Here is a 60948-nt window from a genome sequence, read left to right as displayed (position 1 = left end):
TAGCTTGAAATGAAACTAGGAAATGGTATAGATATTTTGAGCAGGAAATATGATTCTAGCTCTCCTCTAGACTTTTATGTATGCAGCCTCATCAAGACCAAGTTCATGGGTATGTGACCTGTGCCGTTGCACAGGGCCCTGTACTTAGAAGGATTTACTGTTCTATTGATGTCATCTTGAAATTCTTAATTTTTTTTGTTTGTTTTTGACAAAGGGCCTGGCATATTCCTTTTCTGCCAGACTTTGCAAATTACATAGCTGGTCCCGGTCTGTGTCTTTATTGCAAGTTGGAAAACAGTTACCTGGGGCCCCCCAAGTCATTAGCACCAATAACTGGTCTAATGATATGGACCAATAATATAGTATTAATACAATAATTTCCAAATCCAGCTGCTTCCCTCCATGGGTTGCCACCCCATTGTCCACTACTTCCTGCCACATTAATTCTCTTAGTACTCACCTTCAAGTGTGAGCATCAACTAATCCCATGTCTCAATGTAGTGAACAAATATATATAATCAAAAAATTATAATTTTATGATGATGCAAGAGACAATTGGAACAGCTGGTCAACCATGAGAGGTTTGACCATCTGCCTCTCATCTCAAAGTTTCCAGAGCAGGTTGGAATGGATGCACTGGCTAAATCTGGGAAAATCTACCTGTGCCTGGGTCTGGGGTAGAGGAAAGTAGGAAGGTTGAAGGGGAAAGTTTGATCTCCTCCCTGGGTGCATCTTTGGTTGTCAGGTCATGCATATTTTGGGGCTTGAAGAACAATATGAAGAAAACTAGAGAAGGTGTATGGTCATTGGATGACTTTTTCCAGGCCACATCTTCCTTTTATTTCTCTTGGCTTCCAATGGTTTAGACTCTTGGCTTTGTACCTGAAGGCTGGTGAATTTTTAAGGAGTAACTTGAGACCTTCATGAAAGACTATCATGAAAACCCATATGATACAATCACTGGGAAGTATCTCAGGCTCTAAAGTTGGACACATCTAACCACATATTTGAGTTTCTTCTTCCTAGAATCACCCCAGAGTCTCCCACTCCATGCAGGGAAGATGATCCAACACCATGCCTGGCTCTGTGTGCATGATTTGGGTCACTTAATAAGGGCCTTTGGGATCCACCAGTATAACCCCAAACAACAAATATAGGTTTGGAAAATTTGGTGTGAGAGCAGGCACATGGAGAAAAAGCTTACACCTTGGTAAAACTAAAGCATTCCCCAAATTATAGGGTAATATTTCTGTCTCTTTAAAGACGAATAGTTCCTTCACTAGCTCCACCCAATCTGAGCTTCCTGTCTCAGAGGTTTAAAGGGTGCAAACACTTTCCTTTCAGTTAAGCAAAAGCACCAGCTCAAACAGCTTCTTTGGAGAACACTTGGGAACTCATCAGCTCTTTCAAAAGAAGGTGAGCCTGGCCTAGGGCAATAGAGCTGGGGGGGGGCAGCAGGACACAGGGCTGTGCATGGGTGTGGGTCCTGGTCTGATAGGGGACCAAATACCATGCCAGCAGCCTCCCAAACAGGATGCTGCCACAGGGGTCCCGGGGGAGGAAGAGTGGGAGTAAGCAGATTGAGTGGCCCATGTCCACATGTCTCCTATTTAGCAGGACAAACTTGCTGAACAGCGTATCTTCCATCAGTTTCTCTTATGACAGAGTGAGTTCTGCCTGACACACCATCTGTTTCCCTTGGTGGGAAACTAGTGTCCTCAAGGCAGGTCTTAGACCTGGAAGGCAATTTAGAGACCAGTCTGTCCCAATCCCTCTTTTTCCTGAAAGAAAATCTGAATCCCAGATGGTGTGCATGTGGTTTTATTAAATTCCCCGGGATACCCAGGTCACAAATGGCACAGGAAGTCTAGAATTCAGCTGGCTGTGTCCTTTCCCACATGTAAGAGAGAAATGGTATGATCGACAGTGTGACAGAGGAGGTAAGGAAGGGATGCCATGGGGATAGAATGAGCTATTCTATAGAAAACAAATGTGCGTGAAGCCCTTTGGTTGCCTTCCCTAATTCCAGGGTTGCTACCAGTTCATGTTTCTGGACAGAGAGTAAACTACCTCCCCTGGCCTCCCATGATCTATTTATGATCCAGTGTAAACAGAAATGTAGAATCAAGGGCCTGAGAAGGAACCAAGAAGAGACCAGAGCATGCAAGGGTTATGCATGAGTGTAGAGGTCAGACATACTTTGCATTGGATCCCTTCTCTGCCCAAAGCCCATTAGCGCAGTGACCTTGGGCAACTTTGTCAGCATTTCTGAGCCACATCTATTTCCTCATTTAAAAAATTAGAGTGGGGGCGCCTATCTGGCTCAGTGGGAAGAGCATGGGACTCTTGATCTCAGGGTTGTGAGTTTGAGCCCCACGCTGGGTGTAGAGATTAAATTAATTAATTAATTAATTAATACACTTCAAACATTAGTATACTAAAAATTAATAGAATACTAAAAATTTTATCACTTTATCAGTAAATATTTACATATGTATATCTGGGAGATAAAGCTCATTAAAATATACCATGATCAGACTTCAAAAAGCAATTAGAATTTTTAAACAATTACCAGGTGTATTCCAATCCCCAGATTGTGTCATAGATTTTAAAATTGAAATCAGGGGCGCCTGGGTGGCTCAGTCGGTTGAGTGTCCGACTTCGGCTCAGGTCATGATCTCACAGCTCGTGAGTTCGAGCCCCGCGTCAGTCTCTGTGCTGACAGCTCAGAGCCTGGAGCCTGCTTCTGCTTCTGTGTCTCCCTCTCTCTCTGCCCTTAACCTACTCGCATTCTCTCTCTGAAAAATAAATAAACATTAAAAAAAATTTTTTTAAAAATAAAATTGAAATCAGCACCAAATACGGTTCATAAATTGCAATTCTTTCATATCTCTTAAGTTTAATTTGATAAATAAGTTTTCACCTTCCTGTTTCTTTTTGTAAAATGTTTCTGTTTAAGAAACGGTTGGTCCTTTGTCCAAGAGAATTGGACAGTGTACATTTTGCTCATTAAATCCTCAAGACGTCATATGACCTGTTCTTCTAGTTTCCGTGTTTTGTATAAATTTAAATTTAAGGAGACGCTTGATCAGATTAAGAATTGCCTGGTTACTTGGGTGGCAATATTTCATAGGTGCAGTTGTAAACTTCCATCAGAAGGCACCTTATATATTCTTCTGTCTCTTTCTGTAATGTAGCAGACAGTAATGATAGCCTAGACTAACTTTGTTTCATTAACGGTCGCAAATTATAATATTATAATTCTATCATTCTTTCTTCATTTATTGGATGGCATAATCCTATAAAAGAAACTTCCCCTGAATCATACTTTCATTTCCATATGGTGTAGTTAATAAGACAAAAGGAATGCTTGATTCATTTTTGTCCGTGTTCAGACTAATGACATCATTTCCTAGCATACCCCAAAGAGAACACTTCACTTCTTTTGCGATGATGGTATTATGAATTCATGAACTTCAACATATTTGATGAATTTCAATCCATTGACATTATTATTCTCATTGGTAGTCAAAATACCCCATCTCTGTCCAGTCAGCCTCTTCAAGTTGGCCCTGTAGTCCTTTCGGTAAGATCCAAACATTTTTTTGAAAGTGATCTCTGCACCCAATGTGGGGCTAGAACTCATGACTTGGGATAAGAGATGCATGCTGTATTGACAGAGCTAGCCAGGCATCCCACGGTCTGAGTAGTTTTTGATAGAATCCTCGATTTCTAGTATGACTAGATAGTGTAGGATCCACTTGCACATTTCTTGGCCCAGATCTGGAATCGGTATGTTCTCCTAAGATTCTTAATGTTTTTGGTGGGAAATGGCATTTGAAGGGCACAGTATGGGCACTAAGGGTGTTCATTGCCACTGGGCTTGTCCTTGGGCTTCAAAACTACACATGTGCACAAAAAGCTAAGAATAGGACAGGATTCCTGAAATCAATTTAAGATTTTTTTTGACGTTTTTTACCCTATTTGGCCTTACACTATATCCCATTAGGACAATAGCCAATGAAGCAACTGCATTTTCAAGTTTCTTGGACCAATTCTTTGTGTGGTTTGTCTATTACACCAAATACTATGCATTTCATTTGCTTTTGATTTTTACCAGTTATCTTAAAATATAGTTTTTGTTTATAATTATGTAAGCTATTTCCAGATGTTTCTCACTATCTGCAAGCAGAACGTTCCTATGAAATCTTTTATGAAACAAAATGACATAAAGCAGAGCAGCAATTACCATGAATGTACATGGAAAAAGGGTGCGCATTCCCAGATCTCCCCCAAATAACCTCCCTTATGTGTTTCTGATACTTTTAGACACAACTTGTTAACAGATGCACACATTCAATTGAGAGAAATCCCACGTGCTCATCTGGCTCACAGCTCTGGTGGCTGGATGGTGAACCCCTGTGTGTCGTTCCCAGGGAAGGTGATTGGCAGCTGGCGTGGACAATGGCCCACTCGGCCTCTCCCTTAGCTCAACTGGCTAAAACAAATGCGGAATGCTGTATTCGTGTTCAGCTTTTTTTGTACAAATGAAAAATCCTCTTTGAATTTATGTCAGCCAGCAACAACAGGTACACATGTAGGTCTTTCATAAAGGAAAGAGCTGTGATTCAAATGCTCAAAAAGAAGGAAGTACATGCTTTCAAGACAAATCTATGCAATTGAAGTATATTCAAAGTAGTTTCCAGCTTCTACCCTGTCCCCTGCCTTATTCCTCCCATCCCTCTGTCAGTAACTTCTTTGGTGATGGTTCAGATGATGTGCCATTGCTTTTTCATGTGCATGAATTATATGTTGTATTTTGTACCTGCAGTTCATGTTCCTCCCCACTAGAGAAATGACAGTAAACTAAATATTTTCTTCACTTTGCCTTTTTTTTTTTTTTTTTTTTTTTTTTGCTTAATGAAATATCCTGGAGATCTCTCCATCCCGGCATAGAGAGGTATTTCTTATTCCTTTCTACAGCTGGATAATACATCGCTGTGTGTATGTACCTTGGTTCATTCAATCAGACCCCTACTAGTGGGCATTTGGTAGATTTTTGGTCTTTAATAATAATTATTATTATATTATATTATATTATATTATTATTATTATTAATAATAATTATTATTATAGTGACGCAGAGACTAAACATATGCCTAATCTTTTCCTGTGTTTTTGCCAGTGTAGCTCTGGGATATAAGGAAGGGGAACTTCTTCCTCTACCCTTCAAGGTCTTCCAGCTGCACTAAGAATTACATTCACTTGAGGCAGATTAACAAGAGAAAAAAAAAGCAGTGTGCACACATGCTCAGTAATGAAACTAAGACCAAGAGAGATGATCAAGGCAGGCAGTTTTTATACTTTTTAGGAAAAGAGATGATGGATCTGTGAGGGATTGACAAAACAAGGAAAACTTTGGGAGCAACTGTTAGGGAGGAATTCTAAAGAGTCTTTGGGATGGAGGAGTAAATTAGTAGAAAGTAGTGGGCTGTTTATACAGTCTTCTTGGCTCTAAATCTCCCATCCCTGATCATAAGGGTGTCTCTTTACCTCCTGGGACAGGATGGGCACCTTTCACATGGGAGATTTGTTTCCTGCTTGCAGGGGGACGGAAGAGGGTCTTAGTAATCTTCCCATACAGGCTGTATCTTAAGGTACTTTTATATGAAATAGTATGCCAAAGTTGCATGTTTAGGGGTGACCTGCCCTTGACTACTACAGGCATAAATCCTAAAATTGGGACTCACAGTCCAAGAATAAATGTATATGTAATTTTTATGATATTGCTAATTTCTCCTCTGTATGTTTTAGACTGTTTTTCAATTTCATTAGCCGTGGAGAAGAGAACCTGTTTCCTCTAAACCTTTACCGACTGATTATCGCAGCAAATTTTTGCACTTTTGCCAAATCTGTAAGTGGAGAAATAGTATCTTAGTGTAATTTTAATTTGTTATATTTAGTTGTTTTCTTTTCCTATGTTGGGTTTATTTTTCTCTACTTTAAGTGAGTGTTCATATATTTTTACATAGTTGAGGAGCATTGATATTTCTTTTTTTTCTTGCAACTGTTTATTCATATATCTTGCTCCATTTTCTATCGAGCTATTGGACATTTGTCTTTGTATCTTTAGGTATTCTTTGTATAAGAGGATAATTAACCCTCCTTGATATAGTCTGACATTCGTATTTTAATTGTCCATGGTGTTTGTTGTCTCCCATTTCCTTTTAGATGTTTATGTAGTCAGATGTATGGATCCTTTTCCTTACAATCTTTCAAATCTTAGAAAGAGTTGCCCCGCCCCTAGGTTACAAAGGATATGTCTGAGTTTCTTCTAGTATTTATGTGCATTGATTTTTAGTGTTTATATTTCTAATGTATTTAGCATGTGAATGGCATGAAGACGTGGGTGCAGTTTTGTCTTTTCTGTCTGGTTTTGTAGTTATCCCAATGCTGGTTATTAGTCCATCTTTCTCCCCATTGCTGTGAGATGCTGCCTTACGGAAGATAAATGTAACACGATACAATTGAACTGGATACTCATGAATATAGTAGACCAATTTGGTCTATTTCTGAATTGTCTGTTTTTGTTTTCTGTTCTGTCTCTGTTCACACACGTCCTACTGCCTTAATTATAGGGGCTAAAATATTTTACTATCTGGTAGAGCTGGCCCTCCCTCATTGTTCTTCTCTTTTTTGACCCTACAGGCTAATTTTCTTTCTTCATTCATCCAAATGAAATTTATAGTCAACTATTTTAGCTGCAGAGAAAAAATGGAGACAATTTTTTTAAAATTTATATTTCTATAAAATCACATTAAAGAAGTATCTATTAAAACAGTGTTGAATTTGGGCAAATGTCTGTTCTGCATCAAGGTATTTTTCTTCTTATCTACTAAATGGGATGTGTTGTAACAATCCATTTTCTCATATTGAACCACCCTACTATTTCTGAAATAAATCACATTTAATTGTGGGGTATTACTTTTTAGTGTCTGACAATTTATTTGGGATTTTTGCATTAGTATTCACAAATGAGACATGTCTGTAGCTTTATTTATTGGTGAAATCTTTGTTAGCCTTTGGGATCAATATCATACATATGTCATAGAAAGACCTGGAAAGATTTCCTTCTGTTTTAAGTCATCAGGAATAGTTTAAGAAAGGTTAAGTGAGATCCCCATGAAACCATCTGGACCTGGTACTCTTTTGTAGGGGAACTCTTTAACTACTTTGTTGTTTTTCCATGGTGATTGAATTGTCTCATCTTTCTGTCTTTATAGGACCTACATGGATAGTAGACTACTGCAGGATTTCAGGGAGGAACACATAGGTCATAAGAGTGAGGTGATGCTTTCCACTTACCTACCTTGACTCTTTTTCTTCTCCTTCCTTTCCTTTACACCACAGAGACTCCTGGTAGTGGCATGGCGGACCCTCAGGACAACACTCTGAGGATTATTCTGGTGGGGAAAACTGGAAGTGGGAAGAGTGCAACGGCCAACACCATCCTGGGGAGTAGAGTCTTTGAGTCTAGAGTTGCTCCCCATCCTGTCTTCTCCAGGTGTCAAAAAGCATCCAAGGAATGGAAGGGGAGGAAACTTGTTGTTGTTGACACCCCAGGGCTCTTTGACAACAAGGAGACCCTGTATACTACACGCGGGGAATTCAACCAGTGTGTCCTCTACTCCTGTCCTGGGCCTCACGCCATCGTCTTGGTGCTCCCAGTGGGCCGCTACACGGAGGAAGAGCAGAAGACCGTGACATTGATCAAGACTGTCTTTGGGAAGCCAGCCTTGAAGCACATGATCGTGTTGCTAACTCGCAAAGATCACTTAGAGGAGAAGAGCCTGAGTGACTTCTTGGCAGATTCAGATGTGAAGCTAAGAAACATCATCAGCGAGTGTGGGAACCGCTACTGTGCCTTCAACAACAGAGCCTCAGAGGCGGAGAAGGAAGCTCAGGTGCAGGAGCTGGTGGAGCTGATAGAGGAGATGGTGCAGAGCAACGGAGGGACTTACTTTACCAATGCCATTTACGAGGACACAGAGAAGAGGCTGAAGCAACGGGAAGAAGACCTGAAGAAGATCTACACCGATCAATTAAATAATGAAGTGAAACTAGTAGAAAAGGAATATGCTGATAAATCACAGGAAGAACGGGAGGAAAAAATAAAATTGCTAAAGATGAAGTATGCTGAACAAATAAAAAATATCAGGGAAGAAGCTGAGAAGGGATTATTTAGAGATGGTTCAAATGGGATTATGAGCGTGCTTTCAAAAATATGGCAGATGTTTTGGTAGTAAAGACCATTTCATTTTTTCATCTGAATTTACGATGATTTGCGATAGTGGTAGATTGTAGTTTCCATAGACAGCTGTGACAGTAGCTTCTACTTATTCTTCCTATAACCTGACCTTGTTACTCCTATCACTGAGTTGTGGGGCCTGTGTCCTCTACCTTGGAACTGGGCAGATCTGGGACCGTTTCAATTAATAGCAGATGGTTGAAGCAGCACCTTGTGACTCTAAGGTTACTTATGGGCAATGCTTCCTTGCCCTGTTGGGGTTCTTGCCCTTGGAACTTGACTGTCATGTTGTGAGAAAGCCCAGGCTGTCTCTTCAGAGGCCCCCATGCAGAGGGCCTGAAGTCACTGGCCCACTTCCCAGCTCACCTTTCATTTGTGACTCAGACCAACTAGCCTGCCATGCAAGTGAGGCAACACAGAAGCAGGACCTCTGGCTGCCCCGCCATCTCAGACGAAGTTGCAGAAAGCAAAGATGATCCATTCCCACTGAGTTCTGCCCATATTGCAGCTTTATGAGAACAAATAAATGATGGTTTTTGTTTTTAACCACTGAGCTTCAGAATGGTTTGTTATGCAGCGAGAACTAACCAGAATGAAGCCTCTTCCCAGCTCTCAGTCCCCACCGCCTCCCCTTGCCACCTGTCCCTCTTCACACAAAGTTGGCATAATCAGGCAATGGCATATAGAGTTCAAAGACTCAGGAAAATTCAAATCAGAAATCCTACACATGTTAAGTGTCTGAACCACTGGTCACATGTGTCGTTGCACCGCATGGCCACAAGTCCTATGTTAGGGAGGTATTGGGTTTCTCTGGAAAGATTGTTCTGTGGTTCATGGAGATCTGAAAGTCACAGGTTTCTTTTACTGTGTTTCTCTCTTTTCTTTTTTTAGGGACCATCCTAACTTAAGATGTCTCCAATTGTATCCGAAAAATCCCCATCTGGGCCACATATTTTTCATTTGCCTCTGCAGAATCACACTTCACCTTAGCTCTTTGCCCCATGAGGCTGATATATATGCACTTCATTGGTGGGATCTCTTGCTCTCTGACTTCTGCCTGGCTGGCCAATGGGAAGTCCAAGTCAGAGACCCTGTGGAAGTAGAAAAGCAAGGCTGGGGTATCCATTCTCCCACGTCTATCTCTGCAGGGCCATCTCTGACTAACTGCAACCCTACGCCAAAGGTCACAGCTCCTCCCTTGGTGGCCTTTCTACCCAACTCTTCTTCTGAATTCCAGTGTTCGTTCACTCCTTCAGGTGGGATTTAATTTTCTTATCGATACTATCACCGTCCCTGTGGTTTCCAAATTCCCTGTGTCCACAATGTGTAAGAGGCCCCTTCTCTACACTTTCCTCAAGTACCTAATGACAGCAGACTATCTTTTTCCTGTGAGAATCTGATTGATAAATCTTATGGTACCCGGTTCTCTTTCAGAGCATCTTTATTGTTATTGATGGTTTTTCATTCCCTCTAGTGCTTGTTTCCTGACACCAGAAAAATCTCTCCTTACCCTTCCATGCTGTGACATTTGCAGTAAGTAGATGAAAGGTTCTGTCTTGCTAAAATGATAGAGAAACTTCAAACTTAGATGGGTGACTCATAGTCACTCCCAAGGATTGCAGACATCCAAAATCCAAATTTATTAGAATTTTTATTTGTCCTTTGTTTTGTCTGTGAACATGACTGAGAGTATTTACCATATCAGTGACTTTTCGTGAGATGGATTAGAGATTAAGTCTGGAAAATTTAAGATTCTAAATACACGCTCATTCTAAGATTCATCACAAGCGTTCAGAATACAGTAAAAACACAGAAGAAAAATCCTCTCATGAGAAAACATGTGTCAAAGACAAAGTGAGACCAAAGTACTCTTTGCCATCATGCAGTTTTTATGTTCAAAAGTACTTCCTTGTAAGTGACTCATGTGTGTGATAGTATGTCTAAAGAGCAAAGTATTCCTGCCCTGTCCTTTTTCATTTCAGAGTTGTTTAAAAGATATTTTCCCCCAGAGATATGCAGAAGCATTCTTAATACAATTAACCTGTGTTCAGGCCATTTGAATGTGCAGCTTATGTAAGCTGATTTCTTTTCTCCCAACCTTAGATTCTTTTTTGGAAGGTAAGACATAACCAGAGAAACAACGAGTAAATCAAATAAATCATTATCTCTTCACTTGACAATCAAAATACTGCTCACTCACTTCTCTTAACATATTTTATATTCCAGTGTTCTCTGAATGTGGTTCTATTTCAGTGCTGAAGACCGTGGAATTTCCAGCATTTAATGTGTGCATGATCCCTTTTGTTGAAATATGTGATCGTCATGACTCATGATGGGGAATTTACACTAGGATTTATAGAGGAAGACCTGAGGAAAGATTTAGGGTATGAAGTCTACTGTGAAGGATGTGTAGGATGTGTCCATGTAGGTGATGGGTACCATGGTCATGCATCTATTCAGAAACAGGAAAGTTCAGGGTGACAGGTAAGATTTTCAGGGGAAGGATAGAGTCAGGAGCAACAGTGTTCAGTTAGGTTTGTGAAAAGTTCAATATCAGATGTCAAAGTTAGGGTCCAATGTAAATGACCTGCTTGAACGTAAAAGTTGAAGGGTCAGAAGGCTATATGAAAGGCTCGGGGTAACATAAATATCTCCCTTAATATCAGTTGAATCTTTACTAATTGCCAATACCCCGCAGTCCAAAGCTCTATGCTAGAAGATCCATATAGGATGCCCAAAGGAAGAAGCAAGAACCAGTTTTCTGAGGTTTAGTCCTTCAACTAATTTGATAGATATTTGAAGGGGTCAAGAGGAGAGGACCTTTTCTGTTAGCTTTTAGCATGTAAGTAATCTCTACACCCAACATGGGGCTCCAACTCATGACCATGAGATCAAGGGTCGCATGCTCTTCCAAATGATCCAGCCAGGCATCCCAAGAGGAAAGGACTTTTTAAACGAGAACATTTAATTTATAGGGACAATGACAAATTAGTATTGGCCAATTCTTGGAGTTCATCTGTGGCAGAATTGTCTCCCCAGGGCAGAAGGTGACCCAGGTGTAACAGTATGACTATATAAGGGAGGCCCCACAGGGAGTCGTCTCTGTGTGCCATGTCCAGAGAGATGGATGTTCTCTCTCTCCTGAAACCTAGTGAGGCGGCCTCTGGAGTTTGATACTGCCAGAGGGGTGTGGGCAGTGTACATTAAGAGACTTGTTGTGTGTCCTTCGGAGTTTGGCTTTGCTGCCTGGTGGTCATGGGATACATGAAGGCTGTTGCTTTGCTCTGTGGTGGGAGCAGAATACCCATGGTGGTGGAGGTCTTGGACGCAGTCAGAACTTTCACTAACAGGGGGGCAAAAGTATGTGTTCTTTATATATCAAATGGGGCCACATGGGAGGGAGGCACCCAAAGCCAGTTTGAAGGGGACTTGCCCAGGGGCCCAGCAGGGATCTCAGCAGCTTGTATGTGCATCAGAGTTCTGGAAGTCCAGCACTAGGAACAGACGTTGAAGCAAGAGATGGGAGAGGGGAGAGTGGCCTTCTGTTGGGCTTATAATTTCAGATTCCCAGAGGAGACTCTGAAGGCTATTAACAGTGTTGCATGGGGAAAAGAGCCACTAAGAATGCTGCCACTGTACCCCCACCAAGGCCAGACTACACTTGACTCATCTTCAGTGTTTCTGCCTCTTCTCCTCCAGCCCATGAAGAATCAGAGCCAAGGCAAGGACAGGAGGAGAATGGCAGCATGGGGAGAGCTCTAAGCAGCCCTGTCTACACTGCAGGTTCTTCTCTGGGAGCAGGCACATGCCAGGGATGCCAGGGAGAGTAGAAGATTTACCCGTCAGCAATATTTTTTAAAAGTTTTTGTAAATATATATATAGCTAACTTGACAATTTATTGTCAATAAATTTATTGACAATAAATTGTCAAGTTAGCTAACATACAGTGTATACATTGTCCTCTTGGTTTTGGGGGCAGATTCCTATGATTCATCACTTACATACAGCATCCAATGCTCATCGTAACAAGGGCCCTCCTCAATGCCTATCACCCATTTCCCCCCTCCACCACCCCCCATCAACCCTCAGTTCGTTCTCTGTGTTTAAGAGTCTCTTATGGTTTGCCTCCCTCTCTGGTTGAAATTATTTCTTCCCTTCCCTTCCCCCATGGTCTTTTGTTAAGTTTCCTAAGCTCCACATATGAGTGAAAACATATGGGATCTTTATTTCTCTGACTGACTTATTTCACTTAGTATAATACCCTCCAGTTCCATCCATGTTGTTGCAAAAGGCAGGATTTCATTCTTTCTCATTGCCAAGTAGTATTCCTTTGTATATATAAACCACATCTTTATCCATTCTTCCGTTGATGGACATTTGGGCTCTTTCCATAATTTGGCTATTATTGAAAGTGCTACTATAAGTATTGGGGTACATGTTCCCTTGTGAATCAGCCCTCCTGTATCCTTTGGATAAATTCTTAGTAATGCTATTGCTGGGTTGTAGGGATGTTCCATTTTAATTTTTTGAGGAACCTCCATAATGTTTTCCAGAGCGGCTGCACCAGTTTGCATTCCCACCAACAGTCAAGAGAGTTACAGTTTCTCCACATCCTCGCCAACATCTTTTGTTTCCTGAGTTGTTAATTTTAGCCACTCTGACCGGTGTAAGGTGGCATCCCAACGTGGTTTTGATTTGTATTTCCCTGATGATAAGTGACGTTGAACATCTTTGCATGTGTCTGTTGGCCATTTGGATGTCTTTTTTGGAAAAGTGTCTATTCATGTTGTCGGCCCATTTCTTCACTGGGTTATTTGTTTTTTGGGTGTTGAGGTTGGTAAATTCTTTATAGATTTTGGATACTAACCCTGTATTTGATATGTCATTTTTAAATATCTTCTCCCATTGCATTGGCTGCCTTTTTGTTTTGTTGATTGTTTCCTTTGCAGTGCAGAAGGTTTTTATCTTGATGAGGTCCCAAGAGTTAATTTTTTCTTTTATTTCCCTTGCCTTTGGAGATGGGTCCAGCAAGAAATTGCTGGGGCTCAGGACAAAGAGGTTATTGCCTGTTTTCTCCTCTAGGGTTTTAATGGTTTTCTCTCTCACATTTAGGTCTTTCATCAATTTTGAGTTTAATTTTGTGTATGGTGTAAGAAAGTAGTCTGTTGCTTCATTATTGGTATATAGAAAGGCAACTGATTTCTGTACATTGATTGTGTATCCTGTGACTTTGCTGAATTCATGTATCAGTTCTAGCAGCTTTTTGGTGGAGTCTTTCAGGTTTTCCATGCAGAGTATCATGTCATCTGCGGAAAGTGAAAGTTTGACTTCTTCACCAATTTGGATGCCTTTTATTTCATTTTGTTGTCTGCTTGCTGAGGCTAGGACTTCCAACATGATGTTAAACAACAGCCATGAGAGTGGACATCCCTGCCATGTTCCTGATGTTGGGGGAAAGCTGTTACTTTGTTTCCACGAGGATGGTATTAGCTGTGGGCTTTTAATATATGGCTCTTATGAAGTTAAGGTAGGTTCCTTCTATCCCGACTTTCTTGAGGGCTTTTATTAAGAAACGATGCTATATTTTGTCAAATGCTTTTTCTGCATCTATTGACAGGATCATATGGCTCTTATCCTTTCTTCTATTAATGTGATGTATCACATTAATTGATTTGAGAATATTGGACCAGCCATGCAGTCCAGAAATGAATCCCACTTAATCGTGGTGAATAATTCTTTTGAGATGTGGTTGAATTTGATTTGCTAGTAATTTGTTGGGAATTTTTGCATTTATGTTCATCAGGGATATTGGTCTGTAATTCTCCTTTTTAGTGGGGTCTCGGTCTGGTTTGGGAATCAAGGTAACGGTGGCTTCACAGAATGAGCCCAGAAACTTGCTTCCATGTCTATTTTTTGGAACAGCTTGAGAAGGATGAGTATTAACTCTGTTTTAAATGTCTGGTAGAATTCCCCTAGGAAGCCATATGGCTTAGGACTCTTATCTGTTGTTAGATTTTTGATAACTGATTCAATTTCTTCACTGGTTATGGGTGTGTTCAAATTTTCTATTTCTTCCTGTTTGAGTTATGGTAGCGTGTGGGTGTCTATTAATTTGTCCATTTCCTCTAGGTTGTCCAATTTGTTGGCATGTAATTTTTATAGTATTCCCTGATAATTGTATTTCTGTGATGTTGGCTGTGATCTGTCCACTTTTATTTGTGGTTTTTATCTATTTGGGTCGTCTCTCTTTTCTTTTTGAGAAGCCCGACTAGGGGTTTATCAATTTTGTTTGTTTTTTCCAGAAAAGAATAAAACTAGTTATTAGATTCATTGATCTGTTGTATTGTATTTTTTTGGCGGGGGGGGGGGTCTATATTTTTTATTTCTGCTCTAATCTTTATTATTTCTCCTCTTTTGCTGTTCTGCTGGCTTTGGGGTTTCTTTGCTGTTCTGCTTCTACTTCCTTTAGGTGTGCTATTAGATTTTGTATTTGGGATTTTTCTTATTTCTTGAGATAGGCCTGGATTGCAATGTATTTTCCTCTTAGAACTGCCTTTGCTGCATCCCAAAGGATTCGGACTGTCATGTTTTCATTTTCACTTGCTTCCATATACGTTTTAATTTTTTCTTTAAGTTCCTGGTTGACCCATTCATTCTTTAGTAGGATGTTCTTTAACCTCCATGCATTTGGAGGCTTTACAAATTTTTTCTTGCAGTTGACTTCAAGTTTCATAGCATTGTTGTCTGAAAATATGCATGGTATGATCTCGGTTCTTTTATATTTGTTGAAGACTGTTTTGTGACCTAGGATGTGATCTATTTTGGAGGATGTTCCATGTGCACTCGAAAAGAGTTCTGCTGCTTTTGGATGAAAAGTTCTGGATATATCTGTCAAGTCCATCTGGTCCACTGTATCATTCAAAGCCATTGTTTCTTCATTGATTTTTTTTCCCAGACCATCAGTTCATTGTTGTAAATGGAGAATTAAAGTTTCCTCCTATTACAGTATTTTTATCGATAACATCACTTATGTTTGTGATTAACTGATTTACGTATTTGGGTGCGATCAAGTTGGGAGCATAAACATTTACAATTGTTAGCTCTTCTTGATGTATAGACCCTGTAATTATGATATATTGCCCTTCTTCATGTCTTGTTACAGCCTGTAGATTAAAATCTAGTTCGTGTGATATAAGTATGGCTACCCCAGCTTTCTTTTGACTTCCAGCAGTATGATAGATGGTTGTCCATCCCCTCACTTTCAATGTGAAAGTGTCCTCAGGTCTAAAATGGACCTCCTGTAGACACCATATAGATGGATCTTGTTTTTTTTTTTTTATCCATTCTGATATGTTATGTGTTTGATTGGGGCATTTAGTCCATTTACATTCAGAGTGATTATTGAAAGACATGGATTTAGTGTCATTGTGTTACCTGTAGGTTTCATGCTTGTGGTGATGTCTCTGGTCCTTTGTAGTCTTTGCAGCATTCCACTCACAGAGTCCCCCTAAGGATCTCTTGCAGAACTTGTTTAGTGTTCATGAATTCCTTCAGGTTTTGTTTGTCTGGGAAAGCCTTTATCTTTCCTTCTATCCTGAATGACAGCCTTGCTGGATAAATGATTCTTGGCTGCATAATTTTCCTATTCAGCACATTGAATATTTCCTGCCACTCCCTTCTTGCCTGTCAAGTTTCAGTGGATAGGTGTGCTACTACCCTTATGTGTCTACTCTTGTAGGTTAAGGCCCGTTTGTCCCTGGATGCTTTCAGAATTTTCTCCTTATCTTTGTATTTTGCCAGTTTTGCTATGATATTCTGTGGAGAAGATCTATTCTTGTTAAATCTGAAACGACTTCTCTTTGTCTCTTGGATTTGGATGTCCATTTCCTTCCCCAGATAAGAGAAGTTCACAGCTATAATTTGTTCAAGTAAACCTTCTTGCCCTTTTCTCTCTCTTTTCTTCTTCTTCTTCTGGAACTCTTATGATATGGATATTATTATGTTTCATTGAATCTCCTCATTCTCTATTTCTCCCCTCAGGGTCTAGTATGTTCTTATCTCTCTTTTTCTTGGCTTCATCATTTTCCATAATTTTGTCTTCTTTTTCACTTAATCTACCCTTCGCCTCCTTCATCCTTGCTGTGACTGTATCTAGTTTATTTTTCACCTCATTTACAGCATTTCTTAAATCGTTGTGACTATTTCTTAGTTCCTTGATCTCTGTGGGAATAGATTCTCGTCTGTCTTCTATGCTTCTTTCAAGCCCAGTAATATAACTATCATTCTAAATTCTTGCTCAGTTATATTGCTTATGTCTGTTTTGAGCAATTTTCTAGCTGTCATTTCCTCCTGGAGTTTCTTTTGAGGAGAATTCTTCCGTTGCATCATTTTGCCTAGTTTTCTGTCCCTTATGTGTTTTAATAATTTCTTATGGGTCTTGCTCCTGTGAGGACTATTATATTAAAACAGGGAGTCATAATGTTGTCCAGGGCCTGGCCCTTCAAGAGGTATTTTTGGATTGTGTTTTGTGCTCTCTGTTGTTGAGACTCTGATTACTTTATCTCCCTATTCCTAGTGGTGGTTTGGACCTTCCACCAGGAGTGCTTTGATTTGTTTGATGAAATATGCCTGGAAAAAATAATTTTTAATGGGGGTGGTGGTGGTGGAAGAGGCCTTATCCCATACAAAGACAGAAATGACAGGGGCAGGGAAAAGGAAAAGAAAAAAAATTGACCAAACCAAGATCAGAGAAACTTTATGGCTTAGTTCATAGAGAGAGAGAGAGAGAGAGAGAGAGAGAGGAAAATAAAGGAGATACAGAAGAGGCATAAAGAGAATAGATTAAAAATGTCTGCTTAAACAAACCAACAATCAGAATAACCAGTGTAGAGAAGGGAAGAACTAAGAGGAAGAAGAAGAAGAAGAAAGATGAAAGATGAAAGAAGAAAAAGAAGAAGAAGAAGAAGAAGAAGAAGAAGAAGAAGAAGAAGAAGAAGAAATATATATGTATATATATACATAAAATAAAAATTGACCAAGAATCAAATCAGAGAATGCAAAACTACTGGACCAATATCTGATGGTGCCTTGTAACCAGTGCCTGTGCTGGTCTGGAGGAGGGACTGTCTGGTTCAGTCAGTGTTGAGTCTTGCTCTGTTAGACACACAATTACCAGGTGCAGAGGGGCATGCTTTGGTGTGAGCAGGTCCACCTCCACTGTGGATCCATTGTCCGTTCCCTGAAGCCCCACCTTGTTGGTGATGGGGAGTAAACTGTGACACCCCAGTCTCTCCTCCCAAGAGCAGGCATCCTAGACCACTCTGTTCAGGTCATCCTCACAGTGCCAAAGGGGAATGAGTGGGCAGTCTGTTCTGCTCCAGGATCCTGGGTCTCCCAGGCAGTCAGCTAGGATTCAAACCCCAATGTCTTAAAGGATCCTGCTCCACATGCCCCAGTTCTGGCGTACTGTCACTCCAGGGTATGGGCACAAAGGGCCTCTGGGTGGCAGGGGGGTCCTGCAGTGTCCTTTGTCCTTGGAATGGCTATTTGCCTTCTTTCCACAGCACTCAAGGTAGGGGATTGCTCTCTCCACCTGTGCCTGGGAGCTGGCTACAGAGCTGGGGCTGGCTCCCCTCCTCCCCAGGTACACAAAGAGGCTGGAGAAAGCCCTGGAGTTAAAAATTGGTTCTTTCTCCATTTTTTTCTGTTCCCCAACCCATGTTTTTTCTCTTGTCCAAATACAACCTTCCACTTCTGCAACGTCTCTTTCACTTTCTTTTGTCTTTCTGCAGAAGGGGATCCCTCCCCTCCGTTCCTATGCTGCCTTTTTTATCTCTCCCAGTTTGAAATCATGCATCTATTGCCCATCACATTGTCCCCATGGCCCCCTGGAGATGTTTCTGTTACTCCGTAGCCTGGATTCCTGGAATTTCAAGCCTTCTTGCCTCAATACTTCTGAGTTTGACGGACGAGGGAACTTCAGATTCCCTTACTTCTCTGCCATGTTAACTCCTTCTGAAATTTTTTTCAAGCGTTTATTTACTTGTGTGTGAGAGAGAGAGCATGTGCAGGGGTGGGGCAGAGAGAGAGGGAGACACAGAATCTGAAGCAGTCTCCAGGCTCCAAACTGTCAGCACACAGCCCAACGTGGGGCTCAAACCCATGGGCCTCGAGATCATGACCTGAGCTGAAGTCAGACGCTCAGCTGACTGAGTCACCCAGGCGCCCCACCCCTCAGTGAAATTGAGAGTGTGATTATTACACTAGATGATTTGAGTACATGAATGTGACCAATAGTGATTGGAGAGGTTTTTTGCTTAAGGCTGAACCTGTGTAAGGTTTCCTTCAGGTGGCACGGATGGAGCCAGTTTGAAGGGCCGATGGGAGGAAAGAATAAGTGTCTTCTCTCCCTGTCCTTGTGACATCCCTCTTATTTAATCACATAGTTGCACACAGGAGGACTTTGATGGAGAGGAGATTCCAGTAGAGAAGAACCCCAAGATCTTGCCGATCCTAATTCCTGTAACTGAGGTGTGTGTTTCCTATGAGTGTAGCACTGGGAATCCAGGTGACAGGCACTTTGCTCGTGCAGAGACCTGACAGGAAGTTCTCACATCCCACCAGGGAGGGACATTTATGTGTAAATCACAGAGAATCTAGAGATTCAGAGAGGTGGAGTAGGGCCTCTAATATCTCAGGTGGGTCAGGGTCCCTCTGGGCCCTGGGCCTTACTTATTCAAGGTCAATCAGACCCAAGACTTGACCAGCTAAAAATCTGTGCCAAGGAGTGTCCACATGCTTGAGTCCGAGGAGAGAACAGGCGGTCAAGAGCACAGCAGCGAATGGACATGATCTTTACATCTGTGTGGGTGACTTTGCCAGCAAGCTTGTGGCGTGGCTGGGGCTAAATTTCTGAGTACACTTGGAGACCACAACTTGGCCTTTTAAGAGTGAATTTCATTTTTGACAGTCTCAATCTGGTAAATAGGGTGAGTGACCAAAGCATGCTAGTGTTTGGAAGCAAAAAGAAGCTACACATTAGAGACTTGTCTTCCATTGTCGCCTTTAACTCTGAAGACGACTCTGCTGAGGGAGTTTCAGAGACGTTGCGAGTGATGAGCCCTGAAGATGCATATTCCAGAGGCAGCGATCATTTGCCAAAGTGCTGTGCACATAGTCCATGAACAACAACCCAGAGTGCATTTGTAATCATTTGTGAATGTGGATGTGAGGTTGCATAATTTCTGGTATGTTTTTAAAAAGTGGTTTATCTATGTTTATTTTATATTATTTATTTATTTTCAGCCTCGTCTATGTTTATAAACAAAAATACAAAATGGAATATCTGAGGCAATTGTTCTGAAGTTCTTTCTTCCTGTTAAGAAGTATCTTGATTATCTGAAATTCTTCCTAAGTTGGACTGCATTCTCTGGGGTTTGGGATCAACAATGACCATGTTGCAGAAGGTGGCACTGATGGTAAGAAAACCTTCTTCTTAAGGACCTGAAGCTCTGAATCTAGGTCGGGCCACTCAAATGTTCACATCAGGAACAGTTTGCTGTGCATATTGTGCAGAGCACATAAATGGTGCCTAAGCGACACGGGTAGGTGAGCGGTGCATGAAGAATTTTTGTGGCTGATGGATACATTTGCTATCTTGCTTGTTATGATGGTTTCACTGGTGTATACATACTTTAATTATGTCAAAAATGTTGTATTTTCTATTTTAAATTGGACTGTCTTGTATTAATGAATTTTCAGAGTTCTTGACACATTCTATTCTTTGTCAGATCTTTATCAAGTATACACACAAGTTCTTTCTTTTTCTGATATGTGAGTCGCAAACATTTTCTCCCAGTTTGTAGATTGCTCTCTCTGCCCCTTCCTGCTCACACTCTCTATCTCTCCCTCTCTCTCTCTCTCTCAAAATAAATGATTAAGTTTGAAAAATCATGTAAATCTACCACAACTGATTATCCTAATTGCATCCAATTGTACCAAAATGCTGCAGGCTTCCACTGCAGAGCTGGGTTGGGGGTATGGACCTTGCACCTCAGCCTTGTGTGCTGCGAGGTGCTCACAACCCTATGTCACCGGAAGACAAAAACGGAAGGAGATGCAGCAGGAAATGGTTGTGGTGAAGACAAGAAAGAAGTGTGGCTGTGCACCGGTAAATTGACAACAACCGTTCTTGTTCTTGTGAGAAAGTTCTGGGAACTGGGCCAATGTTGATTGTAGACTACAGACTTCCTGGGGACTGAACTGTGAGGTGCATAGGAATCATCTTTTCTTCTCTTTACTATGTCATTTCTAATAAAGTGTTACAGATATTTTCAAATTCATGAGAGGGAGGACATGGGTTGAATAAAGGTGTCAAATTATAAAACAGAGACAAGAAATGCATAAAGAAGCAGACATTGTCAAAAGGCAAACTGCAAAACCTTTGAGGCTTTGAGCTCCCAAAGATGCAGAAATGGACTCCATCTGTGGATGAGAAAAGATACAAATTCATATCATAACGCGACACGGACAGAGGTAGGATGAGAGCTTGTAGCCAGTTTTAGATGATTGTAAATCATGTTGGGGCACCCGGGTGGCTCAGTGCGTTAGACGTCTTGATTTTAAAGTTAGACTCTTGATTTTGGCCTAGGTGATGATCTGATGGGTTGTGAGTTCAAGCCCTGTGTTGGGCTCTGCACCGACAGCCTGGAGACTGTTTGACATTCTTTCTCTCCCTCTCTCTGCCCCTTCCTGCTCATGCTCTCTCTCTCTCTCTCTCTCAAAATAAATGAATAAACTTAAAAAAAATGATGTAAATCTACCATGATGGATTATCCTAAAATCATCCAATTGTACTAAAGTGCTGCAATTTTTCTGAGATTCATCTCCTTTCAGTAGATTTAATCATCAATTGAAAAATACATCCAGCAAGTCTTGCTATTTCCCACTAGCCTATATATGTGTATGTTGTCATAACATATATTCATTTTATTTTATCTTTTATCTTTTGATCCCTTCCCAGGTTTCACCAATCCCCTCAACCTGGGAACCATCAACCTGTTCTCTGCAACTATGAGCTTGTCTTATTTTTTTCTTTTTTACATTCCATATATAAGGGAGATTGTGGAGTACTTGTTTTTCTCTGTCTGACTTATTTCACTGAGCATAATTCCTTGACATCCATCCATGCTGTTTCAAATGGCAAGATTTGGTTTTTTTTTTTAAATGGATGACTAATATCCAATTGTGTATATATGCCATGATTTCTCGGTCCATTTATCCATCAGTGGGCACTTAGATTGTTTCCATATCCTGGCTATCGTAGATAATGCTGTAATAAACATGGGAATGCAGATAACTTTTCCAGTTAGTGTTTTTTCCTTGGGATAAATACCCAGAAGTGGCATTACTGAATCATATGATCGTTTTTTAAAAAAAGTTTTTAATAAAATTTTTAATACTTATTTACTTTTGAATCAGAGAGAGACAGAGCTAGAGCAGGGGTTTGGTAGAGAAAGAGAGAGACACAGAATCCCAAGCAGGCACCAGGCTCTGAGATGTCAGCACAGAACCTGATTTGGTGCTCGAACTCATGAATTGTGAGATCATGACCTGAGGCGAAGTTGGAGGCTCAACTGACTGAGCCACGCAGGAGCCCCTCATTTTTTTTTAGAGAGAGATAGAAAGGGAGAGGGACAGAGGGAGAGAGATTAAGAGAGAGAGGGAGAGAGCAAGAATCTTAAGCAGACTCCATGCTCAGCGTGTAACCTATGTGGGACTCAATCGCACGACTCTGGGATCATGACCAGAGCTAATATCAAGAGTCCAACACTCAATCAATTGAGCCACCCAGGCGTTATTTTTCTTTCATTTTTTTTTTTAGTATCAAGGGATTTTATAATAACTTTGGAGAAATGTCACTAATTTATGTATACTAATATTATTATTACAGTATAATTCTGTAATGTCTTATTTTAGAATATAAAAAACTTCACTGGATTCTAAGCTAAGCTTTTAAGCTTTAAAGTTAAATTATATTGTTCTCTCTCCTGTTGCAACCTGACAGGATGGTTGCACACACGAAATAGAAAAAGACACTTGGTCTTTCCACACAGGCATCCCTTTTGTACCCTACAAGGATGAGTTGGCTTGTGTAACCTGCCTAGCTGGCTTCTTAATGGGAGAAGAAAAGTTCCATTCTGAATATAAATGGGGGAGGGGAGTCTCCTCCTGAGATGCCCCAAAGTCAGATTTTGTGTTACTTGCTGCATTTCTCTTATGAGGAATAGCTACCAGCATCAGCAGCAGCTCAGAATTCTCTTTGTAAACTACAATATTTTGTTTCCTCTTCTGTGGGCTACTTAGCTACAAAAAGTAAGAGTAAGAAGCTCCAGGAAATCCTGGAAAGTACTTGGGCATTCCCCAAGGATTGCAAGAGAACTTCAGGCTTTCTATACACTTCGAATAGGCTTCTCTAGAAGGGCCTTCTACAGAGTTCCTTGGAGTGCAGCAGTCACTTATGGGAGGGGACCCTGGGGCAACAGAGGAGGGGTGTTTGTGAGGGGAAATGGGGGGGCTGTGTAGAGGAAGCAGCAGGATTACCTCCTAATGCTGTAGATTTTGTTTCCTGATATCCCAGGGCTTAGAAACCAAGATGGCAGAGAATCACAGTTGAGACTTCTCTTAGTGGGTAAGATCGGAGCAGGGAAAAGTGCCATGGGCAACAGCACCCTTGGAGAGAAAGTGTTTCCTTCTAGCATTGCCACATCTGCCACCAAGACCTGTAAGAAAGGGAGCAGCAGGTGGCAGGTAAGAGAAATTGTGTCATGGATACACCAGGCATTTTTGACACTGAGGCACAGGATGCTGACACCTGCAAAGAGTTTACTCGCTACATCTTCCTGACCTCCCCAGGACCTCACACCCTGCCCCTGATGGGACAGCTGGTCCTGTACATGCAGGAAGAGCACAAGGCCATGGAGAAGATCCAGTAAATTTTGGACTCAGAGCTAGGAGATACATAATTCTCTTTTTCACCTGGAAAGATGACTTGGATGGCATCAATTTCCATGATCATTTAGAGGAAGCACCCGAAGGCATCCGAGGGCTCGAGGGGTAGTTCCGTGATCGCTACTGCGCGTACAAGAATGGTTCGACAGGAGCTGAGCAGGAGGCCCAGAGAAGCCAACTGCTGGCCCTGGTCTAGCGCATTGTGGCCTAGAATGAAGGACGATGCTACACGAAGAAGATGTACCAAAAGGCCAAAGAGGAGATTCAGAAACAAATCCAAGAGACGCAAGAATTTTATGGAGCACAGCTAGAGAGACATAGAGTGCAGGTAAGAGAGGAGTTTGAAGAAAAAATCAGGAAGCTGGAGGATAAACTGGAGCGGCAGAAATGAAAGGAACAAATGGAGAGAGAATTGGCAGGGAAAGAGGCTTTCTATGCCCTAAAGCAGCAGAACGCCAGATATGAAGGTGAGACTCATTGCAGGAACCTTGAATTGATCATGGAAGCACTGCAGATAGTTTTTCCTGTTTTCTCTCACCTGTTTATGTAAGATTTACCTGAATGAAAAGATCTCCCTATTTCCTGCATATTTCCCGCTGGCCCTGCCCACTGTCTGCCACCCCCCCACCCAGCCCCCGCACCCCTGAACTCATTCACCAACCTTGGAGCACTCTCACTTCTGTCTCTCAGACTCTCAGGACTAAGGGGTATAATCAGATTCACTGTTGGAGATTGGTAGATGCTTGATTGACTTAACAGGGGAGGGAAGAATTCTCAATTTGTGGAACTCCAGAGTAGAAGGTATAAAGGTGACCCCAAACTTTGTCTATTTATCCCGAGAAAAATCTAGTTTCTTTCTCGATTGGTGGATCTTCACCCTCTGTTGCTTCTACTCATTTATTTTTCCTTTAGGACACAGTGATCACCTTCCCCCATGATTTGTTAGAAAGATTTGTTCTTCGTGTTGGGTAATCTATCGGTGGAGATGTTTATAGAATTCTTTCCAGATGATGGGGCGCCTGGGTGGCGCAGTCGGTTAAGCGTCCGACTTCAGCCAGGTCAAGATCTCGTGGTCCGGGAGTTCGAGCCCCGCGTCAGGCTCTGGGCTGATGGCTCAGAGCCTGGAGCCTGTTTCGGATTCTGTGTCTCCCTCTCTCTCTGCCCCTCCCCCGTTCATGCTCTGTCTCTCTCTGTCCCAAAAATAAATAAACGTTGAAAAAAAAAAAAAGGATTCTTTCCAGATGAATGGAAATTTATGTAGTAACGGTTTTACAGAAGGATTCAAATTGTTCCTTATCAGCTGCCTACTGAAGGACAAAGAGTTGTTTGGAAAATAGACCTCTCAGAACTCAACTAAGTGAAATGCCAGAAAGAGCAGTTGAAAGACAGAGATTCAACACAGAAAAGAACAACTGTTTGCTCTATTCAGATGTATGTATAGCAACTCTTTGACTGACTTCAATGCAATATATTTGCTGAATAACCAGTTCTCTTCTTTTCATGTGAAACTAACTGTTGCCACTTCACCTCCATCACCTCAGACCTTCATTACTTACACCCCCTCCCAGTTGAATTGTTTGCTTGTTATTAAAATAAAAATTTTCTCTGCTCTCATATTTCTATAAAATTGCAGTCCACTCTTTCTTGGAAAATACCTTTGCTATTTTTTATTACTTAATTTAAAATTATTTATTTATTTATTTATTTATTTATTTATTTTTATTTTTTTTTTCAACGTTTATTTATTTTTGGGACAGAGAGAGACAGAGCATGAATGGGGGAGGGGCAGAGAGAGAGGGAGACACAGAATGGGAAACAGGCTCCAGGCTCTGAGCCATCAGCCCAGAGCCCGACGCGGGGCTCGAACTCACGGACCGCGAGATCGTGACCTGGCTGAAGTCGGGCGCTTACCGACTGCGCCACCCAGGCGCCCCTAAAATTAGTTAATTATTTATTTTGAGAGAAAGAGAGAGAGAGCATGAACAGGGGAGAGGCAGAGAGTGAAAGAATCCCAAGCAGACTCCACACATCAGAGCAGAACCCGATGCAGGGTTCAAACCTATGAACTGTGAGATCATGACCTGAGCCAAAACCAAGAGTCTGATGCTCAATGGACTGAGCCACTCAGGTGACCCCCTTTGTTATATCTTCTAAGAACACTGAATTTTACTTTTTGGTAAAAGTTCAAGATGATTTTGGAGCTAGTTTTGGTTTACTCTCAGCACATCTATCCTCCTTTTCCTTGGAAATTCCCAGCCACATACTCAACCCCGCTGCCAGTTAAACACTACCTTTTCCTTGGATTCATTAGTATTCAATGACAGATACTATGTGTAACCAAGGCTTCAGAGACCTTTCTGGTTTTCCTGGAGCAAAAATTGTCTTTAGTATATGTATAACAATAAGAGATGTCTCTACCCCTTTTCTACTTTTCTCCTGGGTACTTCTCACATTATCCATTCTAAGGTTTCCCAAAGTACATTTCCATGTTCTACCAATAAATCCCAGTGTAGACTGAACTTTTAATTAATCTCAAGCATTAGAGAAGCACAACACAAAGAAGCTCACAATCCTTTTAGAAATAGTCACTTGAGAGAAGGGGCCAAGATGGCAGAGTTTTGGAAGTTTTCTGCTTGTCTCATCCCTGAATTTCAGCTAGATCAGCACCAAAGCATTTTTAACACCTAGAAAATGTATCTGAGGATTAACACAACAATCTTCATAACTTGAGCCACAGAATTTCACAGGTATGCAGCATGGAGAGGTGAACTGGTGGAGAGAGAAGGCTCAGTTGTTAGGGAACTATTTTTGCTTGTGGAAAGAGGATTGAGACAGGAGGGAGAGTACATGAAAAAATTCTCCCTGAAAGAAGCTGGAGAGAAAGAGAAAGAGTGGAAACACACATAAGGGACTGAACAAGAAAGAGAGAAAGGAGAAAGAAGAAACTTCAATGCCACTCTATAAACAGGGGAGCACAGAGTTGGAAATTATACAGCTCAATGCCTGGTGGTGTTCTGGTGGGAAGGGCAAATCCCCAGGAATAGACAGCAAGGTCCAAGGGTGAGGGTTCTCTGGCCACATGGGGAGAGGTGGTTCCCCAGTTAAGAGGACATTTGGTAGAGGCTATGCAGCTTCCCCACAGGCAAAGGTCCCAGCAGACCCTAGAGAACAGCCATTTGTTGGTGTTGAGCAAGGGTGTTAGGAGGCAGTGACACCTGATGCCAGATGTGTGGTGTGACTTACCATAATCTCTTAGATGTTGCTGCTACAAGATTGTGTGAACTTTTTCTGGGAATGTTGGCACCTGGCCATAGTCTCTGGGCTTCAGCAGCAACATGGTCATGCGAAGTTTCCTGGGGGCAAGGGTGGCCAGCACCCAAGCAAGTCTTGGCAAGACATTCCCTGAGGGGGTCACAGTGGGTCCAAGCGACAGGGCCCTCAGAAATGAGGGGTTTGGAATCACAGCCTCATCTGAGATAAAATTCAGAAGGGAGGTACCACCTGGCAGGCTGATGACTTGGTTCTGGATAGTGTAGAGGCAGGGAGTGGACAGAAGCCAGGGACAAAGGAGGGGTGCATGATTGCCAGTCAGTGAGTGCACAGAGTTCTGATGCTAGAGACTGGGTAGGTAGGTGATACCATTTACACCTCTCCCACCCATGTGCATTCATGGATACAGGTGCCACAGTGATCTACACCAGTAATCTAAGCAGTGCCATCTAGTGTAAACGGAGCCATCACACCAAGCCCTATCCAACTGTGCCAACCAAGCTCTAGAGGAACATGAGTCTCTCCACCACCTTAGTTTGCAGACTATAGGTTTCTCCATAGTTTGACTTCTAGTGGAAACTGGATATAATTTCATTCATATTTCATTCTGTTCACTAGTCCATCCATTCATTCTTTTTTCTTCTTCTTTTCTTATACTTGAATATAGAAAGAGAAAAAATTTATTTTTATTTTCTGATTTTATAAAAAATATTTTTCTTTAAGTTATATCTACTCTATTTTTTTACTTTCTTGTAAAATTTTTTATTCCATTTTACTTAGAGCATTTCAGTCTATTCTATTTTATTGTATTTGTTTTTTTAATTATCAAACATTTTCTTTTTATTCCCTTTTCCCCCCTTTCTTTCCCTTTTTTTCTCTATTCTGTCGAGTTTCTTTCAACAACCAGACCAGAACACACCTAGGAACTAGCATCCTTTATTTGATTTTTGTTGTGTTGTTTAAATTTTTAAATTTTAATCTTTATTTTTTTATTATTTCTTTTTCATCCAAAATGAAGAAATGAAGGAATTCACTCCAAAAGAAAGAACAGGAGGAAATGCTTCAGACAAATAAGCAAAATGTTTCAACCAGAATTTAGAGTCTGGATAATATAAATATTATCTGGGATTGAAAAAGCATACAATCCCTTTCAGTGCCTCCCTGCCCCTGCCCCCTGCCCCTGCCATTTTATAGCAAGTGCCATCGTCCCTCCAATGTCTAGCAGCGTGGTCCCCACCTCTCTCTGGGACCTCACCAGAAAGTGACCTGGATATTCATCCTACCACCGACATCCTCTTAGGCCTTTCTTTTTACCATGTACCTCAGAATCTTCGAGCCTCCATGCATTACTCAATTTCGAAACGACTCCTCCATTTTATGTAATTACCAGAGCAGAACGCTACTTCTTGGCCTTAAAATATATTAGTTCCCCCAGGAGCTGCTGTAACAAATGACCACAAACTTTTGCTTAAAGAGCAGAAACTTACTGTCTCATTGTTATGGCTACTGTCTCTCTGGCACAGGCTACAAGTGCCAAACCGACGCGTTCCCAGGGCCATACTCTCCATGAAGGCTCTGGGAAAGTATCCTTCTTTGCTGCATCTTAGCTTCTGGTGCTGGCTGGCCTGCTTTGTTCTTTGCCTTCTAGGTGCTTCGCTCCAATCTCTGCCTCTTTTGCCACATGGTGTTCTCTGTGTGTATCTGTGTGTAAACTTCCCTCACTGTGAATGAAACGATTCCAGGCATTGGAGTAGGGCTCAACCTGAACTTCATGACATGACATCACAGAGACCGTGCTCCAGAGGTCACATTCTCAGGTACCAGGAGTTAGGACTTCTTTAGAGGGACACAATTCAACGTACGATGGATGGTAAGAGAGGGACAGTGTGTGCAGTGTGAGGGTACAGTACCCCTGATCTCTTCCTCTCCAGTCCTAGTTGCAGCTACCAGGTTAAGCCCATTGGGATAGTTTGTGTAGGTCTCTGCTTCTTGTAAATCTTCTACTGCCTAGGGCTTTGAATCCACATTCCTTGGCCTGGTATTCAACAGTCATTATAATCAGTCTCAACTTCTCTCCCAAGAATGAGATTCTTCTAGATATCATTGTTCCCGTTAATATCTGTTTACACTTTTGTAAGGAACGAAGGTGATAATGATGGAGAGGCCAGTGCCTGGGACACAGTGGGCCCTCAGTAAAGGCTGGTAATGATTCCTGCACTCCAAATTGTTAGCTGTTCTCTGCCTGTGTCCAGTATATTTCCACCTCCAAGGCTTGAATCATGCTATTTCTCCCTCTCTTACTTGTCTGAGTGCAGTTTTGAAAAAAAGCAAAATCATGCCTCTTGGGCAAGTATAAACACATCAAAGATTTTGCTCAACTCATGGCGTGACTAGAGAACCAGTATGATAGTATAATTGGATCAAAGTTCCTTTTGGTGGCTCAATCAGTTAAGCGTCTGACTCTTGATCTCAGCTCAGGTCTTGACCTTAGGGTCTTGAGTTTGGGCTCCATGCTGGGTGTGAAACCTAGTTAAAAACAAACAAAGAAGCAAAGAATAAAACAAAAAATACAAACAAACAGAAACACAAACTTGATTTGAAATCAAGGGTTGATGTGTTCAAGAGAGTAGTAAAATGTAACTTTTGAGTTCTATATTCCACCAGACAGAAAATTCGCTGAGTATCTATAAGGCAGAGATGTGCAAAAATTCTCTCTGTCCTTAAAGTGTTGTAAAATATCACAGCGGATCATCAAGCACAGCACCACACAGAACAATAGAACACTCCAGTAATCTCTCTTGCCTATTTCCAAGTTTTGGATCATTTTCATAGCGTTCTCTACTTTGTGATCATAAGCAGTTTCCAACAAGTATTGTTGATCCTAGAAGATTGTTTTTACTATGCATGGCCTGATTATTTATACAGATGCAGCAAGAATCTTAATTAACCGGAAAAGCCTCCTTGAGTTTGCTCGGGAAATCTAGAGCCTAATCATATTAAGCAAGTATCAATTCCAAAGGATACGCTTCCTTTGGAAATTTTCAAAATGAATTTTGAATCAGACATTTCAAAGCCCCTGCCATTCTTCTATCCTAGGAGTAGGAAACCAAGACCCAAACACTTTCTCCAGTAAACTTTGCATGCTGTACCCATAAATCTCAGTGAATTTCCCTCTTCCCGAGGTCTCCAAAATTTGCCTAGGTTTCTGGACTACGAGGGAATGGACTTCCTTAATACCTGAGAGACTGGGATCCTGGAAGCCAGACATCATATTAGTTTTCTTATGATGGTTTTGGAGACATTAGCCCCACATGTAACACCAACAATTGCTCCTTAGCAGTGGTCTGATGGTCTTTGATTAAATAACAATCACTCTCAAATGTCACACTGTACATAAGGCCTTGCTGCAGAATCGATTTTTCCAATGGTATCTTTGTAAACAAGATGACAGATTTTTATTAAACCTATGCAATTGGTTCTATCATCATGAAAGTGAATGAAACTCAGTAGAAGAGTTTGTTTCTGAATCCTGAGGTTAAGTGAAAATCAGATGACAGTTAAAAATGGTTGCTATGGGCTTTCAAATAAACAGTCTACTAAATCATGGATTAGAGATAGTTTAAGGAGAAAGAAATAAGGTTTCTTCAAATAGTCATACAAGTAGAACATTAAACAGAATGCCATCAATATTCCAAACAAGTAACCACAATGGCGCATCTTGAATCCGTTCACTCAGTCCTATGTCATTATTTCTCACTCTGCTGGATCTTAGTCAGTTGTCTGATTTCATGAGGTACATATGCTTCCAGACTGAGAGTCCCAATAGTCCTGGCTTCTCTCACTGGCACAGTCTGAGCATTGAGTCAGTGCTGCCATCTTGGAAACCTGCTCTGAAGAGTCTCTTTGAGGCAACAGTAGTTCAGAGCATGTCCTACAGTTTTTCCCCTGAAGCTCCAAGAGTGTAACACTCTGGTGAAGACACAAATTCTGAGTGGTCACTTTTGGCAGATCTTCGGAGAAGCCTTAAGAGGAAGCAGAGACCTGTTTGAGAACAGGACTGAATGGTTGTGGTTCATAACCGAATATAACATCGTGAAAGACAGTAAGAGGCTCTTTGGGGGGCATAGTCTTTATTTCATGAGGTTTTGGTCAATGTTTCCTTTGAGGGATTCAGCCCCAAGTGCACTGTCACACCTAACACCTATATCTCTTTTGTGACACGGCTGCCATGAGCCTTCAAGAGGCAGCTCTTCTTGCACATCTGTGAAGCCAGAAGACAATTTCATTAAAGCCATGTGAGTGCAAGGGTATAGATAATCCAGGTCCCTTATCCTGGTAGACAGGCTGTGGAGGTGCTGAGTCTTCGTTTTCATGCAGTGCCCTTTGGGGGTTGAGTGAGTGGGGAGAAACCAGGAAACCTTGAGTGATATCCAACAATTCACTTAAAGGATATTATTCAAAGCAGAAGTGACTAGTTTTTTTTTGGCACCAAGAGAGAAGGCGCCAGAATCCCTAACCGGCAACATGATGGTATTTGGGGATAAGGTAAGTGGGTTTCCATGAGTTCATGAATCTGGGGTCGTCTTGACGGGATTAGTGCCCTTGTAAGAAGAGATAGCAGAGAGTTGCTTCCTCACTCCATCATGTATGGACACAGAGAGACTGTGTCATCTGCAAATCAGGAAGTGAGCCTTCCCCAGGGAAATAAGTTGGCTGGCACATTGGGCTTGGGTTGCCCAGTCTCCAGAACTGTGAGAGATTAATTCCTGTTGTTCCTGCTCCCAGGCTGTGGTATTAGGGCAGTCCACGCTGACTAAGACAGCATCTATGATGTGTAGATGAGCCTCAGAATGGTAATCTATGAGACTAGCGTTGAGGGTTGTATTATTACTGCTAACTACTACCTGTTGATCACTATGGTCTGAGAACCACTTCATGCGTACGACTTTGTCTGGCTTCACAACGACCTTCTGAAGTAAGTACTCCATTTTAATGATTAGGAAAGTGAGTTGCAGATAGTTTAACTTACCCAAATGTGGCAGGTTGAATGGTGGCCCCAGAAATATGTCCACACCCTAATCCCCAGAGCCTGTGAATGTTACCTTATTCCATAAGGATTTTGCAGATGTTATTAAGTTAATGATTTTGAGATAAGATAATTCTGAATTATCTGAGTGGACCCACGATGTAATCAGAAATGTCCTTCTAAGGAAGAGGTGCGAAGGCATTGTGATGAAGGCAGCAGAGATTGGTGTGATGTGGCCACAAGCCCAGGAGAGCAGGCAGCTTCTGGAAGATGAAAGAGGCAAGGAATGGATTGTCTTCTAGAGTCTCCAGAAAGAACCAGCTCTTCAGAGACCTTGATTTTATCTCCATAAGACTAATTTCATATTCTTGTCTTCCAGTATTGTTGGAGATTAATTTTATATTGTTTTAGGCTACTAAAGTTTTGATAGCTTGTTATGGCAACAACAGAAAACTGACTCACCAGGTTATAGAGATGGTATGTAGAAGAACCAGGACAATGTAGGGAACCATTCTTTTTCATCTCCTGTTATTATCTCTGCAATGTTTCAATAAGTTGAGCTTTGAGGCCATCTAGATCTAAGCAGCAGAAAACTCTCTGATTCCCACAAGAAGACTCCTGTAGAATTTAAAGAATGTCTTTTAATGACCCCACAACTTTTTGAAAATTCATTATATCCACATTGCTTTGTGTGTGTGAGATTGAAATAATAAGAGGAAAACATAAAAAAAGGAAGTGGAAGGAAGCCGTTAATGATGAGGAGCGTGGCTAAGTGAGCAATACAGATATGGGGCAAGACTGGCTCTATCAAATATCTTCTAGAAGGAGATCACTCGTAACTTAGGGCTCAGCATGGGACTGATAAGAGCCACACGCTCCTCTTTAACCAATGATCACAAGACTGTTACCATTTGAGACCCATATCTGATTTCCTGTGGCATCCATGGATTCTGTGTCAACGACTCTCCCGTTCCCACCAGGGAATTTACCAGCATACCTGAGGATAATACCTGGAGAAGCAATTAGCTGACCAGGAAACATCCAAGGTGGCTCTGGCTGGACACGTTTCACTCAAGGAATATATAGATTGAAATGAAACTAGGCAATGGTAGAGATATTTTGAGTAGGACATATGGTTCTGGCTCTCCTCTAGACTTCTATGTATGGAGCCTCATCAAGACCAACTTCATGGGTATGTAAAGGACCCTGTGATGTTATCTTGAAATTCTTAAGTTTTGTGTGTGTGTGTGTGTGTGTGTGTGTGTGTGTGTTTATGTGTGTTTGTTTGTTTGATTCTCTTTGACAAAGGGCCTGGCATTTTTATTTTGTGCCAGACCCTGCAAATTACATAGCTGGTCCTGGTCTGTGTCTTTATTGCAAGTTGGAAAACAGTTACCTGGGGCCCTCCAAGTCATTAACACCAATAAGTAGTCCAATGATATTGACCAATAATATACTCATTAACACGGTAATTTCAAAATGTAGCTACTTCCTTCCATTGGTTGTCACCCCATTATACATTACTTCCTGCCACATTTAGTCTTCTTAGTACCCATTTTTAAGCTTCAGCATTGGCTAATCCCATGTCTCAAAGTAATCAACAAAAATATATAATCAAAACCATAATAATTTTATGGTGATGCAACAAATAATTGGAACAGCTGGTCAACCATGAGAGCTTTGACCATCTGCTTCTCATCTCATAGTTTCCAGAGCAGGTTGGAATGGGTGTACTGGCTAAATCTGAAAAAGTCTATCTCTGCCTGGGTCTGGGGTAGGGGAAGGTAGGAAGGTTTAGGGGAAAGATGATTCTCCTCCCCGGGTCCATCTTTTCTGGTCAGGTCATGCATATTTTTGGGCTTGTGAGAACCATATGAATAAAACTAGAGAAGGTGTGTGGTCATTGGTTGACTTTTTCCAGGCTACATCTTCCTCTTTTACTCTTGGTTCTCAATGGTTTAGACATTTTGGCTTTGTACCAGAGTGCTGTTAAATTTTTAATGAGTAACTTGAGAGCTTCATGAAAGGCCATCATGAAAGCCCATATGATGCAATCACTGGGAAGTATCCCAGGGTCTAAATTTGGACACATCTAGCCACATATCTGAGTTTCTTTCACCCAGAATCAACCCAGCATCTCCCACTCCATCCAGAGAAGATGATCAGAGAGCACGCTCACCTCTGTGTGCATGATTTGGGTCACTTAATAAGGGCCTTTGGGATCCACCGCTATAACCCCAAACAACAAATACAGCTTTGGGAATTTTGTGTGATAGCAGGCACATGGAGAAAAAGCTTACACCTTGGTAAAACTAAAGCATTCCCCAAATTATAGGGTAATATTTCTGTCTCTTTAAAGACGAATAGTTCCTTCACTAGCTGCACCCAATCTGAGCTTCCTGCCTCAGAGGTTTAAAGGGTGCAAACACTTTTTCCTTTCAGTTAAACAAAAGGACCAGCTCAAACAGCTTCTTTGGAGAACACTCGGGAACTCATCAGCTCATTCGAAAGAAGGTGAGCCTGGCCTCAGAACAATGGAACCGTGAGGGGCAGCAGGACACAGGGGTGTGCATGGGTGTGGGTTCTGGTCCTAGAAGGGACCAGGTACTGTGCCAGCAGCCCAGCAATGAGGATGCTGCCACAGGGGTCTCGGTAGAAGGTGGGGTGGGACTAAGGAGATTGAGTGGCCCATGTCCACATGTCTCCTATTTATCAGGACAAACTTGCTGAACAGCATACCTTCCGTCAGTTGTTGTCATGACAGAGTGAGTGCTGCCTGACACCCCATCTATTTCCCTTAGTGGGAAACTAATGTCCCCAAGGCAGGTCTTTAGAGCTGGAAGGCAATTTAAAGACCACTATGGCCCAAACCCTCTTTTTCCTGAAAGAAAATCTGAATCCTAGGCAGTGTGCGTGTGGTTTTATGAAATTCCCCGGGATACCCAGGTCACAAATGGCACAGGAAGTCTAGAATTCAGCTGGCGGTGTCCTTCCCTACATGTAAGAGAGAAATGGTGTGATCGACAGTGTAACAGAGGAGGTAAGGAAGGGAGGCCATGGGGATAGAATGAGCTATTCTATAGAAAACAAATGTGCGTGAAGCCCTTTGGTTGCCTTCCCTAATTCCAGGGTTGCTACCAGTTCATGTTTTGGTCAGAGAGTGAACTACCTCCCCTGGCCTCCCATGATCTATTTCTGATCCAATGTAAACAGAAATGTAGAATCAAGGACCTGAGAAGGAACCAAGAAGAGACCAGAGCATGCAAGGGTTATGCATGAGTGTAGGGTCAGACATACTTTGCATTGGATCCCTTCTCTGCCCAAAGCCCTTTAGCGCAGTGACCTTGGGCAATGTTCTCAGCATTTCTGAGCCACATCAATCTCCTCATTTCAAAAATTAGAGTGGGGGCGCCTATCTGGCTCAGTGGGAAGAGCATGGGACTCTTGATCTCAGGGTTGTGAGTTCGAGCCCCACGCTGGGTGTAGAGATTAAATTAATTAATTAATTAATTAATTAATACACTTCAAACATTATTATACTAAAAATTACTAGAATACTAAAAAATTTACCACTTTATCAGTAAATATTTACATATGTATATCTGGGAGATAAAGCTCATTAAAATATACCATGATCAGACTTCAAAAAGCAATAAATTTTTTTTTAATTTTTATTTTTTTATATATATGAAATTTATTGACAAATTGGTTTCCATACAACACCCAGTGCTCATCCCAAAAGGTGCCCTCCTCAATACCCATCACCCACCCTCACCTCCCTCCCATCCCCCATCAACTCTCAGTTTGTTCTCAGTTTTTAACAGTCTCTTATGCTTTGGCTCTCTCCCACTCTAACCTCTTTTTTTTTTTCCTTTCCCTCCCCCATGGGTTCCTGTTAAGTTTCTCAGGATCCACATAAGAGTGAAACCATATGGTATCTGTCTTTCTCTGTATAGCAATTAGAATTTTTAAACAATTACCAGGTATATTCCAATCCCCAGATTGTCTCATAGATTTTAAAATTGAAATCAGGGGCGCCTGGGTGGCTCAGTCGGTTGAGTGTCCGACTTCGGCTCAGGTCATGATCTCACAGCTCGTGAGTTCGAGCCCCGCGTCAGTCTCTGTGCTGACAGCTCAGAGCCTGGAGCCTGCTTCTGCTTCTGTGTCTCCCTCTCTCTCTGCCCTTAACCTACTCACATTCTGTCTCTGTATCTCTGAAAAATAAATAAACATTAAAAATTTTTTTTTAAATAAAATTGAAATCAGCTCCAAATACAGTTCATAAATTGCAATTCTTTCATATCTCTTAAGTTTAATTTGATAAATAAGTTTTCACCTTCCTGTTTCTTTTTGTAAAATGTTTCTGTTTAAGAAACGGTTGGTCCTTTGTCCAAGAGAATTGGACAGTGTACATTTTGCTCATTAAATCCTCAAGATGTCATATGACATGTTCTTCTAGTTTCAGTGTTTTGTATAAACTTAAATTTAAGGAGAGGCTTGATCAGACTAAGATTTGCCTGGTTAGTTGGGTGGCAATATTTCATAGGTGCAGTTGTAAACATCCATCAGAAGGCACCTTATATATTCTTCTGTCTCTTTCTGGAATGTAGCAGACAGTAATGATAGCCTAGAGTAACTTTGTTTCATTAACGGTTGCAAATTATAATATTATAATTCTATCATTCTTTCTTCATTTATTGGATGGCATAATCCTATAAAAGAAACTTCCCCTGAATCATACTTTCATTTCCATAAGGTGTAGTTAATAAGACAAAAGGCATGCTTGATTCATTTTTGTCTGTGTTCAGACTGATGACATCATTTCCTAGCATACCCCAAAGAGAACACTTCACTTCTTTCGCGATGATGGTATTGTTATGTATTCATGAACTTCAACATATTTGATGAATTTTAAGCCATTGACATTATTATTCTCATTGATACTCAAATTACCCCATCTCTGTCCAGTCAGCCTTCTTCAAGTTGGCTCTCTAGTCCTTTCAGTAAGATCCAAACATTTTTTTTTGAAAGTGATCTCTGCACCCAATGTGGGGCTAGAACTCATGAACGTGGGATCAAGAGATGCATGCTGCATTGACAGAGCTAGCTAGGCATCCCACGGTCTGAGTAGTTTTTGATAGCATCCTCACTTTTTAGTGTGACTAGGATAGTCTAGGATCCACTTGCACATTTCTTGGCCCAGAAATGGAATCGGTACCTTCTCCTAAGAGTCCTAATGATTTTGGTGGGAAATGGCATTTGAAGTTCACAGTATGGGCACTAAGGGTGTTCATTGCCACTGGGCTTGTCCTTGGGCTTCAAAACTACACATGTGCACAAAAAGCTAAGAATAGGACAGGATTCCTGAAAACAATTTAAGATTTTTTTGATGTTTTTTCCCCCTATTTGGCCTTACACTATATCCCATTAGGACAATAGCCAATGAAGCAACTGCATTTTCAAGTTTCTTGGACCAATTCTTTGTGTGGTTTGTCTATTACACCAAATACTATGTATTTCATTTGCTTTTGATTTTTACCAGTTATCTGAAAATATAGTTTTTGTTTATAATTATGTAAGCTATTTCCAGATGTTTCTCACTATACGCAAGCAGAACGTTCCTATGAAATCTTTTATGAAACAAAATGACATAAAGCAGAGCAGCAATTACCATCAATGTACATGGAAAAAGGGTGCGCATTCCCAGATCTCCCCCAAATAACCTCCCTTATGTGTTTCTGATACTTTCAGACACAACTTGTTAACAGATGCACACATTCAATTGAGAGAAAGCCCACGTGCTCATCTGGCTCACAGCTCTGGTGGCTGGATGGTGAACCCCTATGTGAGGTTCCCGGGGAAGGTGATTGGCAGCTGGCATGGACAAGGGCCCACTCGGCCTCTCTATTAGCTCAACTGGCTGTGAAACAAATGCGGAACGCTGTATTCGTGTTCAGCTTTTTTTTTTTTTTTTTGTACAAATGAAAAATCCTCTTTGAATTTATGTCAGCCAGCAACAGCAGGTACACATGTAGGTCTTTCATAAAGGAAAAGAGGTGTAATTCGAACTCTCAAAAAGAAGGAAGTACATGCTTTCAAGACAAATCTATGAAATTGAAGTATATTCAAAGTAGTTTCCAGCTTCTACCCTGTCCCCCGCCTTATTCCTCCCATCCCTCTGTCAGTAACTTCTTTGGTGACAGTTCAGATGATCTGCCATTGCTTTTTCATGTGCATGAAATATATGTTGTACTTTGTACCTACAGTTCATGTTCCTCCCCACTAGAGAAAAGACAGTAAACTAAATATTGTTTCCTTCACTTTGCCTTTTTTTTTTTTTTTTTTTTTGCTTTATGAAATATCCTGGAGATCTCTCCATCCCGGCATAGAGAGGTATTTCTTATTCCTTTCTACAGTTGGATAATACATCGCTGTGTGTATGTACCTTGGTTTATTCAATCAGACCCCTACTAGTGGGCATTTGGTAGAGTTTTGGTCTTTAAGTATTACAAATAGTGACGCAGAGAATAAACATATGCCTAATCTTTTCCTGTGTTTTTGTCAGTGTAGCTCTGAGATATAAGGAAGGGGAACTTCTTCCTCTACCCTTCAAGGTCTTCCAGCTGCACTAAGAATTGCATTCCCTTGAGGCAGATTAATAAGAGAAAAAAAGCAGTGTGCACAGATGCTCAGCAATGAAACTAAGACCAAGAGAAATGACCAAGGCAGGCAGTTTTTATACTTTTTAGGCAAAGAGACGATGGATCTGTGAGGGATTGAGAAAACAAGGGAAACTTAACTTTGGGAGCATCTGTTAGGCAGGAATTCTAAAGAGACTTTGGGCTGGGGTAGTAAATTAGTAGAAAGTAGTGGGCTGTTTATACAGTCTTCTTGGCTCTATATCTCCCATCCCTGATCATAAGGGTGTCTCTTTACCTCCTGGGACAGGATGGGCACCTTTCACATGGGAGATTTGTTTCCTGCTTGCATGGGGACAGAAGAGGGTCTTAGTAATCTTCCCACACAGGCTGTATCTTAAGGTATTTTTATATGAAATAGTAAGGCAAAGTTGCACATTTACGGGTGACCTGCCCTTGTCCACTATAGGCATAAATCCTAAAATTGGGACTCACAATCCAAGAATAAATGTTATGTAATGTGTGTCATATTCCTAATTTCTCCCCTGTAGGTTTTAGACTGTTTTTCTATTCTCATTAGCCACGGAGAAGAGAACCTGTTTCCTCTAAAATTTACCGACTGATTATAGCAGCAAATCTTTGGACTTTTGCCAAATGTGTAAGTGGAGAAATAGTATCTCAGTGTAATTTAATTTGTTATATTTAGTTTGTTTCTTTTCCTATGTTGGATTTATTTTTCTCTACTTTAAGTGAGTGTGCATATATTTTTACATAGTTGAGGAGCATTGACATTTCTTTTTTTTCTTTGAACTGTTTATTCATATGTCTTGCTCCATTTTCTATCGAGCTATTGGACATTTGTCTCTCTACTTTTAGGTATTCTTTGTAGAAGAGGAGAATTAACCCTTTTTTAAAAAAATTCTTTTAAATGTTTATTTATTTTTGAGACAGAGAGAGACAGAGCATGAATGGGGGAGGGGCAGAGAGAGAGGGAGACACAGAATCAGAAGCAGGCTCCAGGCTCTGAGCCATCAGCCCAGAGCCCGATGCGGGGCTTGAACTCATGAACCGTGAGATCGTGTCCTGAGCTGAAGTCGCACGCTCAACCGACTGAGCCACCCAGGCACCCCGAATTAACCCTTTTTGATATAGTCTGACATTCGTATTTTAATTGTCCGTGGTATTCGTTGTCTCCCGTTGTCTTTTAGATATTTATGTAGTCAGATGTATGAATCCTTTTCCTTACAATCTTTCAAATCTTAAAAGTAGTTGCCCTGCCCCTAGGTTATAAGGATTTGTCTGAGTTTCTTCCAGTATTTATGTGGATTGATTTTTAGTGTTTAAATTTCTAATATATTTAGCATGTGAATGGCATGAAGATGTGGGTGCAGTTTTGTCTTTTTCTGTGTGGTTTTGTAGTTATCCCAATGCTGGTTATTAGTTCATCTGTCTCCCCATTGCTGTGAGATGCTGCCTTACGGCAGATAAATGTAATATAATAAAATTGAACTGGATACTCATGAATATAGTAGACCAATTTGGTCTATTTCTGAATTATCTGTTTTTGTTTTCTGTTCAGTCTCTGTTTACACACATGTCCTACTGCCCTAATTATAGGGGCTATAATATTTTACTATCTGGTAGAGCTGGCCCTCCCTCATCGTTCTTCATTTTCTTGACTCTACAGGCTAATTTTCTTTCTTCATTCATCCAAATGAAATTTATAGTCAACTATTTTAGCTGCAGAGAAAAAAATGGTGACAAATTTTTTGAAATTTATATTTTTATAAAATCACATTAAAGAAGTATCTATTAGGGGCGCCTGGGTGGCGCAGTCGGTTAAGCGTCCGACTTCAGCCAGGTCACGATCTCGCGGTCCGTGAGTTTGAGCCCCACGTCAGGCTCTGGGCTGATGGCTCGGAGCCTGGAGCCTGTTTCCGATTCTGTGTCTCCCTCTCTCTCTCTTCCCCTCCCCCGTTCATGCTCTCTCTCTGTCCCAAAAAATAAATAAAAAACGTTGAAAAAAATTTTTAAAGAATTATCTATTAAAACAGTGTTGAATTTGGGCAAATGTCTGTTCTGCATCAAGGTATTTTTCTTCTTAAATCTACTAAAGGGGATGTGTTGTAGCAATCCATTTTCTCATATTGAACCACCCTACTATTTCTGAAATAAATCACCTTTAATTGTGGGGTATTAGTTTTTAGTGTCTGACAATTTATTTGGGATTTTGGCATTAGTATTCGCAAATGAGACATGTCTGTAGCTTTATTTATTGGTGAAATCTTTGTTAGCCTTTGGGATCAATATCATACTTATGTCATAGAAAGAACTGGAAAGATTTCCTTCTGTTTTAAGTCATCAGGAATAGTTTAAGAAAGGTTTAAGTGAGATCCCCATGAAACCATCTGGACCTGGTACTCTTTTGTAGGGGAACTCTTTAACTACTTTATTGTTTCTTCCATGGTGCTTGAATTGTTTCATCTTTTTGTCTTTATGGGACCAACATGGGTAGTACACTATTGCAGGTTTTCATGGAGAAACACAAAGGAGATAAGAGGAACGTGATGGTTTCCACTTACCTTCGTTGACTCTTTTCCTTCTCCTTCTCTTTTTTACACCCCACAGCCACTGGTAGTGACATGGCACACCCTCAGGACAACACTCTGAGGATTGTTTTGGTGGGGAAAAGTGGAAGTGGGAAGAGCGCAATGGCAAACACCATCCTGGGGAGTGGAATCTTTGAGTCTAGAGTTGGTTCCTATACTGTCACCGCCAAGTGTCAAAAAGCATCCAAGGAATGGAAGGGGAGGAAACTTGTTGTTGTTGACACCCCAGGGCTCTTTCACACCAAGGAGACCCTGGATACCACGTGCAGGGAAATCAGCCAGTGTGTCCTCTACTCCTGCCCTGGGCCCCACACCATCAACTTGGTCCTCCAGGTGGGCCTCTACAGGGAAGAAGAGCAGAAGACCGTGGCATTGATCAAGGCTGTCTTTGGGAAGCCAGCCTTGAAGCACATGATCGTTTTGTTCACTCGCAAAGATGACTTGGAGGAGAAGAGCCTGAGTGACTTCTTGGCAGATTCAGATGTGAAGCTAAGAAACATCATCAGCGAGTGTGGAAACCGCTACTGTGCCTTCAACAACAGAGCCTCAGAGGACGAGAAGGAAGCTCAAGTGCAGGAGCTGGTGGAGCTGATAGAGGAGATGGTGCAGAGCAACGGAGGGGATTACTTTACCGGTGCCATTTACAAGGACACAGAGAAGAGGCTGAAGCAATGGGAAGACGACCTGAAGAAAATCTATGCCGATCAATTAAATAAGGAAATTAAACTAGTAGAAAAGGAATATGCTCATAAATTACAGGAAGAACGGGAGGAAAAAATAAAATTGCTAAAGATGAAGTATGCTGAACAAAAAAATTATCGGGGAAGAAGCTGAGAAGGGATTATTTAGAGATGGTTCAAATGGGATTATGAACGTGCTTTCAAAAATATGGGATATTTTGGTAGTAAAGACCATTTCATTTTTTCATCTGAATTTACGATGATTTGCGATAGTGGTAGATTGTAGTTTCCATAGACAGCTGTGACAGTAGCTTCTACTTATTCTTCCTATAACCTGACCTTGTTACTCCTATCACTGAGTTGTGGGGCCTGTGTCCTCTACCTTGGAACTGGGCAGATCTGGGACCGTTTCAATTAATAGCAGATGGTTGAAGCAGCACCTTGTGACTCTAAGGTTACATATGGGCAATGCTTCCTTGCCCTGTTGGGGTTCTTGCCCTTGGAACTTGACTGTCATGTTGTGAGAAAGCCCAGGCTGTCTCTTCAGAGACCCCCATGCAGAGGGCCTGAAGTCACTGGCCCACTTCCCAGCTCACCTTTCATTTGTGACTGAGACCAACTTGCCTGCCATGCAAGTGAGGCAACACAGAAGCGTGCCCTCCGGTTGCCCTGCCATCGCAGACGAAGTTGCAGAAAGCAAAGATGATCCATTCCCACTGAGTCCTGACCAAATTGCAGCTTTATGAGAACAAATAAATGATGGTTTTTGTTTTTAACCACTGAGCTTCAGAATGGTTTGTTATGCAGCGAGAACTAACCAGAATGAAGCCTCTTCCCAGCTCTCAGTCCCCACCGCCTCCCCTTCTCACCTGTCCCTCTTCACACAAAGTTGGCATAATCAGACAATGGCATATAGAGTTCAAAGACTCAGGAAAATTCAAATCAGAAATCCTGCACATGTTAAGTGTCTGAACCACTGGTCACATTTGTCGTTGCACAGCATGGCCACATGTACTATGTTAGGGAGGTATTGGGTTTCTCTGGAAAGATTGTTCTGTGGTTCATGGAGACCTGAAAGTCCCAGGATTCTCTTATTGTGTTTCTCTCTTTTCTTTTTTAGGGACCATCCTAACTTAAAATGTCTCCAATTGTATCTGAAAAATCCCATCTGGGTCACATAGTTTTCATTTGCCTCTGCAGAATCACACTTCACCCTAGCTGTTTGCCCCCTGAGGCTGATCTGTTTGCACTACATCGGTGGGATCTCTTGCTCTCTGACTTCTGCCTGGCTGGTCTATGGGAAGTCCAAATCAGAGGCCCTGTGGAAGTAGAAAAGCAAGGCTGGGTTATCCATTCTCCCACGTCTATCTCTGCAAGGCCATCTCTGACTAACTGCAACCCTACGCCAAAGGTCACAGCTCCTCCCTTGGTGGCCTTTCTACCCAACTCTTCTTCTGCATTCCAGTCTTTGTTCACACCTGCAGGTGGGACTCAATTTTCTTATCGATACTATCAACGTCCCTGTGGTTTCCAAATTCCCTGTGTCCACAGTGTGTAAGAGGCCCCTTCTCTACACTTTCTCCAAGTACCTGAGAGCAGACTATCTTTTTACTGTGAGAATCTGATTGATAAATCTTATGGTACCCAGTTCTCCTTCAGAGCATCTTTATTGTTGTTGATGGTTTTACATTCCCTCTAGTGCTTGTTTTCTGACACCAGAAAAATCTCTCCTTACCCTTCCCTACTGTGACATTTGCAGTAAGTAGATGAAAGGTTCTGTCTTGCTAAAATAATAGAGAAACTTCAAAGTTAGATGGGTGACTCATAGTCACTCCCAAGGATTGCAGACATCCAAAATCCAAATTATTAAAATTTTTATTTGTCTTTTGTTTTGTCTGTGAACATGACTGAGAGTACCTACCATATTAGTGAATTTTTGGGAGACGGATTAGAGATTACGTCTGGAAAATTTAAGATTCTACATACACGCTCATTCTAAGATTCATCACAAGTATTCAGAATGCAGTAAAAACACGGAAGAAAAATCCTCTCATGAGAAAACATGTGTCAAATGACAAAGTGAGACCAAAGTACGCTTTGCCATCATGCAGTTCTTATGTTCAAAAGTACTTCCTTGTAAGTGACTCATGTGTGTGATAGTATGTCTAAAGAGCAAAGTATTCCTGCCCTGTCCTTTTTCATTTCAGAGTCGTTTAAAAGATATTTCCCACCAGAGATATGCAGAAGCATTCTTAATACAATTAACCTGTGTTCAGGCCATTTGAATGTGCAGCTTATGTAAGCTGATTCTTCCCAACCTTAGATTCTTTTTTGGAAGGTAAGTCATAACCAGAGAAAAAACGAGTAAATCAAATAAATCATTATCTCTTCACTTGACAATCGAAATATTGCTCACTCACTTCTTTTCACGTATTTTATATTCCAGTTCTCTCTGAATGTGGTTTTATTTCAGTGCTGAAGACTGCGGAATTTCCAGCGTTTAATGTGTGCATGATCCCTGTTGTTGAAAAATGTGATAGTCATGACTCATTATGGGGAATTTACACTAGGATTTATAGAGGAAGACCTGAGAAAAGATTTAGCGTATGAAGTCTACTGTGAAGGATGTGTAGGATGTGTCCATGCGGGTGATGGGTACCATGGTCATGCTTCTATTCAGAAACAGGAAAGTTCAGGGTGACAGGTAAGATTTTCAGGGGAAGGATAGAGTCAGGAGCAACAGTGTTCAGTTAGGTTTGGGACAAGTTGAATATCAGATGTCATAGTTAGGGTCCAATGTAAATGACCTGCATTAACTTGAAATCTGGGTCAGAAGGCTATATGAAAGGCTCGGGGTAACATAAATATCTCCCTTAATATCAGTTGAATCTTTACTAATTGCCAATACCCCGCAGTCCAAAGCTATATGCTAGAAAATCCATATAGGATGCCCAAAGGAAGAAGCAAGAACCAGTTTTGTGAGGTTTAGTCCTTCAACTAAGTTGATAGATATTTGAAGGGGTCAAGAGGAAAGGACCTTTCCTGTTAGGTTTTAGCATTTAAGTAATCTCTACACCCAACATGGGGTTCCAACTCATGACCATGAGATCAAGGGTTGCATGCTCTTCCAAATGATCCAGCCAGGCATCCCAAGAGGAAAGGACTTTGTTTTTTTTTTCTTATATATATATCAAATTTATTGACAAATTGGTTTCCATACAACACCCAGTGCTCATCCCAAAAGGTGCCCTCCTCAATACCCATCACCCACCCTCTCCTCCCTCCCACCCCCCATCAACCCTCAGTTTGTTCTCAGTTTTTAACAGTCTCTTATGCTTTGGCTCTCTCCCACTCTAACCTGTTTTTTTTTTTTTTCCTTCCCCTCCCCCATGGGTTCCTGTTAAGTTTCTCAGGATCCACATAAGAGTGAAACCATATGGTATCTGTCTTTCTCTGTATGGCTTATTTCACTTAACATCACACTCTCCAGTTCCATCCACGTTGCTACAAAAGGCCATATTTCATTTTTTCTCATTGCCACGTAGTATTCCATTGTGTATATAAACCACAATTTCTTTATCCATTCATCAGTTGATGGACATTTAGGCTCTTTCCATAATTTGGCTATTGTTGAGAGTGCTGCTATGAACATTGGGGACAGGAAACCATCAAAACCTTAGAGAAGAAAGCAGGAAAAGACCTCTCTGACCTCAGCCGTAGCAATCTCTTACTCGACACACCCCCAAAGGCAAGGGAATTAAAAGCAAAAATGAATTACTGGGACCTTATGAAGATAAAAAGCTTCTGCACAGCAAAGGAAACAACCAACAAAACTAAAAGGCAACCAACGGAATGGGAAAAGATATTCGCAAATGACATATCGGACAAAGGGCTAGTATCCAAAATCTATAAAGAGCTCACCAAACTCCACACCCGAAAAACAAATAACCCAGTGAAGAAATGGGCAGAAAACATGAATAGACACTTCTCTAAAGAAGACATCCGGATGGCCAACAGGCACATGAAAAGATGTTCAGCGTCGCTCCTTATCAGGGAAATACAAATCAAAACCACACTCAGGTATCACCTCACACCAGTCAGAGTGGCCAAAATGAACAAATCAGGAGACTATAGATGCTGGAGAGGATGTGGAGAAACGGGAACCCTCTTGCACTGTTGGTGGGAATGCAAATTGGTGCAGCCGCTCTGGAAAGCAGTGTGGAGGTTCCTCAGAAAATTAAAAATAGACCTACCCTATGACCCAGCAATAGCACTGCTAGGAATTTACCCAAGGGATACAGGAGTACTGATGCATAGGGCCACTTGTACCCCAATGTTCATAGCAGCACTCTCAACAATAGCCAAATTATGGAAAGAGCCATAATTTGGGCACCTTTTGGGATGAGCACTGGGTGTTGTATGGAAACCAATTAGACAATAAATTTCATAAAAAAAAAAAAAAGACATCCGGATGGCCAACAAGCACATGAAAAGATGTTCAGCGTCGCTCCTTATCGAGGAAAGGACTTTGTAAACGAGAACATTTAATGTATAGGGACAATCACAAATTAGTATTGGTCAATTCTTGGAGTTCATCTGTGGCAGGATCGTCTCTCCAGGGTAGAAGGTGGCCCAGGTGTAACCGTATGACTATATAAGGGAGGCCCCATATGGAGTCGTCTCTGTGTGCCATGTCCAGAGAGATGGAGGTTCTCTCTCTCCTGAAACCTAGTGAGGCAGCCTCTGGAGTTTGATACTGCCAGAGTGGTGTGGGCAGTGTACATTAAGAGACTTGTTGTGTGTTCTTCGGAGTTTGGCTTTGCTGCCTGGTGGTCATGGGATACATGAAGGTTGTTGCTTTGCTCTGTGGAGGGAGCAGAATACCCATGGTGGTGGTCTTGGATGCAGTCAGAACTTTCACTAACATGGGGGCAAAAGTATGTGTTCTTCATATATCAAATGGGGCCACATGGGAGGGAGGCACCCAAAGCCAGTTTGAAGGGGACTTGCCCAGGGGCCCAGCAGGGATCCCAGCAGCTTGTATGTGCATCAGAGTTCTGGAAGTCTGGCACTAGGAGCAGACGTTGAAGCAAGAGATGGGAGAGGAAAGAGTGGCCTTCTGTTGGGCTTATGATTTCAGATTCCCAGAGGAGACTCTGAAGGCTATTAACAGTGTTCCATGGGGAAAGGAGCCACTAGGAATTATGCTACTGTCCCCCTACCAAGGCCAGACTACACTTGACTCATCTTCAGTGTTTCTGCCTCTTCTCCTCCAGCCCATGAATAATCAGAGCCAAGGCAAGGACAGGAAGAGAATGGCAGTGTGGGAGAACTCTAAGCAGCCCTGTCTACACTGCAGGTTCTTCTCTGGGAGCAGGCACATGCCAGGGATGCCAGGGACAGTAGAAGATTTACCCTTTAGCAATATTTTTCGAAAAGTTTTTGTATATATATATATATATATATATATATATATATATATATATCGCTAACTTGACAATTGTCAATAAATTGTCAAGTTAGCTAACATACAGTGTATACAGTGTCCTCTTGGTTTTGGGGGCAGATTCCTATGATTCGTCACTTACCTACAACATCCAGTGCTCATCCCAACAAGTGCCCTCCTCAATGCCCATCACCCATTTTCCCCCCTCCACCACCCCCCATCAGCCCTTAGTTCATTCTCTGTATTTAAGAGTCTCTTACGGTTTGCCTCCCCCTTTGGTTGAAATTATTTCTTCCCTTCCCTTCCCCCATGGTCTTTTGTTAAGTTTCTTAAGCTCCACATATGAGTGAAAACATATGACATCTGTCTTTCTCTGACTGACTTATTTCACTTAGCATAATACCCTCCAGTTCCATCCATGTTGTTGCAAAAGGCAGGATTTCATTCTTTCTCATTGCCAAGTAGTATTCCTTTGTATATATAAACCACATCTTCATCCATTCTTCTGTTGATGGACATTTGGGCTCTTTCCATAATTTGGCTATTGTTGAAAGTGCTACTATAAATATTGGGGTACATGTTTCCCTGTGAATCAGCCCTCCTGTATCCTTTGGATAAATTCTGAGTAGTGCTATTGCTGGGTGGTAGGGATGTTCCATTTTAATTTTTTGAGGAACCTCCATAATGTTTTCCAGAGCGGCTGCACCAGTTTGCATTCCCACCAACAGTCAAGAGAGTTACCGTTTCTCCACATCCTCGCCAACATCTTTTGTTTCCTGAGTTGTTAATTTTAGCCACTCTGACTGGTGTAAGGTGGCATCCCAATGTGGTTTTGATTTGTATTTCCCTGATGATGAGTGACGTTGAACATCTTTGCATGTGTCTGTTGGCCATTTGGATGTCTTTTTTGGAAAAGTGTCTATTCATGTTGTCGGCCCATTTCTTCACTGGGTTATTTGTTTTTTGGGTGTTGAGGTTGGTAAATTCTTTATAGATTTTGGATACTAACCCTGTATTTGATATGTCATTTTTAAATATCTTCTCCCATTGCATTGGTTGCCTTTTTGTTTTGTTGATTGTTTCCTTTGCAGTGCAGAATCTTTTTATCTTGATGAGGTCCCAAGAGTTCATTTTTTCTTTTATTTCCCTTGCCTTTGGAGATGGGTCCAGCAAGAAATTGCTGGGGCTCAGGTCAAAGAGGTTATTGCCTGTTTTCTCCTCTAGGGTTTTAATGGTTTTCTCTCTCACATTTAGGTCTTTCCTCAATTTTGAGTTTAATTTTGTGTATGGTGTAAGAAAGTAGTCTGTTGCTTCATTATTGGTATATAGAAAGGCAACTGATTTCTGTACATTGGTTTTGTATCCTGTGACTTTGCTGAATTCATGTATCAGTTCTAGCAGCTTTTTGGTGGAGTCTTTCAGGTTTTCCATGTAGAGTATCATGTCATCTGCAGAAAGTGAAAGTTTGACTTCTTCGCCAATTTGGATGCCTTTTATTTCATTTTGTTGTCTGCTTGCTGAGGCTAGGACTTCCAACATGATGTTAAACAACAGCCATGAGAGTGGACATCCCTGCCATGTTCCTGATGTTGGGGGAAAGCTGTTACTTTGTTTCCACGAGGATGGTATTAGCTGTGGGCTTTTAATATATGGCTCTTATGAAGTTAAGGTAGGTTCCTTCTATCCCGACTTTCTTGAGGGCTTTTATTAAGAAACGATGCTATATTTTGTCAAATGCTTTTTCTGCATCTATTGACAGGATCATATGGTTCTTATCCTTTCTTCTATTAATGTGATGTAACACTTTAATTGATTTGAGAATATTGAACCAGCCATGCAGCCCAGAAATGAATCCCACTTAATCGTGGTGAATAATTCTTTGAGATACTGTTGAATTTGATTTGCTAGTATTTTGTTGGGAATTTTTGCATTTATGTTAATCAGGGATATTGGTCTGTAATTCTCCTTTTTAGTGGGGTCTCGGTCTGGTTTGGGAATCAAGGTAATGGTGGCTTCACAGAATGAGTCCGGAAGCTTTCCTCCATGTCTATTTTTTGGAACAGCCTGAGAAGGATAAGTATTAACTCTGTTTTAAATGTTTGGTAGAATTCCCCTAGGAAGCCATATGGCCCAGGACTCTTATCTGTTGTTAGATTTTTGATAACTGATTCAATTTCTTCACTGGGTATGGGTGTGTTCAAATTTTCTATTTCTTCCTGTTTGAGTTTTGGTAGCGTGTGGGTGTCTAGAAATTTGTCCATTTCCTCTAGGTTGTCCAGTTTGTAGGCATGTAATTTTTCATAGTATTCCCTGATAATTGTATTTCTGTGATGTTGATTGTGATCTGTCCACTTTTATTTGTGATTTTTATCTGTTTGGGTCCCCTCTTTTTTCTTTTTGAGAAGTCCGACTAGGGGTTTATCAATTTTGCTTGTCTTTCAGAAAAGAAAAAAAAAACTAGTTATTAGATTCTTTGATCTGTTATACTGTATTTTTTTGGTGGGGGGGGGTCTATATTTTTTATTTCTGCTCTAATATTTGTTATTTCTCTTCTTCTGCTGTTCTGCTGGCTTTGGGGTTTCTTTGCTGTTCTGCTACTACTTCCTTTAGGTGTGCTATTAGATTTTCTATTTGGGACTTTTCTTATTTCTTGAGATAGGCCTGGATTGCAATGTATTTTCCTCTTAGAACTGCCTTTGCTGCATCCCAAAGGATTCGGACTGTCATGTTTTCATTTTCACTTGCTTCCATATAGGTTTTAATTTCTTCTTTAAGTGCCTGGTTGACCCATTTATTCTTTAGTAGGATGTTCTTTAACCTCCATGCATTTGGAGGCTTTCCAAATTTTTTCTTGCGGTTGACTTCAAGTTTCATAGCATTGTTGCCTGAAAATATGCACGGTTTGATCTCGGTTCTTTTATATTTGTTGAGGGCTGTTTTGTGACCTAGGATGTGATCTATTTTGGAGAATGTTCCATGTGCACTCGAAAAAAATTCTGCTGCTTTTGGGTGAAAAGTTCTGGATATATCTGTCAAGCCCATATGGTCCACTGTATAATTCAAAGCCATTGTTCTTCATTGAATTTTTTTGCCCAGATGATCTGTCCATTATTGTAAGTGGAGAATTAAAGTTCCCTCCAATTACAGAATTTCTATTGATAAGATCACTTATGTTTGTGATCAACTGATTTATGTATTTGGGTGCCATCAAGTTGGGAGCATAAACATTTACAATTGTTAGCTCTTCTTGATGTTTAGACCCTGTAATTATGATATATTGCCCTTCTTCACGTCTTGTTACAGCCTTTAGATTAAAATCTAGTTCGTGTGATATAAGTATGGCTACCCCAGCTTTCTTTTGACTTCCAGTGGTATGATAGATGGTTTCCATCCCCTCACTTTCAATCTGAAAGTGTCCTCAGGTCTAAAATGGACCTCTTGTAGACACCATATAGATGGATCTTGGTTTTGTTTTATCCATTCTGATATGTTATGTGTTTGATTGGGGCATTTAGTCCATTTGCATTCAGAGTGATTATTGAAAGATATGGATTTAGTGACATTTTGTTACCTGTAGGTTTCATGCTTGTGGTGATGTCTCTGGTCCTTTGTAGTCTTTGCAGCATTCCACTCACAGAGTCCCCCTAAGGATCTCTTGCAGAACTTGTTTAGTGTTCATGAATTCCTTCAGGTTTTGTTTGTCTGGGAAAGCCTTTATCTTTCCTTCTATCCTGAATGACAGCCTTGCTGGATAAAGGATTCTTGGCTGCATATTTTTCCTATTCAGCACATTGAATATTTCCTGCCACTCCCTTCTTGCCTGCCAAGTTTCAGTGGATAGGTGTGCTACTACCCTTATGTGTCTACTCTTGTAGGTTAAGGCCCGTTTGTCCCTGGATGCTTTCAGAATTTTCTCCTTATCTTTGTATTTTGCCAGTTTTGCTATGATATTCTGTGGAGAAGATCTATTCTTGTTAAATCTGAAACGACTTCTCTTTGTCTCTTGTATTTGGATGTCCATTTCCTTCCCCAGATAAGGGAAGTTCACAGCTATAATTTGTTCAAGTAAACCTTCTTCCCTTTTTCTCTCTTTTTTCTTCTTCTTCTTCTGGAACTCTTATGATATGGATATTATTATGTTTCATTGAATCTCCTCGTTCTCTATTTCTCCCCTCAGGGTCTAGTATGTTCTTATCTCTCTTTTTCTTGGCTTCATCATTTTCCATAATTTTGTCTTCTTTTTCACTTAATCTACCCTTTGCCTCCGTCATCCTTGCTGTCACTGCATCTAGTTTATTTTGCACCTCATTTACAGCATTTCTTAATTCGTAGTGACTATTTCTTAGTTCCTTGATCTCTGTGGCAATAGATTCTCTTCTGTCTTCTATGCTTCTTTCAAGCCCAGTAATATGACTATTATTCTAAATTCTTGCTCAGTTATATTGCTTATATCTGTTTTGAGCAATTCTCTAGCTGTCATTTCCTCCTGGAGTTTCTTTTGATGAGAATTCTTCCGTTTCATCATTTTGCCTAGTTTTCTGTCCCTTATGTTTTTTAATAGCTTCTTATGGGTCTTGCCCCAGTTCTGGCGTAGGGTCACTACAGGGTATGGTCACAAAGGGCCTCTGCGTGGCGGGGGTTCCTGCAGTGTCCTTTGTCCTTGGAATGGCTATTTGCCTTCTTCCCACAGTACTCAAGGGAGGGGATTGCTCTCTCCTCCTGTGCTTGGGAGCTGGTTACAGAGCTTGGGCTGGCTCCCCTCCTCCCCAGGTACACAAAGAGGCCGGAGAAAGCCCTGCAGTTAAAAATTGGTTCTTTCTCCATTTTGTCTGTTCCCAACCCATGTTTTTTCTATTGTCCAAATACAACCTTCCACTTCTGCAATCTCTCTTTCGCTTTCTTTTGTCTTTCTGCAGAAGGGGATCCCTCCCCTCCTTTCCTATGCTGCCTTTTTTTTATCTCTCCCAGTTTGAAATCATGCATCTATGGCCCATCACATTGTCCCCATGGGCCCCTGGAGATGTTTCTGTCACTCTGTAGCCTGGATTCCTGGAATTTCAAGCCTTCTTGCCTGAATACTTCTGAGTTTGAGGGACGAGGGAACTTCAGATTCCCTTACTTCTCTGCCATGTTAACTCCTTCTGAAAATTTTTTCAAGCGTTTATTTACTTGTGTGTGAGAGAGAGCATGTGCAGTGTTGGGGCAGAGAGAGAGGGAGACACAGAATCTGAAGCAGTCTCCAGGCTCCAAACTGTCAGCACACGGCCCAACGTGGGGCTCAAACCCATGGGCCTCGAGATCATGACCTGAGCTGAAGTCAGACGCTCAGCTGACTGAGTTATCCAGGCGCCCCACCCCTCAGTGAAATTGAGAGTGTGATTATTACACTAGATGATTTGAGTACATGAATGTGACCAATAGTGATTGGAGAGGTTTTTTGCTTAAGGCAGAACCTGTGTAAGGCTTCCTTCAGGTGGCACGGATGGAGTCAGTTTGAAGGGCCGATGGGAGGAAAGAATAAGTGTCTTCTCTTCCTGTCCTTGTGACATTCCTCTTGTTTAATCACATAGTTGCACATAGGAGGACTTAAAAAAAAAATTTTTTTTAAATGCTTATTTATTTATGAGACAGAGAGAGACAGAGCATGAACGGGGGAGGGGCAGAGAGGGAGACACAGAATCTGAAACAGGCTCCAGGCTCTGAGCCATCAGCCCAGAGCCCGACGCGGGGCTCGAACTCGCGGACCGCGAGATCGTGACCTGAGCTGAAGTCGGACGCTTAACCGACTGAGCCACCCAGGCGCCCCCACATAGGAGGACTTTGATGGAGAGGAGATTCCAGTAGAGAAGAACCCCAAGATCTTGCCAATCCTAATTCCTGTAACTGAGGTGTGTGTTTCCTATGAGTGTAGCACTGGGAATCCAGGTGACAGGCACTTTGCCTGTGCAGAGAACTGACAGGAAGTTCCCACATCCCACCAGGGAGGGACATTTATGTGTAAATCACAGAGAATCTAGAGATTCAGAGAGGTGGAGTAGGGCCTCTAATATCTCAGGTGGGTCAGGGTCCCTCTGGGCCCTGGGCCTTACTTATTCAAGGTCAATCAGACCCAAGACTTGACCAGCTAAAAATCTGTGCCAAGGAGTGTCCACATGCTTGAGTCCGAGGAGAGGACAGGTGGTCAAGAGCACAGCAGTGAATGGACATGATCTTTACATCTGTGTGGGTGACTTTGCCGGCAAGCTTGTGGCGTGGCTGGGACTATATTTCTGAGTACACTTAGAGACCACAACTTGGCCTTTTGAGAGTGAATTTCAGTTTTTGACAGTCTCAATCTGGTAAATAGGGTGAGTGACCAAAGCATGCTAGTGGTTGGAAGCAAAAAGAAGCTAGACATTAGAGACTTGTCTTCCACTGTCACCTTTAACTCTGAAGAGGACTCTGCTGAGAGAGTTTCAGAGACGTTGTGAGTGATGAGCCCTGAAGATGCATATTCCAGAGCCAGCGATCATTTGCCAAAGTAGTGTGCACATAGTCCATGAACAACAACCCAGAGTGCATTTGTAATCATTTGTGAATGTGGATGTAAGGTTGCATAATTTCTGGCATGTTTTTAAAACAGTGGTCTATGTTTATTTTATTTTATTTATTTATTTTCAGCATCGTCTATGATTATAAACAAAAATACAAAATAGAATCTGAGGCAATTGTTCTGAAGTTCTTACTTTCTGTTAAGAAGTATCTTGATTATCTGAAATTCTTCCTAAGTTGGACTGCATTCTCTGGGGTTTGGGGTCAACAATTACCATGTTGCAGAAGGTGGCATTGATGGTAAGAAAACCTTCTCCTTAAGGACCTGAAGCTCTGAATCTAGGTCGGGCCACTCAAATGTTCACATCAGGAACAGTTTGCTGTGCATACTGTGCAGAGCACATAAATTGTGCCTAAGGGACAGGGGCAGGTGAGTGGTGCATGAAGAACTTTTGTGGCTGACGGATACATTCGCTATCTTGCTTGTTATGATGGTTTCACTGGTGTATACATAATTTAATTATGTTGAAAATGTTTGTGTTTTCTATTTTAAATTGGACTGTCTTTGTATTAATGAATTTTCAGAGTTCTTGACACATTCTATTCTTTGCAAGATCTTTATCAAGTATACACACAAGTTCTTTCTTTTTCTGATATGTGAGTCACAAACATTTTCTCCCAGTTTGTAGATTGCTCTCTCTGCCCTTTACTGCTCACACTCTATCTCTCCCTCTCTCTCTCTCTCAAAATAAATGATTAAGTTTGAAAAATCATGTAAATCTACCACAACTGATTATCCTAATTGCATCCAATTGTACCAAAATGCTGCAGGCTTCCACTGCAGAGCTGGGTTGGGGGTATGGACCTTGCACCTCAGCCTTGTGTGCTGCGAGGTGCTCACAACCCTATGTCACCGGAAGACAAAAACAGAAGGAGATGCAGCAGGAAATGGTTGTGGTGAAGACAAGAAAGAAGTGTGGCTGTGCACCGGTAAATTGAAAACAACCGTGCTTGTTCTTGTGAGAAAGTTCTGGGAACTGGGCCAATGTGGATTGTAGACTACAGACTTCCTGGGGACTGAACTGTGAGGTGCATAGGAATCATCTTTTCTTCTCTTTACTATATCATTTCTAATAAAGTGTTACAGATATTTTCAAATTCATGAGAGGAAGGACATGGGTTGAAAAAAGGTGTCAAATTATAAAACAGACACAAGAAATGCATAAAGAAGCAGACATTGTCAAAAAGCAAACTGCAAAACCTTTGAGGCTTTGAGCTCCCAAAGATGCAGAAATAGACTCCATCTGTGGATGAGAAAAGATACAAATTCATATCATAACGGGACATGGACAGAGGTAGAATGAGAGCTTGTAGCCAGTTTTAGATGATTGTAAATCATGTTGGGGCACCCGGGTGGCTCAGTGCGTTAGACGTCTTGATTTTCAAGTTAGACTCTTGATTTTGGCCTAGGTGATGATCTGATGGGTTGTGAGTTCAAGCCCTGTGTTGGGCTCTGCACCGACAGCATGGAGACTGTTTGAGATTCTTTCTCTCCCTCTCTCTGCCCCTTTCTGCTCATGCTCTCTCTCTCTCTCTCTCTCAAAATAAATGAATAAACTTAAAAAAAATGATGTAAATCTACCATGATGGATTATCCTAAAATCATCCAATTGTACTAAAGTGCTGCAATTTTTCAGCTTCATTGAATTTTAATTTACATAAAATAAGATTCATCTCCTTTCAGTAGATTTAATCATCAATTGAAAAATACATCCAGCAAGTCTTGCTATTTCCCACTAGCCTATATATGTGCATGTTGTCATAACATATATTCATTTTAGTTTATCTTTTATCTTTTGATCCCTTTCCAGGTTTCACCAATCCACTCAACCTGGTAACCATCAACCTGTTCTCTGTAACTGTGAGCTTGTGTTGTTTTTTATTTTTTAGATTCCGTATATAAGGGAGATGGTAGAGTACTTGTTTTTCTCTGTCTGACTTATTTCACTGAGCATAATTCCCTTGACATCCATCCATGCTGTTGCAAATGGCAAGATTTGTTTTTTTTTTTTAATGGATGACTAATATCCAATTGTGTATACATGTCATGGTTTCTCGGTCCATTTATCCATCAGTGGACACTTAGATTGTTTCCATATCCTGGCTATTGTAGGTAATGCTGGAATAAACATGGGAATGCAGATAACTTTTCCAGTTAGTGTTTTTTCCTTGGGATAAATACCCAGAAGTGGCATTACTGAATCATATGATCGTTTTTTAAAAAAAGTTTTTAATAAAATACTTAATACTTATGTACTTTTGAATCAGAGAGAGACAGAGCTAGAGCAGGGGTTTGGTAGAGAAAGAGAGAGACACAGAATCCCAAGCAGGCACCAGGCTCTGAGATGTCAGCACAGAACCTGATTTGGTGCTCGAACTCATGAATTGTGATATCATGACCTGAGGTGAAGTTGGATGCTCAACTGACTGAGCCACGCAGGAGCCCCTCATTTTTTTTTAGAGAGAGATAGAAAGGGAGAGGGACAGAGGGAGAGAGATTAAGAGAGAGAGGGAGAGAGCAAGAATCTTAAGCAGACTCCATGCTCAGCGTGTAGCCTATGTGGGACTCAATCGCACGACTCTGGGATCATGACCAGAGCGAATATCAAGAGTCCAACACTCAATCAATTGAGCCACCCAGGCGTTATTTTTCTTTCATTTTTTTTTTTTTTTAGTATCAAAGGATTTTATAATAACTTTGGAGAAATGTCAGTAATTTATGACTATAATTCTGTAATGTCTTATTTTAGAATATAAAAAACTTCACTGGATTCTAAGCTAAGCTTTTAAGCTTTAAAGTTAAATTATATTGTTCTCTCTCCTGTTGCAACCTGACAGGATGGTTGCACACACGAAATAGAAAAAGACACTTGGTCTTTCCACACAGGCATCCCTTTTGTACCCTACAAGGATGAGTTGGCTTGTGTAACCTGCCTAGCTGGCTTCTTAATGGGAGAAGAAAAGTTCCATTCTGAATATAAATGGGGGAGGGGAGTCTCCTCCTGAGATGCCCCAAAGTCAGATTTTGTGTTACTTGCTGCATTTCTCTTATGAGGAATAGCTACCAGCAGCAGCAGCAGCAGCTCAGAATTCTCTTTGTAAACTACAATATTTTGTTTCCTCTTCTATGGGCTACTTAGCTACAAAAAGTAAGAGTAAGAAGCTCCAGGAAATCCTGGAAAGTACTTGGGCATTTACCAAGGATTGCAAGAGAACTTCAGGCTTTCTATACACTTCGAATAGGCTTCTCTAGAAGGGCCTTCTATATAGTTCCTGGGAGTGCAGCAGTACTTATGGGAGGGGACCCTGGGGCAACAGAGGAGGGGCGTGTGTGAGAGGAAATGGGGGGGCTGTGTAGAGGAAGCAGCAGGATTACCTCCTAATGCTGTGGATTTTGTTTCCTGATATCCCAGGGCTTAGAAACCAAGATGGCAGAGATTCACAGTTGAGACTTCTCTTAGTGGGTAAGATCGGAGCAGGGAAAAGTGCCATGGGCAACAGCACCCTTGGAGAGAAAGTGTTTCCTTCTAGCATTGCCACAACATCTGCCACCAAGACCTGTAAGAAAGGGAGCAGCAGGTGGCAGGTAAGAGAAATTGTGTCATGGATACACCAGGCATTTTTGACACTGAGGCACAGGATGCTGACACCTGCAAAGAGTTTACTCGCTACATCTTCCTGACCTCCCCAGGACCTCACACCCTGCCCCTGATGGGACAGCTGGTCCCGTACATGCAGGAAGAGCTAAGGCCATGGAGAAGATCCAGTAAATTTTGGACTCAGAGCTAGGAGATACATGATTCTCTTTTTCACCCGGAAAGATGACTTGGATGGCATCAATCTCCATGATTACTTAGAGGAAGCACCCGAAGGCATCCGAGGGCTCGAGGGGTAGTTCCGTGATCGCTACTGCGTGTACAAGAATGGTTCGACAGGAGCTGAGCAGGAGGCCCAGAGAAGCCAACTGCTGGCCCTGGTCTAGCGCATTGTGGCCTAGAATGAAGGACGATGCTACACTAAGAAGATGTACCAAAAGGCCAAAGAGGAGATTCAGAAACAAATCCAAGAGACGCAAGAATTTTATGGAGCACAGCTAGAGAGACATAGAGTGCAGGTAAGAGAGGAGTTTGAAGAAAAAATCAGGAAGCTGGAGGATAAACTGGAGCGGCAGAAATGAAAGGAACAAATGGAGAGAGAATTGGCAGGGAAAGAGGCTTTCTATGCCCTAAAGCAGCAGAACGCCAGATATGAAGGTGAGACTCATTGCAGGAACCTTGAATTGATCATGGAAGCACTGCAGATAGTTTTTCCTGTTTTCTCTCACCTGTTTATGTAAGATTTACCTGAATGAAAAGATCTCCCTATTTCCTGCATATTTCCCGCTGGCCCTGCCCACTATCTGCCACCCCCCCACCCAGCCCCCGCACCCCTGAACTCATTCACCAACCTTGGAGCACTCTCGCTTCTGTCTCTCAGACTCTCAGGACTAAGGGGTATAATCAGACTCACTGTTGGAGATTGGTAGATGCTTTATTGACTTAACAGGGGAGGGAAGAATTCTCAATTTGTGGAACTCCAGAGTAGAAGGTATAAAGGTGACCCCAAACTTTGTCTATTTATCCCGAGAAAAATCTAGTTTGTTTCTCGATTGGTGGATCTTCTCCCTCTGTTGCTTCTACTCATTTATTTTTCCTTTAGGACACAGTGATCACCTTCCCCCTATGATTTGTTAGAAAGATTTGTTCTTCGTGTTGGGTAATCTATCGGTGGAGACGTTTATAGAATTCTTTCCAGATGAATGGAAATTTATGTAGTAACAGTTTTACAGAAGGATTCAAATTGTTCCTTATCAGCTGCCTGCTGAAGGACAAAGAGGTGTTTGGAAAATAGACCTCTCAGAACTCAACTAAGTGAAATGCCAGAAAGAGCAGTTGAAAGACGGAGATTCAACACAGAAGAGAACAACTGTTTGCTGTATTCAGATGTATGTATAGCAACTCTTTAACTGATCTCAATGCAATATATTTGCTGAATAACCAGTTCTCTTCTTTTCATGTGAAACTAACTGTTGCCACTTCACCTCCATCACCTCAGACCTTCATTACTTACACCCCCTCCCAGTTGAATTGTTTGCTTGTTATTAAAATAAAAATGTTCTCTTCTCTCATATTTCTATAAAATTGCAGTCCACTCTTTGTTGGAAAATACCTTTACTATTTTTTATTACTTAATTTAAAATTAGTTAATTATTTATTTTGAGAGAAAGAGAGAGAGAGCATGAACAGGGGAGAGGCAGAGAGTGAAAGAATCCCAAGCAGACTCCACACATCAGAGCAGAACCCGATGCAGGGTTCAAACCTATGAACTGTGAGATCATGACCTGAGCCGAAACCAAGAGTCAGATGCTCAATGGACTGAGCCACTCAGGTGACCCCCTTTGTTATTTCTTCTAAGAACACGAATTTTACTTTTTGGTAAAAGTTCAAGATGATTTTGGAGCTAGTTTTGGTTTACTCTCAGCACATCTATCCTCCTTTTCCTTGGAAATTCCCAGCCACATACTCAACCCCGCTGCCAGTTAAACACTACCTTTTCCTTGGATTCATTAATTATTCACTGACAGATATTATGTGTAACGAAGGCTTCAGAGACCTTTCTGGTTTTCCTGGAGCAAAAATTGTCTTTAATATATGTATAACAATAAAAGGTGTCTCTACCCCTTTTCTACTTTTCTCCTGGGTACTTCTCACATTATCCATCCTAAGGTTTCCCAAAGTACATTTCCATGTTCTACCAATAAATCCCGGTATAGACTGAACTTTTGATTAATCTCAAGCATTAGAGAAGCACAACACAAAGAAGCTCACAATCCTTTTAGAAATAGTCACTTGAGAGAAGGGGCCAAGATGGCAGAGTTTTGGAAGTTTTCTGCTTGTCTCATCCCTGAATTTCAGCTAGATCAGCACCAAAGCATTTTTAACACCTAGAAAATGTATCTGAGGATTAACACAACAATCTTCATAACTTGAGCCACAGAACTTCACAGGTATGCAGCATGGAGAGGTGAACTGGTGGAGAGAGAAGGCTCAGTTGTTAGGGAACTATTTTTGCTTGTGGAAAGAGGATTGAGACAGGGGGGAGAGTACAGGAAAAAAATTCTTCCTGAAAGCAGCTGGAGAGAAAGAGAAAGAGTGGAAACACACATAAGGGACTGAACAAGAAAGAGAGAAAGGAGAAAGAAGAAACTTCAATGCCACTCTATAACCAGGGGAGCACAGAGTTGGAAATTATACAGCTCAATGCCTGGTGGTGTTCTGGTGGGAAGGGCAAATCCCCAGGAATAGACAGCAATGTCCAAGGGTGAGGGTTCTCTGGCCACATGGGGAGAGGTGGTTCCCCAGTTAAGAGGACATTTGGTAGAGGCTATGCAGCTTCCCCACAGGCAAAGGTCCCAGCAGACCCTAGAGAACAGCCATTTGTTGGTGTTGAGCAAGGGTGTTAGGAGGCAGTGACACCTGATGCCAGATGTGTGGTGTGACTTACCATAATCTCTTAGATGCTGCTGCTACAAGATTGCGTGAATTATTTCTGGGAATGTTGGCACCTGGCCATAGTCTCTGGGCTTCAGGAGCAACATGGTCATGCGAATTTTCCTGGGGGCAAGGGCGGCCAGCAACCAAGCAAGTCTTGGCAAGACACTCTCTGAGGGGTTCAGAGTGGGTCCAAGCCACAGGGCCCTCAGAAATGAGGGGTTTGGAATCACAGCCTCATCTGAGATAAAATTCAGAAGGGAGGTACCACCTGGCAGGCTGATGACTTGGTTCTGGATGGTGTAGAGGCAGGGAGTGGACAGAAGCCAGGGACAAAGGAGGGGTGCATGATTGCCAGTCAGTGAGAGCACAGAGTTCTGATGCTAGAGACTGGGTAGGTAGGTGATACCATTTACACCTCTCCCACCCATGTGCATTCATGGATACAGGCACCACAGTGATCTACACCAGTAATCTAAGCAGTGCCATCTAGTGTAAACGGAGCCATCACAACAAGCCCTATCCAACTGTGCCAACCAAGCTCTAGAGGAACATGAGTCTCTCCACCACCTTAGTTTGCAGACTATAGGTTTCTCCATAGTTTGACTTCTAGTGGAAACTGGATATAATTTCATTCATATTTCATTCTGTTCGCTAGTCCATCCATTCATTCTTTTTTCTTCTACATTTTTTATACTTGAATATAGAAAGAGAAAAAATTTATTTTTATTTTCTGATTTTATAAAAAATATTTTTCTTTAAATTATATCTACTGTATTTTTTTACTTTCTTGTAAAATTTTTTATTCCATTTTACTTACAGCATTTCACTCTATTCTAT

At 41.5% G+C, this 60948-nt stretch overlaps 2 protein-coding genes and 2 pseudogenes across 4 annotated transcripts; all 4 read left to right on the top strand.

Moving 5' to 3' along the window:
- Window positions 1–1299: 1299 nt before the first annotated feature.
- Window positions 1300–8854, top strand: LOC123384086 (GTPase IMAP family member 7-like). Of its 2 annotated transcripts, XM_045053014.1 has the most exons (3): window positions 1300–1416; window positions 5815–5914; window positions 7411–8854. In XM_045053014.1, exon 3 carries the CDS (start codon window positions 7428–7430, stop codon window positions 8301–8303), a length of 876 nt encoding a protein of 291 aa, XP_044908949.1. In that variant the 5' UTR covers window positions 1300–1416; window positions 5815–5914; window positions 7411–7427; the 3' UTR covers window positions 8304–8854. The 2 variants fall into 2 exon arrangements, with proteins under 2 accessions (XP_044908949.1, XP_044908950.1); XM_045053015.1 differs by lacking the exon at window positions 5815–5914 and having other exon boundaries at window positions 1306–1416.
- Window positions 8855–20310: 11456 nt separating this feature from the next.
- On the top strand, window positions 20311–24424 carry LOC123384001 (annotated as a pseudogene).
- Window positions 24425–33991: 9567 nt separating this feature from the next.
- On the top strand, window positions 33992–42317 carry LOC123384088 (GTPase IMAP family member 7-like). Of its 2 annotated transcripts, XM_045053016.1 has the most exons (3): window positions 33995–34128; window positions 38804–38910; window positions 40881–42317. In XM_045053016.1, the coding sequence occupies exons 2-3, from the start codon at window positions 38907–38909 to the stop codon at window positions 41693–41695; spliced, it is 819 nt and encodes a 272-aa protein (XP_044908951.1). In that variant the 5' UTR covers window positions 33995–34128; window positions 38804–38906; the 3' UTR covers window positions 41696–42317. The 2 variants fall into 2 exon arrangements, with proteins under 2 accessions (XP_044908952.1, XP_044908951.1); XM_045053017.1 differs by lacking the exon at window positions 38804–38910 and having other exon boundaries at window positions 33992–34128.
- A 14611-nt stretch (window positions 42318–56928) lies between these two features.
- Window positions 56929–58754, top strand: LOC123384085 (annotated as a pseudogene).
- The last annotated feature ends 2194 nt before the right edge of the window (window positions 58755–60948 follow it).

This window comes from Felis catus, chromosome A2 (genome assembly GCF_018350175.1).
Source record: "Felis catus isolate Fca126 chromosome A2, F.catus_Fca126_mat1.0, whole genome shotgun sequence".
NCBI lineage: Eukaryota > Metazoa > Chordata > Mammalia > Carnivora > Felidae > Felis > Felis catus.
This window is presented reverse-complemented; position numbering and strand designations above follow the sequence as displayed.

What these genes read in the sequence shown, in the direction of transcription:
- LOC123384086 (XM_045053014.1), top strand. Translation starts at nt 7,428, where the DNA reads ATGGCGGACCCTCAGGACAACACTCTGAGGATTATTCTGGTGGGGAAA.